Raw genomic sequence first — 70,558 nt, forward strand, 5'->3', positions numbered from 1 at the left:
ATAAAAATAAAAAAATAAAGCTTATCTATATAATATAAATTTCATCAGAAAGTTTGATTTAATGAACACATCCTTCCACTTAGTACATGTATTTATGCATACAATTCACAAGCAATTTTTACTCAAAATGGAAAACTTTAATGAGCTATATTTGATCTTATATTGGAAAATTTACAATTATGGAGGATATAAAATGAATGATTCAATATTTTCAAATCCAAATCAAATTCTAAAAATGAAGAATTTTTTAATATAGAATATTTTACTTTTTGATGATAATTTATTCACCATAAATTTAAATTAATCCATCAAATGTGGAATGCCTAAAAATATTGAGGATACTATGCAATAAAAAGACGAAATAGCTACAGAATCCAATTTTATTGTCCTATATATGCCGACCTTTCCGACAATATAATATGTACCAATATTTTTCATCTCTTCCAAAAAGATAAGGGTGCAGAGACAAATTAAATGGAGGTATAATTTTATTTTTTAATTAAAATTTTATATTAAATAAATATTATATTCGATCATGACTTCGTTTCGGATCATTTTCGACACATTATATTGATCTCATCCGATAATCTTTCCCTCCCCCAATTCATGCCACACACATTAAGTTGATCTTAAAATCCTGATTTAATATCACTTGTCGAAGATATTTTATACTTCAAAAATTATAATTAATAATAAAAATATGATTCTATTTTATAATTAAATTCATCAAGCAAACATTATATTCAATCAAACAGAAGTAAAAAATAATTCAAATGCATTAAGTTTTTACACGATGAAGTGTCCTTCCTTATTAACAGTACTATTTTTTGTCCTTTTACCTTTTTCTGCCATGTGAATCCAACAAAAAATTTCTTCCCTTGGATTTCTACAAAAGTTGTCTTCTTCCCTACCACCGACACTTGCTATTTATAATTATTTTTTTTATAAGAATATAAAATGATAAAGTTTCTATTTACATCTAAATCTTTCATATATTATAGTATTTTTTTTTCCCTACAAAAGATATATTTTATATTAATGTGTATTTCTGGTCGTTTGAACGTCAAAGTACGTGCTTTTGCAAATACCAAACACAACCCTTCACCTATTTTTAATATTTTTTTCTCCACAAATTTTATCTCCCGACGCCCACGCACTAAGATCATCTTTTCTTTAAAAAAATACAATATTTCATTTTCCATTATATTTGTTTTTAATTGTCAATAATGGGAGTATTTTATATCCGACGTCCATGTCTCAAAATTTCTTTATTTTCCCTTCTTATTTGTGTATAAAAAAAAATATATCTTTTTATTACACTAAGACATTTCTGTAATATCGCTATTTGTTTGATATTCTTTTTGTTAAATATTATTATTACGGTGAAAAATCGGTTTAAAAAAAAAATTGACCGTTATAGTGAAATATTTTAATAGACATGATTGATCATAGAAACGTCTCTCTCTCTATATATATGGAGTATTTTATATCCGACGCCCATATTTGAAAATTTCTTTATTTTCCCTTCTTATTTATGTAAAAGAAAAAAGTATATCTTTTTATTACACTAAGATATTTATGAAATATCGCTATTTGTTTGATATTCTTTTTGTTAAATATTATAGTTACGATGAAAAATATGTTTAAAAAAGAATTTGACCGTTATAGTGAAATGTTTTAATAGACATTATTGGTCATAGAAACGTCTATTGTATTCTTTTATATATATATATATATATATAAAGGCTCCTCAGTTCTCTTCCAAATTGAGAAAGCAATACTGGGACAAGATACATCACTTTTTTTGCGAGTCTCATACTTAAACTATCACCAACTATTTAATAAAAATACCTATAGTATCTACTGATTCTATCTTTGTATTTTGTACTGTTGTTTGGTTATGCTTAGAGTAAATGTGAATGTACCTAGGAATGTTTTACTGTATGATCTGGAGTTTGGATAAAGTTGAAATGTCTAGATATGTGCCGTAAACATCTGTTCGTATAGTATGCCAATGATACATGTACCAATAATGTCCCACGTACGAAAAATATGGATTGCTATATCATATTTACAAAGGGATGGGGGCAAAAAAAAATTAATAAATCAATTGAATCGAGAGTAGGGAACACAAAACACTAGTACAAAACAAAACTAATATAGCAGAAAAATGTTTTAAAAACAAAAAGAACATGTCATCTCTAGGAATATTTACTTTAACACACCTTGGTATCGGAGTTCGGAGGCCAAGCTAGAGGGGCACAAGGGGCTCATCTGAATATAATTTTCGAAATTTGTATGATGATGACCCTCTTAGTGAAAAATCCTATCTCCACCGCTGCTGGAAAGTTATCCGGCCCACTAACCAGCTTCCTATACATTCTGCACAACAAAACAGGTGTTAAAAAGGTCATTTAAAACAAATAAAAAGGAGCATCACCAGAACTAGATATGAAGTTTGAAAGCTTACCTGTAAGAGAACTGTACACTCTGCATTGCCAACTTTTCCACACAAAACAATGTCCACTTTCCCATATCAACATTTAGATCTGCCTTCACTCTCAAGATCAAAAGGGAAGCCATGCAACGTGTAATATTTGGAGAATTTCCAATACTTCACTGAAATTGTTAAGAAAATGAATCTCGGGCCTAGCTCAACCTCAAAAAGTTAGCTGATGAAGTGAGCATAGACAGACAACGGTTCACTCCCTCAACCAATGCCGGAAAATCTAACAGAGAAGTACATCATCGCCTGTTCACCATCAAGAACTGATTTCTCACTCCCCAAATCTTCAATCTTGGGAAGCTTTGCTACGATATACAACAACTTCCAATATAGTTCTGGAACTAGTGAAAAAGCTCAGAGAGCTTGCTTCAGTCTATTGAAAGCTTTGTCACGTCTGCAGACATGTCAGTGATGTTGTTCTGACGGAGCACATGCTGATTGATATATGACTACATTTGTTCTTTCTAATAATGAAAATCCACTTTCTTCAGCTCCGGGAGACTTGGTGGATTACTGTCCCGCCCATCTATCCTTCTCAACTCAAATTCTAGACTTTGGCTCCCCAGCAAGACTCAAACTCGCGATGTACATACGCCTGCCCCACATCTCGCGTTGTACTACCTTTACTTTTGAACCAAAGCCCTATATGACTACATTTTTTCTTTCAGAAATCTGCTGTCTCCAGCTCCGAAACTTGGTGGAGTACTGGCCCGCCCTTCTATCCTTCTCAACTTTAATACTAGATTTGGCTTCCCAAAATGTCTCGAACACGTGATGTATGCCTACCACACATCTAGTTGTACTACCATTACGCTTGAACCAAAGCCCGGGGCTGAATATATATGACTACATTATTTCACACTACACTAAATGCTCAAAGTTTCAAGTCTTCTTATGATCTGAAGCACTTGTCCTCTGCTTCTCCTTAGCTTCCTTCTCTGCTTTCTTTCTCTCAAACTCCAGCTGCTTGCGATTTTCCTCTAAAGCTTGATTGAACAGTCTTTGGAAGCTCATTAGCGTCGAGACAACTAAGGGAAAAAGTACATTTGACGTAAGAAGATCATCTTATTCGAAAGAAGAATTGTTTTAATAATTACAACTTAGAGTATATTACTATATTAGTATGAATCAAGATATAGCCATATGAAATTCCTAACAGCTTTTGTACTGACACGACTGAAAAATCGCAGGAATTGTAAATATTGATATCAACAATAAAAAAAAACTCTGGAAAGGCATCAGATAGACGTATTAATGTTGTTAAACATCTGAAGTGAGTGCACAGAACAAAAAGTATCAAGGAAGAAGAGGAAAATGACCTTTTGAGTGAAATAGCAAAGATAAGTCAATTTTCAATACAAAAGAAAGAAAAGTGACTTCATCACCTATTTTCAATTGTTCAGTGACTGTTTTAGTAGTAAACTCTTGGTTGCCTTGATTAAATATTACCTTGTTCAAATGGACAACGAGCAGGGTCTTCTCCAAAATAAATAATCAACGAATCCACATTTTTTCCCTGTCACATGCGGCAGAAAAGGCACCAGACAAGGAATATGTCAATATCGTCTAAGCACTATAAGGCCAAAAATACTTGTGTCATAAAAGGACAGACATACCACACCAGAAAAAAGTTGAGCCAAGGAACTGACTTCACCTTCAGCACAGCTAAGAAACTCCTTTAGAGCCTGGCAAGTAGAAGATACAAAAATTAATGAGAACACCGGTGTTATCCAATTATTCTTTGTTAGTTATCCCGACAAAATATGTGTAGCTAATAAGGAGAACTTTTCAATTGCTATTGTACAATGCTGAACCGAACACCACGGTTATAAAAAGAATGTTATAGTACAATCTTAAATACTGGTCTCCTCTCAGTGGTAGGGTTCCAAGAAGAAAATACTAGAGTTTGTCAGCGTGTTGGAACAAGCAAGTGATTAGATAACTAAGACGATCATAAATGGCCTGAAATGTAACAGAATCAGTATGTTTGTGGATTAATTAAGCAGATAGATTACCTTACAGAAATTCTCAGACATAACTCCATCATTTTCTGACATGGACAGCTCGTGTACAACTTTCTCCATTCCTTTGCTAATAGCTTGCATTTCCTCTGCCAAATATTTCAGTTGTATCTGAACAAAATTGGTATTAACTCAGTATTTCCATCCATGTCTCTAATGATTAACAACGCCATCAGACGGTTTAAGTAAAGATACCTTCAATGCGGGTTCCAAGCTGGAAAGATCTTTAGAAAAATCAAGTAGTTCAGGCAATTTGTCCGCAAGTATCTGGCGGGAAAAAAATAATCATAAACCATTCTGTAAGATTGTCATTTGCACAAGGAAAAGTTACTTCACATGCATTTGCCAAGATAAAACCTTTAGTGTTTTCCTCTTCTTTTTTTCTTCCTATGATAGGTAGATAAGACGTTAAATTATCATGCTGAATGCTACCTTAAAGAAACCTTAATTGTTAAATAGAATTGTGCTTGCTAAGATCAAGTGGAAAAAGAAAAATCAACATGAAAAATCTGGCATTGAACATCGCATCCACACACTACAGAAAACATGGAAAAAAATTTGTAACCCCGTTATTCTGATCTCGTCAAGCTATTTTCCGAGTGAAGATCCTTACCTTGCAAAGATAATGCATGAGAGTCATCTTATTGCTCCATGAACGTGTGTCCGTTAGTTTAAGGAGGCTATCCAACTTGAAGCCAGCAGCAGACCCTATACCAGTAGCATCAAGACAACAATAACTGTTCAAAGATAACACCAAATGGATAAAAATAGCATTCCATGAATCAAAACAGAAAGGGTGAATGCTTAATCTAACAAGGACCAAAACAGTACTCCATCACCAAAACAGTACTCCCTCCGTTCACTTTTACTTGTCCACAATGTACTTTGCACACCTCTTAAAAAATAATAAATGAAGTGCATCCTTTACCATGATACCCATATTAATTGATATATAGTCTTCACGGACTTGAGCAATGATTTGGCATGAGTAGTTATTGTTAAGGGTAAAACATGATTTTTTTTTATCTTTCTCTTGATATGCTAAAGTGGACAAGTAAAAGTGAATAGAAGGAGTACAATTTTATCAATTCTACTGCCCCTCTGTTTCCCATCCTTCGTCACTTATAAATCAATCAGAAGAAGAGGGCAATAAGATCTAAGGAAAATATGGTGAGCAAAATATGCCTCTAAGAAACAAATATTAACCCACCTCTTGCAGTTCCCTGGTTGAGAGCATTTCCCAAATACAGGATTGTCTGCAGAATTCCTTTCAATTTCGATGAACCTCTGATCTGCTTAGGACATTGAAATGACACGGGATAGACAGGAATGTTAAGAAAACATTTGAGTGTGATAAAAGATTAATCAGTAAGGAAGACAACGAAACAGAAGTAAAATATTTGCCTGATCAGTTGCTGAATTCACTATATTCAGATTATTCCTTAGCTCAGAAATCTGAAAATGTTGAAAAGAAAAAACACCTTCAGCAAGACGAAACCCCACACTTATAAAAGCAGGCAGCAGATGCACTGTCCTCTCACCTGGGATTGAAACTGAATCGTAAATGAGAAAACCCATAGCTTGGACTCTATTCGTGGGACTTGCATCAGTTCTAACATAAACTGTTAGAGAGAATAACCATAGAAAATTTTATTTGAAGTATACAAGAAAGTCCCCGGAAGAGAAAACTGATACCAAGATAAGGTTATTCAGAATGGCATCGACAAACCTGTTCACATCTACCCAACTTCTCTTTTTCTCCTTTATAACCCTGCAACAGAAGCATTGGATAAAAAAGTTCGCCGACAACATTCCGATATGCTTGTGGAATCATTTCTTACCTTGAGCACTTCAATTTCCTCTTTTGTTGGGCAAAACTTAATCAGGTTCTCCACCTGATCAATATCTAATGCTGAATCTTCCAAAGCAAGCACTGAAGTCTATCGGAAATATCAAAGTGGAATAAGCCAACAGAGCCATCATTCAATTTTCAACAGGTTACATATTGAAGGTTAGTTCGACATATTGAAGGATTAAACAGAAATCAATGAGAAGCTGCATAGGTTAATAAACTAGGAACAATGATGAAAAGAAGACTATCATCACTAAGCCGGAGCATCAAAAGTGAAAATAAATTAAAGAGTTAATGGTCAAAAACACACCTGAAGTATCACATTTTTGCGAATTTCCTACCTATATTATTAGGTGTTCACTCTTTCTACTTGAACTATCACCAACTATTTATCAAAACACACCTGAACCATCAGTTGTTCTCTTTTCCTACCTGAACTATCACCATTGTTTAGGTAGGAAAAGGGAACAACTGATAGTTCAGATGTTGTGATAAATAGTTGTTGATAGTTCAAGACTTCAGGTAGAAAAAGTGAACACCTGATAGTTCAGGTAAGAAACTAGCAAATACGTGATACTTCAGGTGTGTTTTTGACCATTTTCTCTAAATTAAATGCATTCAACTATAAAACAATACAGAAGCAGACTCCAAGTTGCTTGAGACCTTAAAATGGTAAAAGAATTATTGGACAAACATCACCAACCTTATTGAATCCATGGAGAAGGAAAAATTATTCATTCAAATATGCACAGATAATACGAACATATGGTTCATGAAGCTTTACTCAGACAAATTTTTCTACACCAATCAAGTTATGCCAAAAATATATCCAATATATGCAGATGAATTTTGCTTACCAGCATGTCGTGTAGCGGTATCTTCACCTTCGAAAGCATAATTTCACAATTATAAGCTCGTCTATGATCAACCTACAGAAAAGTACAAAAGGATTAAGGTAAATTATCTTCTTACAATGTTGTGTTAGAGATAGTATCACAGTTCGTCTTCTCTTTCCAGCTATTCTCAGGAGAGAACTCCACTAGCTTCCGACAATATCATACAAGTATCAGGTAAGAGGGATTTATGCAATGTTAAAAATTGTTTAACAAGATTGCATTTAGATCAGTTGTTTCAAAACATTAGGAAGCAAAATTCTGAAATATAATTTATCTAACCAGCGACATGTCATTAAAAGAAAACATCTAACCCCAAAAACCAAGAAATTAAATTTATCGGTCCAGCTTAGTAATTTAGAGGATCAATAAACTGTTGGTCAGAATAAGAGGGATATCCTGCATTAACTTTTGTGAATGAGAATGTGCTTATCTACTAACATAAGAGGGATATATATCAACTAGAGATAAAATCAGCGATTAGATACTAGCATGCAACACAGAAAACATTACCATATACTAATAATCAGGGTACCTCTATACAAATATGATAAGTCAGTCCGTTCCTTTTCTCAAGAAACTGATTATGTTTACTGTCTAAGTGCCTTAAAAAATTGGTATCCTATAAAATGAAACTGCATTTATTGATATGCTTAGTATTTTGTTATATTCAGTAAATTTAAGAATGGTTTAAGTAAACAACAGCACAATCATCACAGAAACCATCATGTGAATGCAAGAACTTGCCATCCTTGAAAATCCTACCAGGATTTACTGTGGCTTTTAATACTTGTGCTTGGCATGGAGCATGGGAAAGGTTTCAAGTTAATACAATAACTGTAACTGGTAAAAAATTAATCTTTCAAGGTGCTGGCTCAATAGAAAGATATGGCACTGCAACCATGACATTGTACAGTATTGCTCAGAAAGTGCATAATTAGATTAGTTAAGAGGCGGGATGGACGCACGAGATGCATTAGGAAGATAATCAAGTATAAGAGCTTAAGTGATTTTGTTCAGAAAGTGCATAATTAGATTAGTTAAGAACTTCAAGCTTTTAGCTTAGAAAAAAATTAAGCTTTTAATGTTTATGTCAAACAATGGAATGGTGCAAAGGGACTTGTAATAAATTTCAGGAAAACATTGAGTGAATATAAATAACAAATTCAGATAGAAGAGTCACCAGCTGCACTTTCTGAAGCTTCTGTCCAAATTTGGTCCTTGAATTCCCGTTCCTTCCTGAACCGACTTGGTCTAAATTTTGAACAGAGAAGAAATATACAAGTTCTGGCATATCAACCACGGATGACCTATAAAACAGAAACACACAGAAGTAAATCAGACATTGTACTCTGGAAAAAGGAGTTGACCACATGGCTGCATTAACAATATGTCCAAAACCTACTTGGAGGCATAGCTACATTTTTCAATTTCAGCCCAAAAACTTCCATGGACTGCTCTACTTATCTTTAACCAATGCAATGGCTTCAGCTTCTTTGTTGAATTGCTTCTTGAATTCATAGTGCTAGACAACAGTTGTCGGTTATTTTTGCTGGGTGGGGGAGCAATAGGAGGGGTTGGAGATGGAGAAGCAGGCAGATTATTCATCTTTGGAAAAAGAACCGGAGGAGGAGGAATACTCTTTGGGAGATTGTTATTATCCTTGAGAGATGAAACCAAGGAAGGAGGAGGTGGTGCTAGTGGTATTGCATGTAAATCTGTAGGGTTAGAAGCCTGTGAAGAAGGCAAAGGAGGCAGTGGAGGTGGACAGGGTGCTCCGGTTAAAGAAGAATTCTCCTTCATAAGCTGCTCAGGAAGAGGTGGAGGTGGAGGCGGTAGCAATCCACCTTTGGAAACTAGTCTTTCCTTCAAAGGTGGGGTAGGTGGAGGTGGAGGTGGTAGTATTCCACCTTTGGAAACTAGTCTTTCCTTCAAAGGCGGAAGAGGTGGAGATGGAGGTGGAGGCGGTAGCATTCCACCTTTGGAAACTAGTCTTTCCTTCAAAGGCGGGGTAGGTGGAGGTGGAGGTTGAGGTGGTCCACTTATTGAGGAACAAATCTTGTTCATCCTAGGGGTTGTAAGTAACAGGCATGGGGAAGAAGTAGGTGCTGGCGGAGGAAGTGGTGGTGGCAGTGATGGTGATGATGGCGACATCCCACTCTTACTAACGAACTTTTCTTCTAAATGTGTGATATTGGATGTGGGGTCTAATGGAGAAGAAATTCCAGAAGGGGAAGTAGGCAGATCCGGTTCCTTTTTGGCAATTATTTCATTCTCACGTGGACTTGAAGGCATCTCAAAAGGAAGCAGAGATGTGTCAGGTTGAGATACTGTAGTTGTATCATCTTTCAAATATATAGTATTAGAACTTTGGTCTCTGGGCGGAGTAGGCTGCGGTGGAGAAGGTACATCCAATTTATCCTTGAGTGGAGTGAGTAGTGCTAGTGTCACTGGAGCAGGAGATAGAGGATTTCCAGTGGCAATACCTTGATCCTTTGTCAGTAAAGGTGGAGGAGACGGCGACGTGAGAACATTTGTCATGAGTGGTCGGTCCTTGATTTCAGGTAGAGAAGAAACTTCTTTGAGCTGACCACATTCTTGTCCATGAAGTGAAGGATGTTCCACTGTTTTGTGTTCATGAGTTGACACTGGCGATGATGTAACAGAAGCACTAGATTCTACACTAAAACCAGTAGAAGTAAGCATTGAAAAAGAGATTGATGGCTGCAACTTTGATATTTTCATCTCGTTTTTTTGACATAATACATAAACATACACTCAAACTTGGCCTCAATTGGCAAGTTAACACTAAAACTTTGAGTATGCACATCTAGACACCTCAACTCATCCCCACTATGTCAATTAAACACTCCATCTAACAAGACACCTCCAAAATTTATGTTTCACGTTAACATTGGATGTCCACAAGACACAATGAGGATGAGTTGGAGTGTTTAGTTGTCAATTGAGGCCAAGTTGAGGTGTCTAGATGTGCACTCTCAAAGTTGCAGTGCTTACTTGACAGCTGAGGCCAAGTTTGAGTGTGTTTATGTATTATGCCTTTTCTTTTCAACAATCTGAAATTAAGCAGTAGATTTTACACTAGAGCCAATAGGGGAAGCTTTTGAAAGAGCGATTAATAGTTGCAAGTCTGACATTTTCATCTCACCTTTGGTTTCAACAAGCTGAAACACAGCTTCTTGTTTGTTGCTATGGTATGCTTTGGAGGATGACCCAACCTGCTGCTCCAAAGTAGGCTGTGTCAAGCCCTTAGCATTATTTTCTAATGCTGCAGGTTCCTGCCTCTCTTGAGGCTTCTCCAAAGAAGCTTGATCAATGATCTTGCTAGTGGTTATTTTCTCGGGCGGAGATTCCAACTTTTCCAGGATTAAATTTGATCCAGTTATTTGTTGGAGTATACTGCTAGCAGCATCATCCTTTTGATTTAGCCAATCGGCACTGTTAATGATTTCCCAAACCTTAGCAAATGCCTCCACTGGAAGGCCATCCTTCTTAAAACAAGACGATTCAACAGGGACTACAGCAGCAGCAGCATCCATCTCTGAAAAAAGAACCTTCGTCCCATGCATAATCATAAACTGTTACACTTCTTGATTGAGAGAAAACAATGATAACAGAAAAGTGCATCTAAGGAGGATAATAATACCTCTGCTCTGAAGTCTTTTGGAAATTGATCCTTAGCATTCCACAATGTATCAATTTCATCACGGCTAAGCATCAGAATGTTTGACTTAATGAAAGACGTGTTAAACATGGTTCGAAACATTATTTCTTCCCGGTCATCATTCAAGCTAATACATTCCAAGACAACATCACCTTGTATATGACAATTGATATCAATCTTGACCAATTCACATTCTGCCTGCAAGAACATGATAAATGCCTTGTCAATAGTTAGTGGGACTCCAAATTAGAGGTCATACACCATAAAAGAAGGAAAAGAGTAGGAACTGAAGTCCATATGGATTCTGTAATATGCATGCTCAAGCATGTCGCATATAACAGGACCAAATAAAACCAATTTTCACTCAAACCCCGATAGAAGGAATTGTCTGGAAAACTAAGATGTCAGATCAGCCAATTAGATACTGAAATGATCCAATTAACTCTAAATCAAACATTTTTGTTACATTAAATGAACACTCTCGACATATTGCCATGATAAGCTACAGCCACACATCGCTCAAGGCAAAACATGTAATCAATTACTAGTCAAAGGAAGATGTCAGAAACTTCAGTAAATCAAATTGTCAGATAGTCGATCATCGATCCACTTCAAATCTTATGTAATACCCCTCGTCATCCTACCAAGGATAACACATTCTACATGCTCACTTTATATGCATTTTATCTAAAGAGTTTGACAAGTCCATCAAGCATGATTTTTCAAAGTGAAGTTTGAGGTAAATAAAACTAGTCTTTTGGTTAGTCTGAAGTGTTTGGATAATTTGATCCGTTTATGTGTCAATTCTGGACAAAGCATGTCTCGTCCAGAGAACTTAAAAAGATTCCCTTCTTTCTCAAGGATAGCAGCATTCCTGAAATTGCAAAGATTAATTGTGTTTCTGAAGGAAAAAAAATATCTAACCTGCTTGTAGTAACGGACAACATTACTTTTCGTTGGTGTTGAGAACAATTTCTTCGGAGACGGATCAGAAACTATCAATGGATCCTGTCCATAAATACGAAATATGGGCCGACAACCACCCTCACCATCGAAGTTAGGTATCATCCTAATAATAATGCAATCTAGAGTGAGGGCTCTATCCAAGGGAGGCCCTTGTGTGTTCAAATTCCTTCTTGCTACATACTGTAAATATCTTAGCTGAGAAGGAATCGAATTCAGAGGTAGCATTAAGTGCAAAAGCTCGCGAGGAGCCTGCTTATAAATCATGTCTAAGGTCTTCTGTTCCCCGGTGAAATGCTGGCTATTTATCAATAATGCAGCCAACATAAATGCCAAAACTGGCCAACCACCCCATTCACAGTGCATTAGGAGCACATTTTGCTGTCCGAGGGAGAGCCAACTTTCACTGGATCTAAGAAAATGGTTTATCATCTCCATAGAGAGCAAAGGGCATCCTTCATAGTGTTGAGGGTAATCCATTATGGTCACATCATGCTCAGACAGATCATTTGCAATCAGGCTTTGTGACTCACCCTCTCTAAAATTGAAAGCCAAAATTGACACGTCAGGGTGATGATCCCGAAGCTGGCTAATTACGCCTGCTACATAGCCTTTATAATTTTTCTCTTCCCAAACATCAGTAGTCAAACACCTATCAAATACTGCAAATAAGAAGAGATGCGATTATTAGCTAAACTACTATGCATCAGGCAAATATTTTATAATTATCTACTTCATTTCATATCCGAATGAGTTCCCTCATATCCTACCATTTGAGCGCACAAAAAAAGGACCTAACAGATGATCACTTTTACAGTTTCCGCGTTTCCACCCAGTGAATTAGACATTCAAGTTAAAATATGAGCTAATACAGCAACTTATAGCTAGTATGTTTTCTAATCAAGGTAAAAGGTCAATTATTTGAAATCTGGAGCTTTCGACAACTCCCCAATTTTCTTTCATACACTGCAAGTTCTTCCATTCACAACTTTATAACAGGAAAAAAAAAGTGAACATGATGAGAATGAGTTCCTCATATCCCACCATTCGAGCGCAACAAAAAAAAGGACCTAACAGACAATCAAGTTCCGTTTCCACAGTAGAATTAGACATTCAAGTTAAAATATGAACAAATAAAGCAAAATTAGCAATTATTTGTCTCCACACAATAAATCAAAAAACGAACAAATAAATCAAATTCACCGATCGGAGTAGTATCCACCCAGTTCGATCTCAACATTCAACAAGCAAAACAGTTAATAGAGTTTTCTACAGAGTTCATTGATCAATAAGTCAACTTAGAGAGAAAGAAAAGTACCTAACAGATAATCTCACTTCTACAGTTCCCATTTTCCACAATAAAATTAGACATTCAACTTAAAATCCAAACAAATAAAGCAAAATTTATCGCCACACAACAAATCGAAATACGAAGAAATAAATCAAACTTAGGAATCGGAGAAGTACGCATCCAGTTCAATGATCACGTTTACAGTTTCCATTTAATTTAGACATTCAAGTTAAAATCCAAACAAATTAAGCAAAATTAACAACTTATATCTCCAAATTAATCAAATTTATCCATCGTAGTAGTAATTATCCAGTTCGATCGCAACAAACAAACAGCAAAATAGGGGGAAAGCGGACCGTAAACTCTGTCGCCGCCGATCTCAATCAGTCCGTCCGGCGGTTTCCGATAGAACAATTTCCGAAACAACGCCATTGTTAATGGTTACTTAAGAAAACAGAGCTTCGTTACTCCTTTTTGATTAACACAACTTTATGCTTTATCCCATCAATTTATTCAAGTTTCTCTGTGGATGTGAAGAGGAAATTTGGTTCCTATTTATTGATTTTTTTAGTATATATTAGTTTCTTCCTACACAAGAAAAGGAGAAGCTGAAAGATCATCTACTTGTTAACAACTTTTACCGGGAAAATGGTCAAAAGAATTTTCCTTTTTGTTTGACAAATTAACAATAAATAATAACCGACAATATCTTTAGAGGTCTTGGCCTATTTAAGTTCAATATCTACAAGAATTTAAAGGATACTTGGTTGATAATTTAGAAATACATATAACTAATACATGTATAAATTATGAGAAAATCTATATGTTATTTTATATAGGATACATGCATAATTTATAACGTGAGATTTATATAATCTCAAAAAAAAATAAGTTACCTGCAATAATATGTAAAAATAACTTCATAATGTAAAAAATACTTAAAATTGCCGATGTAAATAACTTAAACTCGTCGATAAAAGGCTAAAGAAGACCCTATTATAATGGGAAGGGAAAGAAAAGAGGATATGCCCCCATATATGTTTCATAGTTAAAAAACTTAAATACAATGAAGTACTTGTTATTATGAAAAATTATACCAGAATATTACTTCACTTTGATCACTCTATTATGATATTAAGGCAAATATTATTTATGTGGCGAACGGTCATGTTTCACAATTACAAAAATCGTTATTCGAAAACATAGAACATGATGTTTGCAACTTAGTACTGTCCTGAAATCATCAGCTATAGAGTTCTTGATTAACCAATTCTAACAATCTAGATTCATATAATTGGTGGACGAGGGGTCTCCCATAGATGGATAACATTTTCTTCTTTACGGAGAGCAAAAAGACGGTCACCACCAATTGAAAAATCACAAATTGAACCACCATGACTCTGTCGAAACTCTGATGTTACGATCCAATTAGAACCACAATAAACTGAAATTCTATCTTCCATTGATGAAAACAGTTGCCCCTTGTGATATGCCAATTTGGGATAACAAGTTTTTATATTCACACGAAAATGGGAAGGGGCAACACCCTTGGTAGATTTTCTCCAATTTACACTCCGATCAGTACTCCTCAAATCCATGAAACTCAAACACTCATTCCAATCTACTACACAAATCGAACTACTCTCCTCTATCGCGATTGCATCTTCAATATCAGCAAGGTACTGCTTCTTGCGATCCCTATCCAATGTCCAAACCATATTTCTTTGTCTAATGTCAAACAAGCAGATATCATTCTTTGGATGGGAATAAACAGCCATCACACAGTTGGTATCATGTAACCATTGCAGCCTGGTAGCATTTTTACGCGAGCAATCAGGTGGACAACATAGGAAATCCATCAGCTTACCCGTGACTATATCCCAAACGCCAATTCTATGGCCATAACTAGTAGTGCTTTCCCAACTCGAGAACAGCTTGTAATCCGAGCTAAAATCTATTGCACTATTTATGTAATTACTTGGACCTAAACCTTTCATATAATCAGTAACCTGAAATTTGTACTTCAATTCCCCATTGGATGCACTGAATAACCCCATGCCTCCATTAGCTAGATCTTCATCAAAGCTAACAACAATACTTTCGGAGTTAACCCAACAAACATCGTTCACCTTATGGTAATCAAGACTGATTGTAGGGTGTTCTTCAAGCATCCAGTCATACACATGAACCATACTACCCTGAGCCACACAGCACCAGCCATCCAGACTGGCCCGAATGGCTGGTGTGACCTTACCACCCCCTGATGGAAAGACCGTTATGGACTTTACCAGCCGGAGTCTATTTCCATCAAATGTATCACACTCAGCTGACCTAACGTTATCCAAAATGCCATAATACGCGGCCTCTCTGTATAGGATCTTCTTATCGATATTTTGAGGAATATAAAGCTCCCCTGTTCTGAGTAAGTCCAAAAGGACACCAAAATAATCAGGATTTCTATCGATGAAGTGTTCAGTGATCGGCCCATCGGAATGCAGGTTCCAATTCTCATCAAACATGGCTCCAAAGAATGAATTCCTTCCAGCACCCAATAAGGTTGTGGCCGTAGTTTCAAACTTTTTTCCACCAACATTGAGTTTAACTCTGTTTTTGTGGCTTTCCATTCTTCAAAATCTCTTTGTACCCTGAAATTCAAAACCAGTACCCATGTAAGAGATAAAAAAAGGGCAGTCCGATGCACAAAGCATCCTGCTTAATGTAGACAACCTAACTTAATGCAAGCATTAGTTGCTGCTTATACTAAGATAAGGGATCCGCTTAGAAAAAAAATTCCGACAACAACATACCTAGTATAATTTCACAAGTGAGGTCTGAGAAAGGTAAAATGTATGCAAAATGTATCCATACCTTGTAAAGATAGGGAGGTTGTTTCCGATTGAATCCTCGGCTCAAGTAAAACATCTCAAAGCAGTTTGAAAAAGAGAATATAGAAATGAAAGCAGTAACAATAGACGAAATATAGCGCTATGGAAAGCAGTACATAGCATACAAAAATGAACAACAACAACAACGAACTAGTGTGATAACCGAAAACACAGATGATAACAACAATCGACAAACAAGAAACTACAAGAATAGTGCTAATACTACTGTTAAGAGAGTAGGTATCGATACCGCCACCTATCCTACCCCGCAGGAAAGCGAGAGAACGTTCAACTACTAAATAACATTCTACTCTAATCCGCAACCTCAAAACTCTTCTATCTAAGGTCATGTACTCGTAAGCTCAAGATGAACCATGTCTTGTCTAACCATGTCCCTCAGTATTAGAAAAAAAAATTCTAGCTCAACAATAAACGGGAGAGTTACACATTTGGTTGCTTGTCCAAAAATATATAATCCCTAGCAAATAATCATATGTTATACATCTCCTGTTCTTTTGGACGGGCAGCTATTAAAGTTAGTTTTCCTAGTTTTCGAATGCTGGAACATTTATAAACTTGAAAACTTAACAAAAATAAGAGAGTTTAGGCATATACAAAATCAGAAAAATAACAACATATTACAATGGATATCTAGATTCATAAGCACAACTTTTTTATAAAAATAAATAAAAAATAATAATAAAAATCATTTGAAGAAAAAAGTTCAAGAAATATTTTTTTTACCGGGCTTCGAAAAAATCAAACAACGAGTAGCAATCTTGAGAGGAATTCACTTGTGATTTTTATATACACAGACCTTGTACTTACCTTTGTAGGTACATAGGTTGTTTCTGAGAGACCCCTTTCAAAGAAGAATAACCAAAGAAGGATAGACAAGAAAATAATGGCAGTAGAATAGCAAGATAAGCAAAGTAAATGAAGTAACAGATAGTAGTAAAATTGAAGTGTAGGATACTATGTGAAAACTAGGTAAGTCTACTAAATAAGGAGAAGAGGAGACCAACTCATTGCCGCTTTCTCATAAAATACTCCAACATCAGGCTACCTATTGCGCTTCTCCCCTAATTCTTACTCTTTCTCGTAGAAGTACTCCAACGCTAGACTACCTATTGTCCTTCTACCATAATCCTTGACTCTATTTCGTAAAAGTATTCCAATACCACTCTAGCTACTTTCCTTCTATCCTAATCCTTGACTCTTTCTCATAAAAGTACTCCAACAACATGCGACCTACTACCCTTCTACCTTAATCCTTGACTCTTTCTTGTAAAAGTACTCCAACAACAGGCGACCTACTACCCTTGTACCTTAATCATCGACTCTTTCTTGTAAAAGTACTCCAACACCAGACTACCTACTGCCTTCTACTCTAACCTTTGACTTTTTTGTAAAAGTACTCCAACACTAGACTACCTACTGCCCTTATCCCATAATTATTGACTCTTTCTTATAAAACTACTCCAACACAATGCTATATACTACTACCATTTTACCCTAATCCTCGACCTCCAAATTTTCCTATTGTATATATTTAGTTCCTAATATATAGATATTTAGTTTCCTTAATTATAACTTAATTATACTCTCCACAGTCGAAGCAGGAGGTCGCCGAATGCTAAGACTATCCCTGAAATTCCTCAACTAACACTAATAGAAGGCCTTTGGTGAAGATTTATGCAATCTGATAACGAGAGGGGACATGTAACACTCAAACTTGACCACGAGCCACCTTTTCCCATACAAAATGTATATCCATCTCAATGTGCTTAGTGCGTTGACGCTGAATAGGATTATCAGCCAGATATATGGCACTAACACTATCACAGTAAACCAAAGTAGCCCGTGGAATAGGAAAATAGAGTTCCAAAAGCAAGTTTCGCAACCAACATGACTCAGAAACCACATTGGCAACCCTTCGGTATTCTGCCTCTGCACTTGAACGGGACAAAGTAGCTTGACTTTTGGTGGACCATAAGATCAAGTTATCACCCATAAAGACATAATAACCCGACGTCGAATGTCATGTATCAGGGCACCACCCTAATCAACATCAGTATACGAGACAAGAGTGGTTTCGGAAGAGGGATAAAGGTGAAGACCATAATCCAAAGTACCTTGTAGGTAGCGCACGGTGTGCTTAAGAGCGTGTTGTGCTCATCTCATGGGTCATGCATGAATAAGCATACCTGTTGCACAGCATAAGTAATATTCGGTCTTGTGAACGTGAGGTATTGCAGTGCCCCTGCAAGACTCCATTAAAGAGATGGGTCCTCAAACGGTATGCTCTTAGTATCCTTGAGCTTCGGTTTTGGAGCAGCCAGAGTAGGAGATGGCTTATACGATGACATGCCAGCTTGATCAATGATCTCGGCCGCATACTTTTTTTGAGATAAAAATAAACTGCCTATATGACCAGTGACATCAATGCCCAAGAAATAGCTCAACTAGTCCAAATCCTTCATAGCAAATTTGGAGCTAAGAAGCGATATGATAGACGGGTGGAGTGCAACAGATGAAGAAGTTAAAATAATATCGTTGACATATAATAAAAGATAAGCCATAGAAATACCTTGATGATAAAAAAACAAGGAATGATCAGTCTTATTGTGAGAAAACCTAAGGGTATGGAAATAATCAGCAAATTGCTTATACCAAGCCCGCGGAGCTTGTTTCAGCCCATAAAGAGATTTCTTCAGCAAACATATATGATTGGATCTATCAGGATCCTGATAGCCCAAAAGTTGATACATGTAAACAGTCTCCTTGAGTTCGCCATGTAAGAAAGCATTTTTGATGTCAAGTTCATGAATCAGCCACGCCTTGGAGAGAGCTAAACTAAGAACCGTACGAATAGTCGCTGGTTTGAAAACTGGACTAAATGTCTCACCACAATCCATGCCAACCTGTTGGGTTTAACCATTACCTATAAGACAAGTTTTATGTCGCTTAAACGAACCATCAGATTTTCTTTATGAGAAAAAATCCACATATACCGAATAACATTAACATTTGGAGGACATGGCACCAACTCCCACATCTTATTTTGAATAAGAGCATTATATTCATCATCCATAGCCATTTTCTAATTCGGGTCATGAAGAGCAGACATAGGGTTACGGGGTAGAGGGGACTTCAAGACGGATGTAAGAAGGTTGAAGGACTTCTTAGGCTTATAGATCCCATGCTGACTTCTAGTAACAGGATTGGTGGATAGACTGGAGGGAGAGACGGGAGTGGGTGGAAAAGGAGAGCTAAGTGGGAGAGCGGAAGAAGATGTTGGGGTCGGTCCAGCAGGCAACAAATGAGTGATCTACCCAGGTGAGGGGGCAAATCCATTGGTTGGACACGGTGGGATGGGTAGTGGTGTGGGAGGAATGTGGCGATCCAGTGGGTTTGTGGAGATAGTGAGATGAAGAACCACATAAGGAGAGGGTCTATCGTCAAAAAATTGGTATGTGTGATTTTGTAATTTGGCAAAAGGAAATTGCATCTCACCAAATATTATATGACGGCTAATGATGATTTTTTGAGATGACAAATTAAAGCATTTATACCCACGATGATGTGACGGATATCTCAAAAAAATACACGGGGTTGATCAGGGTTGAAGTTTGTTTATGAGTGTGAAGAGAATGAGAGGATAACTAAATACCCAAATACACGAAAATAGGAATAAGAGGGATCCTTCTGATAAAGAATGCGAAGAGGGGATTGATAATTTACCAGTTTATGCGGAAGGATGTTGAGAAGGTAAGTTGTCATTTGCAAAGCATGATGCCAAAAGTAAGGAGGAAGGGAAGCATGGGCCAATAAGGTACAAACAATGTTATTAATTGTACGGATTTGTCTTTTGGCTTTTCCATTTTGAGGAGATGTGTGAGGACGTGACAATCGAAATGACAGACCATTGGCTTTACAGAAGTCCCAAAAGGGGCCATTATAAAATTTTGTGTCATTACCACATTGAATATTCTTGATGTCCAGCTCAAAGTGAGTTCGAATAAATGTCTTGAAAGTTTAAAATGTGGAAAATGTTTGTGATTTTTGCGATAAAGGAAACGTACACAAGAATTTAGAATAATCATCCATAAACAAGACATAATATTGGTGACCTGAGGAACTCAAAATAGGTGATGTCCAAAGATCACTATGTATAATATCAAATGGCATAAGAGTGTTAGAATCCGAAGCATAAAATGGAAACTTAACATGTTTTCCAAGAGGAAAAGAATGACAAATACGAACATCTCTACTTTGATTACAATCAATCAATTTATTCTTCCTAAGGAAATTCAACACAGGTGCTCCCGGGTGACCCAAACGAACATGCCAAAGAGATGGTGCCAAAGAAGCAAAAGTAGATGATGAAGTTACTGGATTGGTGATTAGATAAAACTCTCCCTGACTGTTACACCTCATTACCAGCCTTCCCGTCTGAAAATCCTTCACAGAAAATCCACAGGGATCAAAATTAACAGAGACAGAGTTATTAGTGGTAAATTTACTGACGGACACCAAATTTTTAACTAGGTGAAGGGCATGAAGAACATTGTTTAAGTGCAAGGGAGGGCACGGGGAAGACAAATTTGTGTGACCACAACCATGAATTGGAATTGATTGACCATTACAATAATTATACCACGTTTATTTCTCTTATTAAAATAAGATGTGAGGTTACCTTGTGTGGATGTCATATGAGAAGTGGCACCGGTGTCCATGTACCAATTTGCATTCAAAGGAGTGATCCCAAGAGTATGCATGGCGGCTTCAATATCCGTAGGAGTAGGGGCTACCGTGCAGGCCTGCTGAGGTCGGGGGCCAAGAACACCCGCTCGTGATGGCTACTACTGTCCATAATTGGGTCGGGACCAAGAAGTTGAAAGATATGGACACGGTGGTATAGCCCAAGGACTCCATGATGCCATCCACGGCCACTGTTGCCCGCCAACCTATGGAGAATAGGGTAGAGGGTTCTGCCCCGCTGACTGCTACCCAGTGCCGCGGCTGTTGCCACCTCTCAGCTGACCACCATGGCCTGCATTATCGCCGATGCTGGCAGCTCCTTTACCGCCTCCACGACCACTATTATTGCCACGATACTTTCCACCATTATTGCTCTGGTTGTGGTTCCTCTTCCCACCATTAGTATTGCGGTTGGAAGAGGAATTATCAAGAGGACCCTCGGACCAGCGAGCAATTAAGGCAGCGGAGGAGCTTTGGGCCGCTTTCTTAGCATGACCAACCTCCTTAAGAGTGAGCATCGAATGGACTTGATAAAATTGAGGCAAAGGGTCACGTTGGCGAATAAGAGTGGCCACACCTTGGTAGGTCTCGGTAAGGCAAGACACCAGTTGAAGAACTAGTCGATCGTTAGCGACCGGAGAGCTGACATTCTTGAGTTGATCCGCCAGAGATTTAAAATATTGACAATAGGCAGATACATTCGAAAAATCTACCATATCTACGTGAGTGAAGTCGTACTCAAGGGTAATAACACGAGAGTGTTTGTTATCCTGGAATATGTCACGCAAGCGATTCCAAGCCTCCATCGTCGTGGTGTCGGGTTCAAGAATTGTATGCAAAAGATCATGAGAGATAGTAGCGTAGAGACATTTGAGAACGGTGTGTCAAGGGTGGACCACAACTCTTTGTCCTCCTCTTGTTGAGGCCGTTTCTCCGTGCTCGCTGCCGGAGGAATAATATGATCAATTACCCGATGGGATCTTGCATGAATCTTAAAGAGTTCCACCCATGTGAAATATTATACGTTCTCCATCTCAAGAGTGATGGGAACATGGTTCTTGATGTTGGATACAACAAGAGCAGGATGAAAGGAAGATTTGGAGTTAGACATGGTGATTGAGAAGAGAGGAAGAGGGAGAAGAGAGGGGCAGCGGCAGCGGGAATCCGAAAAGAATGAAGAAGGTCTGATCGTGCCCTAGATAGCTGATACCATGAAAGAGATTAATCCCTTGATTTATTTCATTAACCTCATCAGTTTATATACACAAAATACAAGAGTATAATTAGGCTATAATTAAGGAAACTAAATATTTATATATTAGGAACTAAATATATACAATCTGTTACAATCTGTCAGAATATATTTTTATATATTCTAACACTACCTCTCCTAAAAACTGCTAAATATATACATTCCCTATATACACAATCCCTAGCCAATATACATATATTATGCATCTCCATTTTTTTGAATGGGTGGTTATTTAAGTTAACTTTCCTCGTTTTCGGATGTTGGAAAGATTCATAACCTTGGAAATTTAACAAAAATGAGAGTTTAGGCATATACAAAATCAGAAAAAGAAAAACATATTTAAATGGATATATAGATTCATATGCACAACTTTAAAAAAAAAATCATTCAAAGAAAAAGTTTAAGATTCAAACAAGGAGTAGCAATCTGGTTATGAATTCAATTGTGATTATTGAAAAAATTGGTCCATGAGGTGCTTTATCAGTGTTTTTAAAAACAATTTATTAACTATTTCAATTAGGGTTCATAAAAAAGAAAAATAATTTAGGAAATAATTTATTTTAACTATTCCAATGAAGATTCGTAATAAGAAAAAATAATTGGGAGAGAATTTATTTTATCTCTTCCAAGTAAGATAGGATTCTTCATTCTGTCGTACCTATTTCTTGCTTCTTCGTTCTTCGGTATGTTGCTCCGCCAGTGACTGAATTATCATAGAATAATATCGTGACTATATAGACCTAAGTTTAAAAAATATTGATATCATTTATGTAATATTCCTAGTTGGTTTATAAGTATTGGAGCTACTATTAATTGTTTATTGTTTATAAGGTAATTATAATTTCTAGAATTTCTATGATGAATATTACTATTAACTTGTTTTTGAGCACGTGTAGTACACGCATATCACATATAATTTCTTAAAGATTCGTTAGAATGATTAAAATTCTATAAAAACATGTGTATAATGAGTAATAAAATCCAATAATTATAAAGAAATCTTTAAAAGTGTGACAAGAAACACCCAAGGACGTATTTTAATGTTTAAAGTAATTCATTTTAAGCAAGAAAATGTGAACTTTGATCAATAGTAGCAAACTCCCAATGAACATCATTCACCTTATCGTAATCAAGATTGATTGCAGGATAGGATTCCAATTAAGATTCGTAACAAGAAAAAATAATTGGAAAATAATTTATTTTAACTCTTCCAAGTAGGATAGGATTCTTCATTCCGTCGTACCTATTTCTTGCTTCTTTCTTCTTCGATATGTTGCTTCGCCAGTGATTGAATTTTCATAGAATAATATTGTGACAACATAGACCAAAGTTTGATATTCCTAGTTTGTTTATAAATATTGGAGCTAATAATAATTGTTTATTGTTTATAAGGTAATTATAATTTCTAGAATTTGTAAGATGAATATTACTATGAACTAGTTTTGGGAACGGGTGTTACACACGTATCCCATATAATTTTTTAAGATTTATTACAACGATTAAAATTCTATAAAAACATATGTGTAATGAATAATAAAATACAACAATTATAAATAAATCTTTAAAAATGTGTCGAGAAACACCCAAAGGCGTACTTTAATGTTTAAAAGTAATTCATTTTAAGCAACCAAATGCAAGTTTGAACTTTGGTCAATAGTAGCAAACTCCCAATGAACCCAACGAACATTGTTCACCTTATGGTAATCAAGATTGATTGTAGGATAGGATTCCAATTAAGATTGGTAACAAAAAAAAATAGTTGGGAGAGAATTTATTTCAACTCTTCCAAGTAGGATAGGATTCTTCATTCCTTCGTACCTATTTCTTGCTTCTTCTTTCTTCGGTATGTTGCTCTGTCTGTGACTGAATTTTCATAGAATAATATCGTGACAACATAGACCTAAGTTTTAAAAAATTGTGATGTCATTTATGTGATATTCCTAGTTGGTTTATAAGTATTGGAGCTAATAATTTATAAGGTAATTATAATTTCTAGAATTTGTATGATGAATATTACTATTAACTATTTTTGGGACATGTGTGTTACACGCGTATCCCATGTTATTTTTTAAGATTTGTTAGAATGACTAAAATTCTATAAAAACATGGATGTAATGAGTTATAAAATACAATAATTATAAATAAATCTTTAAAAGTCTGACGAGAAACACCCAAGGGTGTCTTTTAATATTTAAAAGTAATTCATTTTAAGCAACCAACTGTAAATTTGAACTTTGGTCACTAGTAGCAAACTCCCAATGAACCCAACCAACATTGTTCACCTTATGGTAATCAAGATTGATTGTAGGATAGGATTCCAATTAAGATTGGTAACAAAAAAAAATAGTTGGGAGAGAATTTATTTTAACTCTTCCAAGTAGGATAGGATTCTTCATTCCTTCGTACCTATTTCTTGCTTCTTCTTTCTTCGGTATGTTGCTCCGCCTGTGACTGAATTTTCATAGAATAATATCATGACAACATAGACCTAAGTTTTAAAAAAATTATGATGTCATTTCTGTGATATTCGTAGTTGGTTTATAAGTATTGGAGCTGATAATAATTGTTTATTGTTTATAAGGTAATTATAATTTCTAGAATTTTTAGGATGAATATTACTATTAACTATTTTTGGGACATGTGTGTTACATGCGTATCCTATGTTATTTTTTAAGATTTGTTAGAATGACTAAAATTCTATAAAAACATGTGTGTAATGAGTAATAAAATGCAATAATTATAAATAAATCTTTAAAAGTGTGATGAGAAACACCCAAGGGTGTATTTTAATATTTAAAAGTAATTCATTTTAAGCAACCAACTGTAAATTTGAACTTTGGTCAATAGTAGCAAACTCCCACGAACCCAACAAACATCGTTTACCTTATGGTAATTAAGATTGATTGTAAGATAGTATTCCAATTAAGATTGCTAATAATAAAAAATAATTGGGAGAGAATTTATCTTAACTCTTCCGTAGGATAGGATTCTTCATTCCGTCATACCTATGTCTTGCTTCTTCTTTCTTCGGCATGTTGCTCCGCCAGTGACTGAATTGTCATAGAATAATATTGTGACAACATAGACCTAAGTTTAAAAAAATTGTGATATCATTTTTGTGATATTCCTAGTTGGTTTATAAGTATTGGAGCTACTAATTAATAATTGTTTATTGTTTATAAGGTAGTTATAATTTCTAGATTTTCTATGATGAATATTACTATTAACTAGTTTTTGGACACGTGTGTTACATGCGTATCCCATGTAATTTTTTAAGTTCTGTTAGAATAATTAAAATTCTATAAAAATATGTGTGTAATGAGTAATAAAATACAATAATTATAAATAAATCTTTAAAAGTGTGATGAGAAACACCCAAGGGCGTAGTTTAATGTTTAAAAGTAATTCATTTTAAGCAACCAACTGTAAATTTGAACTTTCGTCAGTAATAGCAAACTCCCAATGAACCAAACGAACATCGTTCACCTTAGGTAATCAAGATTGATTGTAGGATAGGATTCCAATTAAGATTCGTAATAAGAAAAAGTAATTGGGAGAGAATTTATTTTAACTCTTTCAAGTAGGATTGGATTCTTCATTCTGTCGTATCTATTTCGTGCTTCTTCTTTCTTCGGTATGTTGCTCCGCCAGTGACCGAACAACATAGACCTAAGTTTAAAAAATTGTGATGTCATTTATGTGATATTCCTAGTTGGTTTATAAGTATTGGAGCTACTAATAATTGTTTATTAATGTTTATAAGATAAATATAATTTCTAGATTTTCTATGATGAATATTATTATTAACTAGCTTTTGGGCACGTGTGTTACAAGCGTATCCCATATAGTTTTTAAAGATTTGCTAGAATGATTAATATTATATAAAAACATGTGTAATGAGTAATAAAATGCAACAATTATACATAACCATGGCTGAATGGTTAAAGCGCCCAACTCATAATTGGCGAATTCGTAGGTTCAATTCCTACTGGAATATTTTAAAGTGAGACGATAAACACCCAAGGGCGTATTTTAATGTTTAAAAGTAATTCATTTTAAGCAACTAACTGTAAATTTGAACTTTGGTCAATAGTAGTAAACTCCCAAAATAATGAAAAAATAGTGCGAATAAGAATAGACCTAATAACCAAAATAATGAAAAAATAGTAACGAACAGTTATGTCTATTATAGTGTCTTTCTAATGAATGTCAAAAAGCGCAATCAACATTTCTAAATATTTTCATGTTTTTAATTGAGTATAGATAGATAGCTAGAGATTTGTGTGATGAACTAAACACTATTTTCTTACTGCTAAACACCTACAGGGTAGCTTGTAAGAGTTTAAGTTATAAGCACCTTCGCTGTAAGAAAAAAATTTACACTATGAGGTCACTCAAATGATATCTACATACAAACATGCTTAATCTCGAAAATAAGACAGATTATCTTCTTAATCAATTTATATGCACCATTCAAGAACATAGTACATGATGTTTTCTACTTAGTTCTATCGTCAAATCATCAGCCACAGTTATTGATCCAACCAATTAACTCTTACGACCTATTGAAAATATCGATATAAAGATGAATTCGTGTTGTACCTCTTAGTTTCTTTCCATTCTACACTTGCATCAATTGTACTATATGTTGACACCCAATTTTAACTCTCTATGCTCAAAATTAACATCTTCAGATTTCTTGATCGATAAAGAATACAAATATAATTTTTTACATATTTTTTTCCAGTTTTTTTAAAAAAAATATTAATAATTATCCTTATTTTAGGATTTTCATGAATTTATTCTCGTCTTTTCCCTTTTAATAATTTATGGATAAACACTTGCGGTTTCGTAACTAATAAGATTCTTATCCATTTATTGTCATTGTAAAATTTTAATAGTCACACTATTTTTACAGTCAACAACAAACGTACATAATATAATTTATTCATTACTATTGACACCCAATTTTGAACTGATTTTTTTTGTAAATTAATAATTTTAAGTCTTTTATTTTTTAAATAGTTTTAAAATACATTTTCTTCAATTTAAGGATAATTTATCCATTATTATTCTTAGTTTTAAAAATATTAAGATTTTTAATTAATTTATTTTTTGAATTTTAGTTAATTTTAATTTTTAATATTTTTATCGCAGTGTGTTGAATTGTTTTTGATATCGTCTTATTTTGTTAAATTATTATTTTTCATTAAATTGTATTTTTTATATGTGTCATTGATTACATTTGTTTTATATTTATTTTAGTATTTTATCTCAATTTAAAAATATGTTGAAACATAGATAAATATTAAATTACTCAGATATTTAATTAGTTCATAATTTTGGACCCATGATTTTGAGTCCATAGTTTTGTCTTTTTTTTTATAAGAGGGGGTGGTGGAATAATTTTGAGGAGGGTGGTGAAAAAAATCCCTTAGCTAAAACCTTTAAAAAATGTCCTCCAACAAAACAGCCACCACCAACCATCACCATTACAACAACTCCCTCTCTCTCATTGTTACCACCTCACACCAAAGAAACCAAACGACCCTTCTCCTCTCTTCCTTACTTTCATTTTTGCAACAGCTAGCACATCACCAGAAACAACCATACCAGACTCACACAAAGTAGCAGAACACAACAACCAAAACAACCTCCAAAGCTCCACCTGCGAGCAACCACCATTTTCAACCTTAAAAGGTCTGCAAACTAGAGCCATTTTCTGCGAACCAGCAGCTCCATTCCGTAGTGATGTTCTTGATTGGAGTCAATTTTCAATCAATGTTCCAATTGAGAATATTCCAGAATTGAAGACAATTTTGAAAGGGATTTCTTGGAGTAAGTACTTGAAATTGCAAAAAAATGTGAAGAAATTACAAAGGCATTTTAAAGTAAATAGGCCTTCTAAGCCATTTGATGTAATTTACAATGTGCTTCATTCAGTGTGGCTAAGGAGACTCAATTTTAGACTTGCTAATTGATCATTGTATCCATCTTTGTTGCTTGAACTTCTCAAAAATATGATCAGATCATTCAAAACTTGTGCATTTTTAGGGAGATTCGGTACGACAGCGACAATATTTTTAAAAGGCCCAGACAACATATTGGTGTTCACTAGTCTTTACACATGCACTTCAATATTTTAATGTAGTTTGAATAACAAAATTTATTACTACAAAAAAATGGATTTTCGTTCGAGAATGATATCTTATTGAAACTGTCAATATTTGGTGTTGTATATTGTGGTTGCTTTGGTGCTTATGTTAGCCTTGCAGCTCTATATGTTGAGTAATACATGCGTCGTGACATCAAGGTCTGAACCAAATTGAGTAAAGGTTGCTGCCACTTGCGATATTGTGCCATGTTTTCAACTAAGCCGCAAACCTTGATTCATCCTTCAGAACCACATCACATCTCAAAATTCCATTATTACCATATTGTTTATTTAATCAATCTAATTTGAACCAACAATATATTTTTTTTTTTATAAATTCCTATTAGTGTTGCACTTTTTTATATTGCATATTTTTATATGTACTCTTATTAGTAAATCATAATTAATTAATTTTTATTTTTATTTCAACTATGACTTAACCATGAAATTAGTATACTATATCTATTTATTAATTATACAACATTTGTTTTGTCCAACTTTAGCATAAATATTACAACTTTGGCATCAGTAACTACACAACTTGTGTTCCATGGATGAGTACTAGTCACTTGTAACAACTTGTTACTCCTATTTTGTAGTGTTCCACGAGACTTTTTAGAGGACGGAGTAGACTTAACAAAATATATCATACTCCCTATGTCCTAATTTTCTCTAGATTGTTGTTGTTCATTTCAATGTCATGGACGATGTGAAATGGTGTGTTACATAACACATACTGTAGAGAAATTTTTCTGCAGAACTTGTAACAAATTTCCAATGACAGAAACTATTGCTTTACTAAGTCAAGTGAGAAATTTTATGAGAAATTTCTGATTAGTTGTTTCTTTTGCGGTTTTCAAACTTGTTAGGTATATTCTATAGTAATTTTCCACAAAGACTTTTCACATTAAGTTGATGAGGGGAACTCCATCAGTATTCCAGCTAAGAATTACAATCCCCATTCCACCTAAAATTCTTGGAATTCGTTGATAATTAGAATAAATTCGTAGACCAGGTCGACTGATTCGTTTTAAATTTAAAATATTTCTATAGGGTCTTTTCCTATTCCTTCTATGTTGCAGGGTTAAAGTCTTTAAGCCAATTTCCACAAAGACAAGGGTGGAACGACTGGTTTGCGCCTTATTCTTTAGGTTTAATTTGTCACTGAACGATGCGATGTCTTTAGGCATTCAATATACATCTTAACAAAAGTGTTTTGCAAGTGATTCATAGTATTAACAACAACAACATACCCAGTGTAATTCCACAAATGAAATCTGTACCTTGAGAAGGTAGAGAGGCGTTTCCATAGCGACTTGACTCAAGATAAAGGTGTAGTGATCAAACTTCGTGGGCGCTATTTAGGAAGTTAACGATTAAGTCTCCATATTTGCTTCTAAATATTTTAGAATCGCCTCCATATATCTAAGTCACAACGAATGGCTCATTCTGCTAAAATAACACATAACTTGCTGTCGAAACATATACAAACAACAAACAGAAAATTAAAAAGAGAAAAACACAAACAGAAACAGAAAAGTCCAGTTAGACAACAAATGTGTTGAATTGTGGACTGTGAGAAATTGGTTCGACGAGATGATTTTGAGAGAGGTTTAAAACGGCAAAAAGTTCATTCTTGTCAATTCCTGTGGAATCTTTTTTCCAATGAGCCGATTCCAGGAGAGATCTAAAGCTTCAAGCGCATTCAATTGCCCTAATTCCATTGTTATGGGATAAATTGAGTAGCCAAAGTGAGCTGAGATTCTTTACTGTTTTCGGAATGTCACCTGCAAACTATGATATTCTTTTTGAGTTTAAGTTATATATAATCTATATCTATCTATCTATATCTTTATTAGGACTAAGTTTATTGTAACTTGCAAGATACATATTATCTTATTAATACTAGGAGTTTAACAGTAATGAAGTAAACTATGAGTAGGGAATTTCTGCACGTTTATAATATTGGTGGACCAAATAACTTTTATATCCTTAATGAGTAAATATTTAATAGTTATAACTTTAATTAATTTTAAAGTCCTACATATTTGTATAATAATTAAATATCAATTATTTAAAGAAAATAGTAAATTACAATTTTGTCTATTGTAGAAAAATAGTCAATGATAATTTTATCTATTATAGAGTCTTTCAATAAAGGGCAAAATGTTTAATCAACAATTCAATTAGATACAACCTCTCGTCATTAACCTTTTTCTTAAATTCAAGATGATTCGAGACCCAACTCTTAGATCCCAGATTGCATTGGGGTCTGTTCTCAATTTGAGTGTTGAATCCTGAATCAAAAATCAAGGTAAGATTCCAAGTGGGTTGTCAAGTTGGATCCTGAGTTAGGTGTCAGAGTAGAGTTTCATTTCGGGTTGGCGTCGAGTTTCAGATTGAGATTCGAGGACGGAGTGGGTTCTTAATCGATCATCAGGGTCGAGTTTCGGGATCGGATCCCGATTTGAAAGTTGGATCTCGTGGTCGACTCATGATTCGAAAGTCGGGTCCTGAATCAAGAGTTGAAGTTGGGTCCTAGGTTAGAAGTCGGGAATGGATCCTAGGTGGGGAGTTGGGATCAAGTGTCGGGGTCAGATATCGATTTGCAAGTCAAGTCCAAAGTTTGATGTTGGGGTCAGGTCTCGGGCGGATCAGGTGTTGGAACTCGGGGTCGGGTCTCGTGTAGGATGTCAGAGTCGGGTGGGGTCAGATCTCGATCGAAAGTCAAGTGCAGGGTCGAATCATTAATCAGAAGTAGGGTCCCGATCCAGGATTCGAGTCGGGTCATAGGTCTGGAGTTTCTGTCGGATGTCGGGTCCGAAATCAGTATCGAGTCTTAAGTTTCAAGATCGGATGTCGAGGTCGAATTTCGAGTCGGGTCCAGAATCGAATGTAGGTTCGGATCTCAGGTCAAAAGTCAGGTCTTGGGTCGAGTCCTGGGATGAGTGTTGTATCGGATCCCGGTTTGGGTCCAGGATTGGGAGTTGGGATCGAGTCTTAGTTCGGAAGTTGAGTCCCGATTCAGGTGTTGGATGTCGGGGTCGAATTTCGAGTCGGATGTCGGGATTGAACTTTGGATTAGTCATCGGGGTTCTTTTTTGTATGATAATTAATAGGGAGTAACGTGCAAAGCACATTCATAGACACTAGTTATATTAAAAGCACGATGACCCTTATTGAACTTTTTACCCTTCATTAAAATACACCGTTTTAGACAAAATCATCTTTTCACTATTTTTCTTCAATTATTATATCATTATTTTAATGATATTAATTATTTAATAGAGAAGGTTTTGTAATTATGTTCAAATTCCTACAAAGAATCTTTTTCGTACTAAAATAGACTTAATAAAAAAATTATCAAAAAAATTTCAAAATAGACTCTGTCGAAGCTCTGATGTTTTAGCAAAACGACTCACCACCAATTGCAAAATCTCTAATTGAACCACCATGACTCTGTCGAAGCTCTGATGTTTTGAGTTTCTCTCGATTTCACTTGGTAAAATGGAACTGCTACATAAAGAATTAACTTTTGATGCACCAGGGATCTAAAACAGCTAATCTATCTGTTTAAGAGAAACTTACAATTTACTTTATTTGAAGGATCCTGAGAAGATTAACGATAAAAACTTACCCATACACGGTGTTTACGACAAGCTTTACCAAGATTAACAAATATGAAAATATGTGGTTTAGGATGTTTATACTTATCTGGAACAGGTTGATTTTTAGACTAATGAATGTACTAAATTGCAAGTGTTTGTTACTCAAATCAATTTATATAGAACTTCACTTTGGCAACTCTATGATATTCACCATTCAAGGACATAGTACTTTCTTTGATCCACCAACGTATTGAAAATAGGGATAAAAGAACAAAACCAAAACCAAACTAGGATATAGATTCATATAATTGGTAAACGAGGGGTATCCCATACATCAAGAACATCTTCGTTTCTATGAAGAGCAAAAAGGTGATCACCACCAATTGAAAAATCCCAAATTGGACCACCATGACTCTGTTGAAACTGTGATGTTGGAACCCAATTAGAACCAGAATAAACCGAAATGGTATCGTTCAATGATGAGAACAATTGTCCCTCGTGAAATGCCAGCTTGGGATAACAATATTCCCGGCTATTTATAGCTTCCTCACAGGAAAACAAAGGCTTAATACCCTTTATGGACTTTCTCCAATTTACACTTGCATTAGTACTCCTGAAATCCATGAAACCGAGACATTGGTTCCAATCTACTGCACAAATTGAACTACTCTCCTCTATCGCTATCACATCTCTAAAAATTTTCTCACCAGCAATGTCATAACCGTGGCTCGTGTAGACACCATCCCAAGACCAAACCACCTCGCCATTCCTAACATCATACAAGCTGATATCATTCCTTGGATGGAAACTAGCAATCATCAAACATTTGGTACCATGTAACCATTGCAGCCTGCTAGCATTTTGTTGATACTCGTATGGTGCCCAATTGAGGAAATCTATCTGCTTACCTGTGACTTGGTCCCAAATACCGATCCCATGCTTATTGCTGGTGCTATTGCTGGTGCTCTTACTACAACTGGAGAACAACTTTTCATCTGAGCTAACACCGAGTGCACCTGCTGTGTAACCTTTTAATACATCTGTAACTTGAAATTTATACCTCAATTCCCCTGTGGAAGCATTGAATAACTTCATGCCTCCACTATCTAGCTTCTCATCAGAGCTAACCACAATATTGTCATAATCAATCCAACAAAGATTGTTTACCTTATGGTAATCAAGATTGATTGTAGGACATTCATCTAGCATCCAGTCGTACACATGCACCATACTACCATGAGCCACGCAACACCAGCCACTCGGGCTAGCTTGGATGGCCCGAGAGATCCGACCATCCCTTACTGACCAGCCTGTTATGGACCGTTCCAACCAAAGCCTATTTCCATCAAATGTATCGCACTCAGCTGACCTGACATGATCCAAATTCCATAATATTCAGCCTCTTTGTATAGGAGCTTTTTATCTATCTTCGGATGAATATAAAGCTCTCCTGTTCTGATCAGGTTAAGAAGGATGGCAAAATAATCAGGATCTCTATCGATGAACTATTCAGTGATTGGTGAATCAGAATGTAGGTTCCAATTCTAATCAGACATGGCTCGAAACAGTGAATTTTGGCCAGCAATTGCTAAGGTTGTAGCCGCAGTTTCGAAGATTCTGCAACCAACATTGAGTTTCACCTTAGCTTTTGGAGTTCCCATTTTCAATATAAATGCAATACTAAAATGAACTTGAAATTGTGCTGAAAATGTATGGTATATAAAGGCCTGCAAAATGGCCAGTCTTACCAATTCCCAAAGAGAGCATAAAAAGAGTTTTTATGGTAGCTGTTTAGTTTCTCCATGGTTTATTTTTCCCATGTTTCAAATGTAAGGAATGTAAAAGGTTGTTGTTGATTGAGACTCTTAAATTTTTTTCTCCAAGTCTTGGAGGCTGTTCAAATCATGTGTATCAAAATAAGGGCTAAAGGCTACACATTTATGTGTATCATGTGTGCTGCTTTTATTAACACAAATATTATTTATGGAGTGGGCGTATTGCTAACACTCTCATGTTTCACAATTACAAAAATTGAGATAACCTAGTAATTAGGAAAAATATAGCCAAAATGTGCTGATCATCTTAGTTGTTTATAGAAGAATTTACCTTTGACACATCATGCATCTAAAGAAACATAGCTGATTGAGTATTTAATTTAAACAGAACTTCCAATTCACTTTATTTGAAGAGTGCTGAGAAGATTAACATATATTATATGTTGCTCAGACTCTGCAAAAGTTCCAATGCGGATCCTTCCAAAATAGTGCATTTTTGGAGGATCCGACATGGGTGCACCTGCATTTTAAGAGAGTCCGACCAACATGAATGAAATATGCAGTTTGATTGATGAAAACAATTGCCCCTCGTGAAATGCCAGTTTGGGTTAACACGGATCAGAAGAAAAACCGTTTGTATATCTCCAATTTGCACTCGCATCAGAACTCAAATTCATGAAACCTAAACGGTCATACCAATCTACTACACAAATTGAACTACTCTCCTCTATCGCTATTGCATCTCTAATAGTACTAGAGTAATGTTTGTTCTGACTCTTCAATCAATAACTGAACCATAGCGTTTTCTCTAAAGTCAAACAAGACGATATCAACCTTTGGATACAAATAAAGGGCCACCAAACAGTTGGTACCAGGTAACCATTGCAGCCTGGTAGCCTTTCTAAATGAGGGATGAGGTGGAATACATTGGAAATCTATCAGCTGACCTGTGACTAGATCCCAACTACCAATCCCATGGCATCATCAGCGTTTTTACAACTCGAGAACAACTTGTAATCTGAGCCGAACTCTAGTGTACTTGCTGTTGCAAATTGATAGAAACCGCTCAATTTATCTGTAACTTGAAATTTATACCTCATGCCTCCACTAGCTAGCTTTTCATCAGAACTAACCACAATATTTTTAAAATCAATCCAACAAACATCATTCACCTTATTGTTCTTAATATGTATTATAGGATGTTCTTCAAGCATCCAGTCTTACACCCGAACAACCCTGCCCTGAGCCACACAGCACCATCCACTCGGGCTAGCTCGAATAGTCTCTGCAACCTCTCCATCTCTTGCTGAACAGCCCGTTATGGACTGTGCCAACCGGGGCCCTATGTCCATCAAACGGACCCCATTTAGCTGACCTGACATGATCTAGAATGCCATAATAATCGGCCTCTTTGTATAGGAGCTTTTTATCTATCTTCGGAGGAATATAAAGCTCTCCTGTTCTAAGTAAGTCCAAAAGGACACCAAAATAATCAGGATTTCTATGGATGAAATGCTCAGTGATCACCCCATCGGAATGCAGGTTCCAATTCTTATCAAACACGGCTCCAAAGAAATAATTCCTTCCAGCACCCGCTAAGGTTGTGGCCGTAGTTTCAAACTTTTTTCCATCAACATTGAGTTTCACTCTTGTCTTTCTGGCTTTCCATTCTTCAAAAATGTCGTAGTACTCTGAAATTCAAAACCAGTTCTAATGTAAGAGATAAAAAAGGACAGGCCGATGCACAAAGCATCCCTCTTTAGCCTGTCGCACCCCAAGAGATGTAATGTAGACAGTCTAACCTAAATGCAAGCATTAGTGGCTGCCTCTACTAATTTAAGAAATCCGCTTAGAAAAAGATTTCTACAACAACTTATCCAATGTATTCTCACAAGTGAGGTCTGGAGATAGTTGAGTGTACGCAGACCTTACCCCTACCTCATAAAGATAGGGAGGTTATTTCCGATAGACCCTAGGTTCAAGTAAAGCATCTCAAAGTTGTTTGAAAAAGAGAATACAGAAATGGAAGTAGTAACAACAATGAATTATAGCACTATGGAAAACAGTACATAGCATACATAGAAAGAACAATAGCAACAAGCCAACAACGAACTAGTGAGATAACCCGAACACAGGAAACACAATGACAACAACACTCGATGAACAAGAACTACGAGAATAGTGCTAATGCTACTCATAAGAGATTAGGTATCGATACCGCCACCTATCCTACCCCGCAGGAAAGTGAAAGAACGTTTAACTACCAAATAACCTTCTACTCTAATCTACGACCTCCAAACCTTCTTATCTAAGGTCATGTCCCCAATAAGCTCAAGATGCACCATATCTTGTCTAATCACCTCCCTCTGTATTAGAAAAAAATTCTACCACAACAACAAAAGGGAGATTTACACATTTGGTTGCTCGTTCAAATATATATATATATATATATATATATATATTATACATCTCCGGATTGTTCTTTTGGATGGGTGGCTATTAAAGTTAATTTTCCTAGTTTTCGAATGTTGGAACATTCATAAGCTTGAAAACTTAACAAAAAATAAGATTGCAAGCTTCAAATGCACAACTTTCTTTATTAAAAAAATAAAAAAATATTCAAAAAAAAAAAGTTCATGAAAAATTATTTTTTACCAAACTTAGAAGAAATCAAACAACGAGTAGCATTCTGGAGACGAATTCACTTGTGATTATTGAATATATTAGTCCATGAGGTGTTTTTATATTTGTGATTTTCTACGTATTTAAAAATAATTAATTTTGACTATTCCTATTATGATCCGTAAAAAAAGAGAAATAGTTTAGCATAGTAGGATTCTTCTGCGGGAATATATATATATATATATATATATATATATATATATATATATATATATATATATATATATATATATATTATAAAGCTAAAAACTACAAATTATTTGATCAAGCTTTTAAAATTTACTTATTTTGAAAAATGTTTTTATTAAGAGTGTTTTTCAAAGCCAAAAAGCAACAATTGTAAACTAATTACAATTAGACTATAAGTTTGGTTGATATGAACACAAAATAGAAATCTAATTATAGATTTGGACTATAGGATTCACGTTGTTTACATTCTCTCCTACTTAAATACTTGTTTATCAGGCATGAAAAAAGATGGATTCTAGTTGTAATATATCTAATGAAACCGCCGCTGGAATTGAGATCGACTCTTTCTGATAAAATTGTACTCTTCTTGTGCAATATTTGATAGTAGTAACTTTGTTAAGATACGTCACTTAGGCCTAACTCAATCCTAAAAGCTAGCTCATAGGGAAGGATTGCCCAAGTCCATATAAGTAGACCATACCCGATCAATGTGGGACTTTTATCCACTCTAACAGACTTTAAACTACGAAATTAGTCATAGGACAATAAAGGGGGGGGGAGGGGGGGAAGCTCCATCATCCATAAGTAATACAAGTTTTGAATAATTCACAATCAGTCAAAGTTTGTTGCATAATCAAATCAAGTTACATAGAAAATCAAAGTACTAATGAAAAAGAAATAACTAAAATAATTGTTCACCCAATTGCATAACCTATGGACGAGGAGTCTCCCATACATCAAAAATATCTTTGCTCACATGAAGAGCAAAAAGAAGATCGCCACCCATTGAAAAATCCTTAAGCGGACCACCATGACTCTGTTGAAGCTGTGATGTTGGAACCCAATTAGGACCACGATAAACTGAAATGGTATCGTAAAATGAAGAGAACAATTGTCCTTGGTGAAATGCCAGTTTCGGATAACAAAACCCATTCCCCACCCAATTACACGAATTATCCGTGTAGTGCCTCGTAGGACATCTCCATTTTACACTACTTCTAGTACTCCTCAAATCCATGAAACCCAATCGCTCGATTGCATCTACTACACAAATGGAATTACTCTCCTCTATTTGCCACCGCTGACGTGACCATCTCCAAAAGATATGCCTCAATCTGTGCTATCACGTCTCTATATATCTTTTGATCCCTAGCATCAGACCACGACAAAACCACCGTGTTTTCCCTAAAATCAAATAAGTTGATGGGACACTTTCTAGATCGTGAATGACAACTAGCAACCATCAAACAATTGGTACCATGTAACCATTGAAACTTGCTAGCCTTACCAGAAGGCCAGCACTGCAAGAAATCTGTCTTCTTACCAGTGTCCCAAACACCGATCCCGTTCTTTTTGTTAGTCTTCTCAGTACAATAGGAGAACAACTTGTAATCCGAGCTAACACCGAGTACACCTGCTGTGTAATCCTTCAATTGATCATCATCATTAACTTGAAAATTATATTTCAATTCCCCTGTGGATGCACAGAACAACCCAATGCCTCCACTAGCTAGGTACTTGTAAGAACTACTGACCACAATGGTATCTGAATCAACCCAACAAACATGGTTGACCGTACGATAATCACGATTGGTTATCGCAGATTGCTCTTCTAGCATCCAATTGTACATTTTAACCATATTACCACGCACGACACAGCACCAGCTATTCGGGCTAGCCCGAATAATAGCAGCCTCCCCTGTTGTTAGGCCCGTTATAGACTCGGCCAACCGGAGCCTATTGCCATCAAAAGGGCCCCATTTAGCTGACCTGACATGATCTTCAATGCCGTAATACAAAGCCTCTCTGTATAGGTGCTTTTTATCAATCTTGGGAGGAATATAAAGCTCCCCTGTTCTGAGTAAGTCCAAAAGGACACCAAAATAATCAGGATTTCTATCGATGAAATGTTTAGTGATCGCCCCATCAGAATGCAGGTTCCAATTCTCTTCAAACATGGCTCCAAAGAATGAATTCCTTCCAGCACTCGTTAAGGTTGTGGCCGAAGTATGGATGGACGGCTATTTAAGTTAATTTTTCTAGTTCTCGGAAGTTGGAACATTCATAAGGTTGAAAATGTAACAAAAATAAGAGAGTTTAGGTATTTACAAAATCAGAAAAAGTAAGACATATTATAATGGATATATAGGTTCATATGCACAACTTTTATTAAAAAGGAAAAAATCATTCAAATCAACAAGTTGAAGAAATATTTTTTTTTCCGAACTAAGAAGAAATCAAACAAGAAGTAGCAATCTGGAGACCATGAGGTGTTTTTATATTTGTGATTTTCTGTGTTTTTAAAAATGATTTATTTTAACTATTTCAATTAGGGTTCGTAAAAAAGAGAAATAATTTAGGAAATAATTTAGTTTAACTATTCCAATTAAGATTCGTGAAAAAGAAAAATAATTGAGAGAGAATTTCTTTTAACTCTTCCAAGTAAGATAGGATTCTTCAGTCCGTCGTACCTATTTCTTGCTTCTTCTTTCTTCTGTATGTTGCTCCGCCATGACTGAATTTTCATAGAATAATATCACGACAACGTAGACCTAGGTTTAAAAAAGAAATGGGGATGTCATTTCTGTAATTTAAGGCTTTTAGGTCCAATACTACTCCTAGTTGGCTTAAAAGTATGGGAGCTACTAATAATTGTTTATTGTTTATAAGGTAACTATACTTAAATTTCTATTGATAAGTATTATTATTAATAACCCGATAAAATGATAATTAATTTACTATCACATGTTAAACTACATTAATACTATAAAGAATATTTTAACCACAAATGTATTCTACATTGAAAGTTTGGGAGAGGGTAGTGGAGATAAGGGTGAGGAAGGAGGTGTCCATTTTCGAAAATTAGTTTGGATTCATGCCAGGGCGTTCAACTACTACAGTCATTCATCTTGTGAGGAGATTGATGGAGATATATCAGAAGAGGATAAGAGATTTGCATATGGTGTTCATTGACCTTAAAAAGGCCTACGACAAAGTCTCGGGAGAAGTCCGTTGGTGATGTTTGGAGTCTAAAGGTGTACCGATGGCTTATATTAGGGAGATAAAGGATATGTATGATGGAGCCAAGACTTGAGTTAATACAATGGGAGGAAACTCGGAGTACTTTCCAGTTGAGATGGGGTTGCACCAGGGATTTGTGTTGAGCCCGTTTGTATTTTCAGTAATGGATAAATTGACATGTCATATTCAGGGCGAGGTGCCTTGGTGTTTGTTAATCGCAAATGACTTTGCTTTGATTGAGGAGTCTCGCGGTAGAGTTAACGGTAGATTGGAGGTGTGGAGGTAAAATCTTGAGTCCAAAAGTGAGTAGGACCAAGATAGAGTATTTGAAGTGTAAATTTAGTGATGTGACGTATGAGGCAAGTGTAGAAGTGAGACTTGATACTTAAGTTATCCCAAGAGAGACAGATTTAAGTATTTGGGGTCTCTGATCTAAGAAAGTAGGAGAATCTATGATGATTTCACTCATCACATTTGTGAGGCATGGATGAAGTAAAGGCTTGCATTCGGCGTCTTGTCGTACCACCAAAACTTAAAGGTAATTTTATAGAGTGGTGGTTAGATCGACTTTGTTGTATCGGGCGGAGTGTTGGCCAGTCAAGAACTCCAGGTTCAGAAGATACAAGAGGCAGAAAAGAAAATATTGAGATGGATGTGCAGATATACTAGGAGTGATAGGAATTTAAAATGCGGATATCCGGAACAAAGTGGGAGTGATATATGTGGTGGACGAGATGAGGAAGAGAGATTGATATGGTTTGGACAGGAGAAGAAAAAAGGTGTGAATGCCTCGGTAAGGAGGTGTGAGAGTTTGGATATAAAGAGGTTGAGGAAAGCCAAAGGTTGGCCAAAGAAGTATTAGGGAGATCTGATTAGGCAGGATATTGTTCATCTTTAGCTTATCGAGGATATAACCTTAAATAAGAGGGTATCGAGGTAGAAGGTTAATAGGTAGTTGAGAGTTGTCTTATTACTAGTCTATTTGTGTCTTTGGCTGGGTGGGAGTATAGAGCTCCATATCTGGTCGTAGTATTAGTGTACTTATGTAGTCGTCGGCTTTTGGTATCTGATTTTATTTGTGGTTTACTGTGTTTAGGTGATCATAACTTCTTATTGTTGTTACAGTTTACTATTATCTGCTCAGCACTGCTTTGATATTAATTGTCATGTTTTCCCTTTGATTATAGCTTTGATTTTCTTTAGCCGATGTTCTTTCGGAAACTGTCTCTCTACCTTGGAGAGGTAGTGGTAAGACCTACGTTCACTCTATCCTCCTCAGACCCCACTTTGTAAGATTTTATTGAGTATGTTGTTGTTGATGTCGTATATTCTAGTATAAATATCCCTACTAGGTCTCCTCCTTATCCTTACAAACGCCAAGATAACCCTCGAAATTGAATATTATCTCAGCTCAAAAGTTATTTACTCAAATATTTCTTATCAAAGTGAGGGATTCGTTTCAAGAGAAATCAAATCAGAAGCTATTTTCGCTCTATTATTAATCATTGCTATTTCCACACCCCTATCCCGTGGTTTGAGAAAGACTCTACTGATTGGTAGCACGACATATGGAGTCTGATAGTTGTCCAGTGTTGGAATGTCGGACTCAAAAGAAGAAGTGTTATAAGCTTTAAATGGAAGCCCAAGTAAATTAAAGGGCGAGAGCAACTCTAACTGTCCTTTTTATTTAATATTACATTATCATTCCATCTTATGTCCCACTATTTTTCTTAAGTATGTTGCAAAAAATAAGTCACTTTTCAAACAATTTAAATTTAAATTAAATTTCTTTCTTTATCCTTAGTGACATACTTTTATAACTACGGATTTCTCGGGGCATGTTTAAACTACTAGTCCCAAAGTCCTTATTTTTTCTTTTTTTAGACACCTTATTATCTAGTCGAACTATTCCACGTAAGTTAAAAAAATTTATGGAGTCCTTATTTAATTTGTCAAGTATAAAAAGGACAATTTGATTAACTAAACTCTTGCTATGCATAAAGTTCGAAGAAGGGCAAATCACAAGAATCTATTATATGCAGTCTTATAATGAATTATGCAAGAGGATGTTTCCACGCGGGTTTATAATTTGTGAAGTATATCATATCTTTTAAGTCAAGAATAAATCACATGAGTAACGCCCTATAGTTAAAGAGTTTTAGTCAATAACTATCAAATATCACACATAAAAATTCAAAGGATTAATTCTACTCAATCGTGAAAGTCATGGATACACATGTATCTTCCCCAGACTCTGCGCATAGCGGGAGCTTTAGTCATTAGGCTGCCCTTTTTTCAAAAAAAAAACCTCACTAAACAATTACTCTTATATCATCAACAAAAAGAAAACAACTTAAGGGATGAGTTGTTAAACTAATACAAGTTTTCAGTAATTCGCAATCAGTCATAGTTTGTAGCATAATCAACGGGGGCGGCTCAACACAAGTAGAGGCCTAAAGCGAAATTTCAATTAGAACCCTAAAATTTAAACAAACTTTATATGTATTTATTAAAAAAATATTTTCTTGCACTCTTTAGATGCAAATTATTACTTAATAATTTTATAAATGATTTCTTTGAATTTATTTTATTTTTCAAATTATTAATTTTAGGTAGATTTTATCTATTCAACGTTGAAAAACAACATTTCACTAAGACAATCATTGTATGAATTGTTAACATAATTCTATAAGTAATAAGTTGATAAATTATAAATAAAGATAAGAGTTAGAACCATAGAATCCGATTCAAGAAGTTGATAACTTGGTCTCCACTATATTCAACAATTTTCGATTATTGATTCATATTATTGATAGAATAATATTCTAACTTATCAAAATAGTGAAGAGGGAGAGTACCAAAGCAGTTAAAAAAGAATAAAATAATGTGAATGTTTGCGGAAAGAAGGTAAGAAGACAAAATCATATTTTCTTGATTCCTTTTATTTGAACTGAGCTAAAGATAAAATAATATAATTTTTTTAAAGAATATATTTTTTATCATAAATAATTATTTTTTCTATAAAAAATTGACATATAATGTATTCTCGGTAAAACTTTGAAGCCCCCAATATTATTTACAAAATAGAGCCGGCCCTGATAATCAAAACAAATTAAAGAGAAAATCGGAGTACTAATGAAGAAAAGATAACTTAAATAGTCGTTCACCCAATTGCCTAAACTATGGACGAGGGGTCTCCCATACATCAAAAATATCTCTGTCAGTATGAAGAGCAAAAAGACGATCACCACCAATTGAAAAATCTCAAATCGGACCACCATGAATCTGTTGAAGCTGTGATGTTGGAACCCAATGAGAACCACAATACACTGAAATGGTGTCTCCATATGATGAGAACAATTTTCCCTCGTGAAATGCCAGTTTCGGATAACAACACTTATTATAGATTGCTCTTCTAGCATTCAATTGTACACTTTAACCATATTACCATGTACAACACAGCACCAGCTATTCGGGATAGCCCGAATAACAGCAGCCTCCCCTGTTGTTGTGCCCGTTAGGGATTCAGCCAACCGGAGCCTATTGCCATCAAACGTGCCCCATTTAGCTTACCTGACATGATCTTGAATGCCATAATACAGAGCATCTTTGTATAGCATCTTTTTATCGATCTTCGGAGTAATATAAAGCTCTCTTGTTCTAAGTAAGTCCAAAAGGACACTGAAATAATCAGGGTCTCTATTAATGAAGTGTTCGGTAATTTTCTGATTGGAATGCAAGTTCCAATTCTCATCAAATGTGCTTCCGAAGAATGAATTCCTGCCAGCACCTGTTTCAAACTTTTTTCCACCAACATTGAGTTTCACTCTGTCTTTCTGGCTTTCCATTCTTCAAAAATGTCGTTGAACCTTGAAATTCAAAACCAGTACTAATGTAAGAGATACAACAAGAAGAATATATACAGTCTAATCACACAAGTTGATTTGAAAAGAGTAAGATATACACAGACCTTACACTTACCTTTGTGAAGCAAAGCGGTTATTTCGATTGAGCCCAACTCAAAGAAGACCAACCAATGTGGGATAGACAAGAAAATAATGGCAACAGAATAGAAAGATAAGCAACACAGACGAAGTAACATGTAGTAGTAAAATTGAAGGCTAGGATACTATGTGAAAACTAGGTAAGTCTACGCCTAAATAATGGGAAGAGGAGACCATCTCCTTGCCTCTTTCTCGTAAAAGTACCCCAACACCAAGCTACCTACTTTCCTTCTTCCCCAATCCTCAAATCTTTCTCAGAAAAGTACTCCAACACTAAGCTACCTACTTCCCTTCTCCTCTAATCCTTGACTCTTTCTTGTAAAAGTACTCCCAACACCATGCTACCTACTCTCCTTCTAAACTAATCCCTGACTCTTTCTCGTAAAAGCACTCCATCACCAAGCGACCTACTTCCCTTCTCCCCCAATCCTCAACTCTTTCTCATAAAAGTACTCCAACACTAGGCTACCTACTGCCCTTCTCCCCTAATCCTTGACTTTTTCTCGTAAAAGTACTCCAACACCATGCTACCTACTGTCCTTCTCTCATAATCCTTGACTCTTTCTCGTAAAAGTACTCCAACACCAGACCACCCTTTGCACTTCTACTCCTATCCTTGGATATTTCTCGTAAAAGTACTCCAACACCAGGCTACCTACTACTCTTTTCTCCTAATCCTTGACTCCTTCATATTAAAAGTACTCCAACACAAGGCTACCAACTAGCCATCTACCCTAAACCTTGACTCTTTTTCGTAAAAGTACTCCAACACCGGGCTACCTAGTGCCTTTTCCCCCTAATTCTCAAGTCTTTCTTGTAAAAGTACACCAGGCCACATATTGCCCTTTTCCCCTAATCCTTGACTCTTTCTCGTAAAAGTACTCCAACACAATTGGCTACCTTTTATCTTTCTATTCTTATTCTCGACCTCTAAACCTTCATCTCTAGGGTCATGTCCTCTTTAAACTAAAAATGTGTCATGTCCTATCTAACACATCCCCGTTTTTTCAGGTCTACCTCTACCTCTCCTAAAACATGCTAAATATGTACAATCCCTAACCAATATACATATATCATGCATCTCCAATCCCTAACTATTCCTAGTTTTCTGATGTTGGAACATTTATCAGCTTGAAAATTTAACAAAAATAAGAGAGCTTAGGCATATAAAATTACAATGGTTATATAGATTCATATCCAAAACTTTTTTTTTTAAAAAAATCATTCAAAAAGAAAGTTCAAGAATTATTTTTTTACCGGACTTAGAAGAATTCAAACAGGAGTGGCAATGTGGAGACGAGTTAACTTGTGATTATACAAAAAATTGGTCCATGAGGTGTTTTTATATATGTGATTTTCTGTGTTTCTAAAATTAATTTATTTTAGGAGAATTTTCAGATATGACAAACCTTTTAAGCATAATTACTTCATATGAGTGTAGTTTCCCTAATTAATTGGCAAACATAAATTTTGCCATTATACAAATGTTGTAGCGCGTTATACAAAAGTTGTAGCGAATTATACAATCGCTATACCCACAAATTATTTATATACCGAAATATACAAACACTGATATACATATTGTATATCTAGCAAGCGAGATTGAGAGAGAGAGAGAGAGGAGAGAGGCGAGTGATATCGAGAAATGGAGGAGAGAGGCGAGCGAGAGGCGAACTGTATATGTATAGCTGTCGAATTGTATATGTATATTTGTCAAAAAATTATATATATGTAATTGGTATACAAATGTATTTGTATATCTGGCAAGCGAGATTGAGAGAGAGGAGGAGAGAGGCGAGCGAGATCGAGAGAGGGAGGAGAGAGGCGAGCGAGATCGAGAAAGGGAGGAGAGAGGTGAATTGTATATGTATATCTATCGAATTGTATATGTATTTGTCAGAAAAATTATATAATGGTAACTTATATACATATATATTGTATATCTGGCAGCGAGATTTGCCATACCGAGTATATATGTTTAATGCGAGCTGTAATTATTTTAAAATATACTCATATCTCGTAATATAGTAGAAAGATTTGCCACACAACATAATTTTCCCTTTATTTTAACTATTTCAATTAGGGTTCCTTAAAATGGAGAAATAATTTATTTTAACTATTCCAATTAAAATTCGTAAAAAGAATAATAATTGGGAGATAATTTCTTTTAATTCTTTCAAGTAGATTATGATTCTTCATTCCGTCGTACTTATTTCTTGCTTCTAACTTTGTCAGTATGTTGCTCCGTCAATGGCTGAATTTTCATACAATACTATCATGATAATGTAGACCTAAGTTAAAAAGAATTTTGAACGATCAAACAATTTTTAAATCCTAGCTCCAATACTATTCCGAGTTGGTTTATAAGTATTGGAGCTACTAATAATTGTCTGTTGTTTATAAGTAAATTAATGATACTTAGATTTCTATGATGAATATTACTATTAATAACCGAATAAAATGATAACTAATATACTATCACACGTATATTCTAGTAAAAAATTGCTAGTAGTTCTCCTCCTTATCATGAAAAACACAAAGATAATCCGCTAAATTAAATATTATATCAGCTCAAAAGTTAGTTACTCATATATTTCTTATCAAAGCGAGGGATCCATTTCAAGCGAAATCAAATCAGAAACTATTTTTGCATCCCTATCTGGCGTGTTTGAGAAAGACTCTGCTAAGTGATAACATGACGCATAGAGTCTTGACACTTGTCGGTGTTGGAAGGTCGGAAGTAGAAAAGTTAATAAGTTTTGAATGAAAACCCTAAAATCGATGGAAGTAACTTTATTTGTCCTTTTTATTTAGTATTTTATTATCATTTCATCTTATGTCACACTATTTTCTTGATTGTATTGCAAAAATAGCATCACTTTTTCAGACAATTCAACTTTAAGTTAAATTTTATTTTATTTTATCCTTAGTGACATACTTTTATAACTACGGCCTATATCTCGGGGCAAGTTTAAACTACTAGTCCTAAAGTCCTTAATTATTTAATTTTTAAGCATCCTATTGTCTAGTCAAACAATGCCACACAAATTTTAAAAAATCTAATAGTTCTTATTTAATTTGTGAAGTATATAAAGGACAGCCAGATGCACTAAACTTTTGCTATATATGTATATGCACAGAATTCGTGAAAAACTCAGACTATAAAAATCTATTGTACGCAGTCTCACTCTGCATTTGTGTTCCACAAGGGTCTATAATTTGTGAAGTATATCATATCTTAAGTCAAAGAACAAATCACATGAGTAAAACTCTAGTTAAAGAGTTTTAGTCAATAACTATCAAATATCACACACCAAAATTCAAAGAATTAATTCTACTCAATCTTCAAATCTTGAAAAACTTGGATATACGTATCTATAACCTTGAAAAAAAATTATCACTATACCAAACTTAGTCAACTAATTAAATACTATAAAAACCTCACTAAACAATCACTCTTATATTCCCCCCCCCCCCCCCAAAAAAAAAAAAAAAGACAATAGGAAGTGTTCAAGTTTCATTTAAATTATAGCCATGGCCAAAAAAAACTCATTATACTTTCTTATTTTCTTTCTCATCATTGCTTTAAACTTCATTAATACCTTAGCCACTTATCATAATTCTGATGATAATAATGCTGCAAAATGGTTACATATTTGGCCATTTGTTCCACAAGCACCACCACCAACTTCATCAACTGGTCATTTTCCTAAATTTCCATTCACAAGATCAATATTTCCATGGCCGCGGTTTTTGCCACCTTATTCCCCAAGTATTGAAAAAAGTTCTGATGACATAAGTCAGAATGTGTTGAAAAAGAAATCGTCTGCCTCAATCGTTGAAAAATGTATAATTTGTGTTCGTCGTAGATGTTTTTTCTCCTATGATTGTTGTGAGGTTGTTGCTGAATTTGGTCATGAGGAATGCAACAAGTTTTATGAATATGCCATGATTAAAAATCAATGTGCAATTAGCCCATTAGCTGCTCCTCCTCCTTCAGCTTAAGAAAACTTTGTGAAATTATATTAAGTTATTAAGTGTGTGTATTTATGTGAGAATAAATTAACAAAGTGGTGGACTAGTGGTAATTATCAAATTATAGACTAATGTACTATGTTTCATGCCTACATGATATATAAGCAATAAAGTGTTCTTGTTTAATACTAGAACATATATGCTACTTCCTAGTTTCATTCATGAAAAATATATTTTAGGATCAAATTTAAGAGACGAAAACCGTTGTTTTTTCTCAAGAAATATCATGTCAAATCATCAAGAAAGTAATGGTAGAGCCTAGAAGCATAAGCTTATCTGAATCCATGAGTCATGAGTATCGTAGTTATTTTCATCTTGCAATTATAGGTCTTTCAAATCAAGATGTAAGCGGCTCTAAATTTTTCTAACGATGAAATATCATAAAAGAAACTTTATCGTCTGGTCTTGGGACATAACCTTGAATTTTTAATGACACAAGTTTAGTATTTCTAGTTTAACCCATCATTAAACTAGAAATACAAACGGTTATCTACACATAAGAAATAATTAGTTGTGGAGTTTGTTATAAATAATTAGCAAATCAATATACTGTCATTTCAGAAAATCTTGATAAACTTATTTAGTACTATATTAGTTTTGCATCTTTACTCTGACTCATTGAATATGGAGAGAGATTAACGTGGTGAAGAGAGTAGTATTAAATTCAAATCTAGAATAGATAACGATAATTTGGTCAATTTAGCCTTTCAGTTAATACTATTTTTCTTAAGAAAATCGCAATAAAAAAATATGACAAATAAAATAAATCAAAGCGAGTAATAATCAAGTTCTCCAATCTCAAATTTAAATCACAACGTTTTACATTCCTTACATTGAGCTTGAAGAACACCCTATAATACAATATTGACCACAATAAGGTGAACGATGTTTGTTGGATTGATTAATAACATTTTCAATTTGGCTAATCCATGCTAAATAACTTGTAGCTAATATAATTATTTGATGATCAGTCGCTAAATAGGATAATCAACAAATTCAGTTGTTTAGTTACAAAATTTATAGTAAATAGCACTGATTTTAATTTAAACGTATAGTAAAATATCGAACAAATTAAAAGGATTGCTTATATATTTATCTTTTTTTGTTACTCAACAATTAATTTTCATATTATGAATCATGTTCATTACTTCATTTACACCCCCAACCCAATAATGACAGTCAACTATAAACATGAAAATGAAGTTTCAATACTGTGAACTAATTATTGATTTATTGTGGAAGCAATTGGTGGAAATATGAGGAAGGATAATAATCATTATGTTCTAGGAATATTGTAAACCTCTAAATCTTTAATCATTTCACATTATCTAAAAAAAGTAAGAACTTTTAATTTATTGAACTCTCCAAATATAGTAAATTTGGAAAATCAGAAACTTTGAAATTTTGGTTAATATTAATTATAATATTAAGTGTTTCATCTAGAATGGATCATATAAAGAGCCCAAGGTGTGGTCAATGACGAATTTAGTGACGACTGGTTTACAGAAATTTAGTATCTATTTTATATAATTTGATGTTCACGTAAAAACTCATAAATTTCAAATTTTAGATATGCTTTTAATTATGGCCTAATGATCAATAAAATATATTGAGAAACATGAAACTTCAAGAAAAATTATTAAGTGATTTTTTCTCATCTGTCCAAGCCTTGATGAATAGAAACGTTTGATATCTATAATGATACAAAAAAAAATAACAAATATCCCGTAAAAACTAATTAATATATATATAAACTGATAATTTTTAAAAGATATATGATTCAAATAATGAAACATATAACTATTGAAATTCATTTTATCTAATTGTTAAATTTTGCCATATTTGAGGATAGGATATAACTCATTAACTAAAAATGGACCATAGAATAATAGAGAATAGCCAAAGTCAATGTGACATTATCCATATATGATATACTAACAAAGATAGCGATGGGATGGTGCGGACTTCTTTTAAACTTTTTTTTTTATTTGTTATTTGATACTCTAATTCTTGATTAAATCAAATTTACATCTTATAATCCCATTTAAAAATTATTTTTTAAAAAAACTTTTATTCATAGAATTTAAATTTAAAAATTTTGATCGAAAATATTGAAATTTTATCCATTCCACTGTCTGAAAGTTGATAGAAATAGTATAGAGAAGAGAGGGTAGATATCTATCAACAAGGATATGGAACAAGAATTAGGAATTATTCCTTGAATTAGCATCATTATGTGGATTATTTATGTCCCTTCTTCTTGGGAATCTCATTCCTTCTCCAATAGTTTTAAAATGTAAAAATATTTTAATTAGTCAAGATTCTTGTTTAAAAAATAAAAAAGATGGTTCTTTTTTTGAGAATCGTAAAATTAATCGAGATGCATATGAATTTATTTAAACATCAAAAAAGAGTTAATTTTATTTTTAGATTTCTAATATATTTATTCTTATTCTTCATTATATATCTCCGATAACATACTCTTACTACTTAAATCAATTATATGGTTCGAGATAAAATATCTATCTATCTATCTATATATATATAAAAGATAGATAATGCCCAAATATTAATATAAAATTCATATCATTTTTAGTTACTTACTAACTAATACAAGATAAATTTAATTTCAAAATTTATATCAAAATTAGTATCTTAATCTCAATAACCAAATAATATGGAGTCATTTGGTTAGTGAACAAGTTACATCAATATTATAATAACATGTTTATAATATGAAATTAAATATTAACATAATTATTTATTCAATAAATTTGTATTGATAGATATGTAGTTTATTGGACATCACTTCCATTCGGGTACATCTCTTCTCCAAATTCTGCTAACCCAAAATACTTCATACATCGAGCTGCTCTTTTTTTTTCAAATAGATATTTCGTCAAATTAATTATTCAAAGCGCATAAGATGACTTAGATATTAGTATAATTATAAAAAAAATTATTAATTTTTAGGATCAAATGAGTCCTTAAAACACTATATTTAGAGTTTTGTTTAAATTAGAAAAGAAAAATACAATTATTTTTTTCCTATTAGGTGTGAAATTTGTTGGCCCAATCATCAACAAACGTGTGGATATATTTTTCTATAATTCCCCTTTCCCTATCCACCATTATTATTTTGGTATTTATATATTATATATACTCCCTTTTATTTTTCTTCCTCTTTGCCTATCCCCCCCTTTGTTCTCCACAGCAAAGAAGAAGAAGAAGAAGAAGAAGAGAGATTTAGCCATAACTCATAAGCTATGTCTGATGAAGAACACCATTTTGAGTCCAAAGCTGATGCTGGTGCCTCAAAAACTTACCCTCAACAAGCTGGTACTATTCGCAAGAATGGTTACATAGTTATCAAAGGAAGACCTTGCAAGGTTTTTTTTTAATACCCTTTTGTTTTTTTCAATTAAATCTGCTTTGGGAAGTTTAGATTTTGTATTTAATCCATGTTTTGTTTCATGGGGTTTTGCTATTTTTGCTTTATTTGAATGAATCTTGTATAAAAATCAGATCTTGATGGATTCTTACCCTTAAATGCCTTTTTTGCTTTGTAAATCCTTGTTGTTGGTTGAGTTTGTTTCCTTGTGCTGTTTGTTTTCGTGGATCTTTTAAGTGTTATGTAGTTGTGGTTGGAGAGATAAAGGTGTGGTTTGGCTGTCAATGAAGTAGGTTGAGAATCATGATGTCTTAGGTTTCAATACGAGCGGATGTAAAAGTATGGTTAATGAAGTGGGTTGAGAATCATAAAAGCATAGGCAAGAATATGGTCAAATGAACTAGGTTGAGAATCATGAGGTTTTATGTTCAAATAGCGGCAGTCTGCTGAGGTAAAAATATTAGTGATTTCTTGCCTTAGTGGCCCCAGTCATGTGGGATTATACTGGGTCTGTTGTTGAGTCAAATAAATTTCGTTCATATCACACCAAGTTGGTAAAAGAAATAAAAAAGAACCTAATGTGTAGTTAGCTTAACGACATTCAACTACCAAACTACCTGAATGATTGTCTTTACATCAAAAGAAGGAAAGGGTGTGTTTGAGCTGTGACTTTTAACCCCTGATTTGTTTGTATGTAGACATATGTAGCTTAGAGAGTAAGCTTCTACTACGGGATTTAATTTGTTTACTATTTTTTTTTTGATGACCTCTACACCAAATAATAAAATTTTGAATATTACTGTTCTTGTATTTTTCTTGTATTTTTCTTGTGGGATTTCACTGGATATGTTGTTGTTGTTGTAGTACTGTTTTTGTATTTTTCTCGCATTAGCTATAGCTGATACTAGTGAAAAGGTTGAACCTTTTTGAAGTCTTTTTGAGGAAACAGGGTACTTACATTATCCCAATAGCTTTATAGGATGTCTTGACAAAATTTTAGTGAATAGGATCAGTTTGGTGATTAAATGCTTAGCTCAACTCAGTGTTTTCCCTATTCTGAGCCCTGAAGTGTTCTTTGTTTGATTTGATTTCAACCTCTATGAACTCCTTTAGTTGGTAGCTTCTCCCTTCATCCAACTCGTGGTCTTGTTTTCTTTGGTATTGAAGTGGTTTTATAACCTTCTATTATCCATTCTGCCTTTTGGGTATCATTGTTGTTTGCACTCTGACAATTGTTGGTTGTGTATGGCTGTATGCACATACTGCTTTTAGTTTATAAATATTCATGATAAATATGCCCTAAGATTCTCTTGATAAACTTGATGTTAGATAGAGAAATAAGAAAGAGGGGTTAAATCAACTAATGGAAACTTTTCTCAATCAATGACTTTTGATGCATAGACGCCATTGATTGTCGAGTAAATCACTTTGTACTCTTTAATCTGATGAAATGAAAGGAAACAGATGATTCTTCTTGTTGAAGGGTTTTTGTTAAGAAAACAGTCTCTTGATTCAATAGAATTATTGTATCAGCTCAAAATATTGAGTCACTATATAGTCTTCTACCTTCTCATTGCAAATAGGTATATCCAATATTTTTGGTTTACTGTCTTCCCTTCTGGCTCTTTAAAGAGGTTTTTTTTTAAAACTTTTGTCCATGTATGCAATTGTTCTTTATACGATGGTAATCTTGAACAGGTTGTTGAGGTCTCCACTTCCAAAACTGGCAAGCACGGACATGCAAAATGTCACTTTGTGGCAATCGACATTTTCAATGGGAAGAAGCTTGAAGATATTGTTCCTTCATCCCACAATTGTGATGTAATGCAGTGTTTCTTCCGTTTTTTTAATTTCTACTGGTGTATGTTTAGTTTCTCAACCACCGAAGTTTGATTTTGTCCGACTTTTAAATGTTTTCTGCAGGTGCCGCATGTCAACCGTACAGACTATCAGCTGATTGACATAGCTGAAGATGGTTTTGTAAGTTTTCTATTACCTACTGTATGAAGAGTATCAGTCATACTTTTATTGGGGCAAAAACTTGAAGAAGATAATGCTACATAGTTTTGATTGATGACTTTTTTGCATCATGTGTGATATCTGTGGTAGTTTCTAAATGAAGTTGAGATGTGATTATTGATGAAAGTTGTGTTTTACCCTTCTTTTATGAGAAAATTCCTATAGAGATTCTTGCCTCTATCTTAACTCCTAAGGTGCCCTTGACGATCAATTCCCTCTGACATATTCCTTGATGTTTTATGACACAACCGAGCATACAACTTTAAACTAGAAAATTACGTTCGCTTTGCTTTTTCTCTTTCTTTTCCCCTTACAGGAAGATGAGTGGCCCAGTGGTTTCACAGGCATTGATATGTAGAGCTTGAAATCTCTCATTTTTAAGTATGAGGTTCAGTTTTGAGAGAGACTATACTTAAAATGGTGCAACTATGAGGACTGTTTTTAAATTTCCACCTAAGGGGTGAAACAATCTTCTTATGTTCAACATTTATTAAAAACCAAAGACTTGGAAGTTGATAATTGTTCATCCCAAGTATTGTCTTGAAACTGGAGTTCCTTTTGCTAATTCTTGTGTTATACCTGTTTTGAGTGTTATAATTTGTTCATTCTTTTGGCCAGGTGTCTCTTCTTACTGAAAATGGAAACACCAAAGATGACCTCAGGCTTCCCACCGATGACACCCTGCTGAACCAGGTATACTTTTTGATCAAAATAAACGCTAAGAACCTTATTTTCCAGTTTTTTGTGTATCTGAGCAAACTCTCGACTTTTTGTAGGTTAAAGGTGGATTTGAGGAAGGAAAGGATCTCGTGCTGTCCGTGATGTCTGCAATGGGTGAAGAACAGATTTGTGCTGTGAAGGACATTGGTGGTAACAAGAACTAGTTGCGAGCATTCTGCAGCATAAATAATTGCTTTTAGCCAGAGTCATTTTATATCTTATTGTGGTACTTTGAAATCTGTTTTATCGTGAACTCACCTTATTTCTATTGGCATGGCTTGAATAGTTGACTCTATAGTTTTGTCTGGTAAGGCAATGAACTGAGATTTGATAGCAGAAGTAATCTACATGAGTGTCACTTTTTTTTTTACTTGTTTCATTCATTATTGGCCTATATTGTGCTTAATGGTGTATTCACATAATGGAATATCATTATGAAAGATGCTAAACAGCACCAGAAAACAAATACTGTTTGAAAGAAATCCAGATGTGGTGATTCAATAAAGTAAGGTAAAATGGTCAAGTTTGCCTCTGTACTATGTTTTGAGATAGAGCAATTTTGTCAGCTGTTATACTTTTTTGAGTTGAGGATCTATCGAAAATAGTCTCTATACCCTCATAAGGTAGGATTAAGGTTGTTGTGTATACACCATCCTCTCCTGACCCTATTATGAGATTTCATTGGGTATATTGTTGTTACCAACTGTTATACTGTGGATGAACCTTTGCTATTAGAAAAAAATCCTGTTTTTTGCCCTTGACCCTCAATGGCGCTCCAATGAAAAGGTAATTTTAAATTATAGTCAAAAGTAGAAACGAGATGATTTGCTAACAAGGATATGAATGAATGTGTTAAGTATAATGAAGGATAAAATTGATCCGAGCTAAGTTGGACCATATTCTTATAAGAGCATAGCACTTCTATTATCAACTTAAAAACATGTTAGCTCTGTACCAGCTTTTAAACAACTACAACTATACTTTACTCTTGAAATAAGAAACTATAAAATTCATTGTTCAACTCATCTTATATTAGTACAATACAATCGTATAGTAACTTACAGGCATCACAATGGTAAAAATTTATCTGTATCGAATGTTTGCATTAGATTAATAAATACCAAAGGTATGCACAAGTATTTACCGCAACCAACTTGTTTATTCGATACCCAAAATTGAATGACAGGAAATATTACCTTGACTGTAGTTACTACCTCCAAAATGTGTTGTGTGATGAATGAGATTTTCTAAATCTTGAGTGTAAGCTATGAAATAAAAAAACTCTTAATACTTAATAGGGAGGGCTTGCTTTCCCTTTTCAGACCCTACTTGATGTGGATTTGTATAGTCGGACCATTGAATTCCAAAACAAATCTATAGTATTCGATAATTTTGGCTGCAATCAATCAGCAGCATCCGTTGTAGTCTAGTTGGTTAGGATACTCGGCTCTCACCCGAGAGACCCGGGTTCAAGTCCCGGCAACGGAATTTTTATTTTTATTGGATTTTAGATTCTTCTTGTTTTTTTCTATAATAAGATATAAGTGATACGTTTTTCAAAATGTCCAAGTCACAATTCTCTATTTTGTGTAAGTCGAGGTTGAACAAATTATGATTACTAATTTATTGTAGCGTATTTTATCGAAATAGGTTTTAAAATATTGAATTAATTGATATAATAATAATATAGTATTTTTAAAAATTGATAACTTAATTTACTGTATTAAATTTTTCAATACCGTACCATGAGTCAGAGCGCCGTAAGATTTCTCAAAATTATGAACATATATTGCTAACTAAAAACTCTTAAATTAGGCATATTTTATATTACATGATTTATGATTAGGTAGATAATAGTCCTAGATAAAGAATATTCAATTTCATTAAGTAGATAAGACAGTTGAATTAATAACCACTTGAACAAAACTGGACAAATATTAGGTACTGGTTTATGTTTGTTCTTTTATTACAATAGATGGCCTTGACAATAAATGCTTAAAATATTAGGTGCATTGGGACTTGCAGAAAAAAGCCACTATTTAATCTAATGGCAAGGCCCCTCTTTCGATCATGCCTATCCCTCTCATCCTGAGGTGAGGGTGGGATGCCTATCGAAATTAGGATTTCGGTAAAGTAAAAAGCGTCTTTATCTTTAGTAGGGCTGTTCAGGTCAAATCGATAAATCGTACCAAACCGACAAACCGAATCAAATCGGAAAAAAAATCCGACTAGTGGTTTGATTTGACTTGGTTTGGTGTTTGGAAAAAAAACCCGACCATTATAGGATTGGTTTGGTTTTAACTAAAAAAAGTCAAACCGAATCCAAACCGACCCGATTATAGATATACTACTTTTAAATTATGTTATACATAAAAATATTTATTAAAATGTAATTTATAAATATGTTTTTAAAATTTTTCATAATTTTTGTTTTCCTTCTTACATTTAGATTTGGACTTGAGAAGCTCATCTAAATAATATACAAAAAAGCCCCATCTTATAAAGTTATATTATAAAGTTAAAACTTCAAACAGTGTTCTGCTTCTATCTTATATGTTGATATTTTGTACTAGAACTCTTTTTAAGAAGCACTGCTCTGTGCTTTTTATTAGATACTATAAAAAAACTCGAGAAACTCGAAAAAACCCGAAAAAATTCGAAAAACCCGACTTTATTGGTTTGGTTTGGTTTATAGATTTAATAACCCGACACAAATGGTTTGGTTTGGTTTGTAAAAAATCTGAACCAATCCGATCCATGTACACCCCTAACCTTTAGTTGGAAATAAAGATTGGTCACTGCTCTCTCTTTCACTCGAAATAAGAGTTCTGTGCCAAGCGCCCCGGTCCCTCCATTGACTCACTGGCTTAGAGGGAAAATAGGATTCAGATTTCTGAACGGGAAAGCCTGCGGTTTCAGACAAATATATAGTATTTAATCTAATGGTAAAAATGCAAAGCATGATGTGTATGTCACACATGTCATCGATTCAAAGTCCTTAGTAGACAAAACCATTGCATTTACCCTATTGGTAAGAGCATAATGCATGATGTGTGAGTTAGACGTACGTCACTGGTTCGAAATCTCCCCTAGACAGCCCGTTATTTAATCCAGTGGTAAGAGTGCAACACATGATGTATGTGTCAAGCGCACATCACTGATTCGAAGGTGAGATTACTCTACCACTCTATTCTATAAATGGAGGCTCGATAAGTGCATGGATTGACTCCCATGGACAAAAGCCTAATACTTAATCTAGTGGCAACAACACAACACATGATATATAAATTAGACACATGTCCCCAATTTGAAGTCCACCACAAACAATAGCCTAGTAGTTGATCTAATGGTAAGAGCACAACACATGATGTGTGGGTTAGGCGCACATCACCGGTTTGAAGTGCTCCATAGACGAAAGCCTAGTATTATTTAATCTAGTGGTAAGAGCTCAATGCATGATATGTGGGTTAGATGTACGTCACAATTCAAGTTCCTTATATACACAATCTGATATTTAAGTGAAAAAAAATAGAGCAATAGACATATTATCCACCAAGTTTAGGACGGTGCACCACTTAAGTATAGAAGAATGGAAGGACAGATTTATTGTCCATCAAATTTTGAACCGTGCACCATTGGCCCCAAAATTTCTCAGCTGTCAAAAAGAATGAAAAAAAACATAGCATAAAATAAATGCTTAAAATTTCTAGGTGCAGGAACTTGCAAATATTCGCTAAGAGACAAAGTAACTCATTTGCTGGTAAAGGAAGCAAATTATATTGGTGATAACATAAAAGAAAACTGTGAAACCATTTCTTAGAATCATTTGTTCCCCATCTACCATTTCAAGAATTGAGGACCTACAAACAGTTGGTGAAGAAGAACTGTTAATGATTTTTTTCCCGACAGCCGTGGTGTTCAGATCAGTTTACACACATCTAGACTAATTCCACGAATACCTTCTACCTCTCACTAGTCCAAATTTCAGTTAACTCTATTCAGTCTTGCTGAATAGATAAGGAGAAAAATGATTATAATAAGAAATATCAATGAGATTCAAAAAAACTCTGAGACAAAGTTGGACAATATTTAAAAATAGGGCCCTTAGCAGTAGGTAAACTTGCCTTGAAAATTGGAAACATATTTCACAATCCATCCCCATTTGTTATTAAAGATAGTTCTCAGTTGTCAATCTATTTTTGAGCTGTCCAGCACAGTTTTTGAGACATTAACAGATAACATAAGGACCCTACATGTAGATGTATGACCTAATTCCAGGTACAATAACTAATAGATTATGTCGTTCGGACTTTCTAAAAATGTTGAACATAGCTAATAGATGTCTGTTAGCTGCTTTACTGAACAGGTTATGCTGGTTGCTTGTTTAACTTCCTCTTTGATAACCGAGAAATCCTAGAGGGTCAGTTGGCACATGGTGCACAAGCTGATGGACAATGAGTCCGCCCCTCCACACTCCTCCACTAAATACTAGTCTTTCGTATGCAGTAGGGCTCAAGCTCGGGCTCTTCAAAAATGCTGTTGTACATATGTTGGATCCTCCAAAAATGCACTATTTTTGAAATATCCAACACAAACCTGTCGATATTTTTGAAGAGTCTCAGCAACATAGTGCTTAACCACACGTCATACACTTCGCTCTTACCACTAGCTTGGGAGAGGGTAGCTGCTATTTAACAACATGCATAACTTTTGACTAGCAAAAAACGTCATTCATTTATAGACATGAACAGAAGTTACCCCTAGTTAATCTTGATCGACTCATTTCTCTGTACACAACCAGTTTTGCAGCTAAACTATGTGAATTTAACCAGTTGTTACAAGTCTTTATATCACCTGAATAAGACAAAGATGAAAATCACTTCTCCTTAATAAGACAGATGAAAATCACTCCGAGGAGAAACTCAAGTCATCAATCGATCTACATATCTCCGTTTCATTTGCTTTGTTGGCTTGTGTTGCTTCAATTTCATCGTTGTTCGAATCCTTCTCTTTACCTTCAGCAGATTCAACACAGTCATGAAATCTAAAGCAACTAATAAGATGGTCATTTGTAATACCAGCAACCTGCATGAAAGAGTACACCACAGTAGGTCCAACGCCCCGAAAACCTCTCCTGATTAGGTCTTTGCTAATCAGATCCGCTTTTGCTGTCTTCACTGGAACTTGACGAGGATATCGAAATCCGCTTACTATAGGCTTGTGGTTCACAAAACTCCAGATATACTTGTCAAATGATCCAAATTCATCTATAACCTGACATTAAGCAACAACAACATGAAATTCAATTTAATTGCTATTTAAGCTTGTGTTCACAAACCTTGTCACTAAGCTACACACTGGCTATGTTACTCAGACCCTCCAAAAATGTTGTCGAGGCCGTGTCTGATCCTTCAACAATGAATAGCTTTTGGAAGATCTGACACACACACGGTGCTATTTTTGAAGAGTCCAAGCAAAATAGCACATTGGCATTAAGAAGAGGAACTACTCCCTCCGTTTCAATTTGTTTGTCTTACTTTCCTTTTTAGTCCGTTTCAAATAGAATGCATCTTTCCATTTTTGGGTACTCTTTAATTTAAACTTTTCACATGGCATGTTTAAGAGCACAATATTAAAGGATATTTTGGCACATTCAATATATCTTTAGTTTAAGACCCCATGATTCAAAAGTCTTCTTCACTTTCTTAAACCATGACAAGTCAAACTAGACAAACAAATTGAAACAGAGTGAGTACTAGGTATCACCAGCTGCATTACTTTCTAGTTTGAAATATTAAGGTAAGACTGCCTCAAGTGAACTTGCCAGATGTCGGTACAGATTGAAACAGACTTATCACCAGGACCGCCATTAACTTACTTCTCTACCTAATCCAACAATTCAATAAATGATTGAGTATCCCTACTTTTAACAGAAGTAAAAAGAATAGAGAGTGGTCCACGGAAGTAAGAGACTCTCGATAAAATCATAATTATAAATGATTTTGTATGTGTGTTTATCCTAAATAGTTGATGTTAGTCATAAGGCCACCCTATACAAATTAGTAAATGCAAACAAAGTTAACCATAGGACCACCCTATACAAATTAGTAAATGCAAACAAATTAAATCGAGTTGGAGGTGTCCACTATTTCTAGCTGGATAAAAGAGTAAGTATACCTTCAACATTTGACGAGCATTTTCAATGATGCCTCGTAGTTTAAGTTCTGATAATAGTGAGCATGCTGTACTTCCAGGAGCCAAAGTCTTCTTTTCATTCAACTTGGCCACTACTATGGGATCAAAATCCGTGAATACTTCTCTGCATCGCGAATTTTTTTATTAGATAAAGTTATGGTAGAGAGATAGCAAGGCAATGCAAAAAAGAACCCAGAAGACAAAATATAGCAGACCATCTAGCCCAGAACAGAGGAGAACTTTAATGTGTTAAAGCCCTTTTCCAGACGATTAACATGAATAATTGAAAGCAAATCTTTAAGGAAAAATTTAGGGATAGTTACATGAACAAACACTCAAACTTGGCCTCAGTTGACAAGTAAACACTTTGAGCATGCACATCTAGACACCTCAACTCGTCTCCACATGTTAGTCGAACACTCCACCTTACGAAATGATCATCTAGATACCTCCAAATGTTATGTGTCACGTCTGCATCAGGTGTCCACGAGACACAATGAGGATGAGTTGGAGTGTTTAGTTGTCAGTTGAGACCAAGTTGAGGTGTCTCAATGTCCACTCTCAAAGTTTGAGTGCTTACTTGCTGGTTGGGGCCAAGTTTGAATGTTTATGTATTATGCCAAAAATTTTAACTGCTTCCCAGTGAAGAAATAACACTTTCCTCTATCACCTCAAAAAACTGATCCCAAAGAGTACCTGAATATGTGCCTCTTGCAGAGAATGGAAGGCCATGTGAGTTCAGCCAATGCTCCGCAAAGGACAAGGAGCTCAAATAGCTTCCTGCAAGATTCAATAAGAATTAGAATCTATATTTTGTGTAAGAATTCTCTGGACAAGAATCTGGCAACTTACTTGTCATCATGGACTGGAACTCCCCATTCTTCATCATGGAAATTAGCATAAGATGGATCTGGTTAAAAGGAGAGACAATATAAGAAACTACAAGCTCAAAGTCGTATAGGTCATACTATATATATATATATATAGCTTAACATGGGTTTTAATCCTCAATTATATGCTCCCAAAGATATTTAAAGTTTTTCTGCAGCTTTTCAAATTCAATCCGACATGTCGTATAGCCAACATTACTGGAAGTAGAAGATAATAAGGTGTTCTATAGCAAGAACACACCTGTATTAGGTGTCACCCAGGCACATCTTTTCTTGGATTGCGAACCGTCAATTGAAGAGTTTGATATATCATCTGAAACTATCCTTTTGGACTTCGACGCCAACTGCTTCCTTCTACTTGAGGTACTATTCATTCTATATATCCTACCAGTTGAAGCACTACTGTGAAATGAATCCGTCGAGGCATCAGAAGAACAGGAAGCACTAAGTGAAAAGTTGGAATACAATGACTCCTGTCGCCTAAGTATTGAAGGAACATCAAAAGAAAGCAATGAAGGGGATGGTTGGTGACCATTTTTATCTTCCATCTCAACCTCCTCTTTTGACTTCACTATCTTTCTCGTAGGTTTTGAAACTGATTTTCTTGAACCAGGTGATCTTTGTGCCTTATTCCCAGAGAGTCCAAGAACTGGCCTTGCTTCTGAATCAGCTACATTCATTGACCTTACCCTTGAAGCTCCTGACATTGAACGAAAACTCCCCTCTGCTTCTGTCACCTAATTCAACTTTAGGCCTAAAATTCCTCAAAATTCCATACGTATACTGCCTCCTGCAGCGACCCAAATTTCAAAATTACAAATCTGAAGAGCATCTCAAGATCTTACAAAACCACACATTGCTAGAACCCTGCAAAAACTCAACAAGTCATACCTAACAGTGCTTATGAATCCTATCTAAAACTAAAACTACGGATCTTAGTAGCTCAGTTGGTTAGCTTGGCTACCTGAATTTCCACCTTGTTAGCGAGAGTCCGACTCCCCACCTTGTAATCCCCACCCCCATTTCCCCATTTTGGAACAAATAAACTATCTAAACCTCAATATCACTCTGTATAGTGTATAACCTTTCAACCCCAGAAGCACAAAACTTGCATTAGATAATCATCCTTCACAAATCCAAGAAAAAACAACAAACCCTTTAACTTAGATACTATGACATGACATGTATTCATTCAATCTTGACTCTCAAATTGCAAAAATCTCAATAAAGATTCAACCTTTTCATACAAACACTCAAAACCCACAATTTATTTCCCCTCAAAATTCAATCTTTAAGACAAATTTAAGTTAAAGCTCTCAAAAACATCCTCATACTTGAAATGAAATGCAAATCTCAGCATAAAGATTCAACCTTTTCAATGAACCACTCAAAACCCAATTTCCCCTAAAAAATCTTCCAACACCCCATCAAAGTTAAATCTCTCAAAAAAAAAAAACATCAACACATCTAGGAACTGCAAAATGCATTAAAAATTCTTATCTGTCTTTGACTAAACATAAGCTTCCAAGACACACATTTTCAATAAATAAAAAATTTACTTTACTACTTGCAAATATAAAAAAATGTAGAGACAGCTGTAAGTATTATTGAAATTAAGAATGAACCTTGAAAGATACAGATTCCATTGAGCATTTTTCTATCTTTTAGAAAGGATGAAACTGAGACTTTGTCTTTTCAGAGCTTCATTATTCTGTGAAGGAAACAAAAGCTGTTTCTCAGTGATACTAATGATGCTTTTTTCTTTCTTTTTTCCCCCTCTCTCTCCTTTTCTTGATTTTTTTTTAAAAAAAGATTATATTTTTGAGGGAATTTAGAGAGAGAAAAGTAAATGTAGGAAATGTGAAGGGGTTCTTGATCTGGAAACAAAAAGAGTTTTTTTTCTTTTTCCCTGTGAGGTTTGGAGAGAGAGAGAGAGAGAGTGAATTACAGTGAGTGAGAGAGAAAAAAAATGATTTTGGAGAAGAATTGATGAAGGTCTGAGAACCGGTAGCTTGGGCCGGTTGAGGTTTTTTTTTCTCACTACATTGGAGTGTCGGGCGCAAAGCGATAGCTAGATATCCTTCAAATTTTTGAAAAGATTAAGAATTGCTTTAAAATGGAAACGAAAAGTTGAATTGATGATCAATTTAGATTGATTTTTTTTTCGTACGTAGGATTATAGAAATGTTGGACACTAGGTGAAAGATTAAAAATTGATTTGAAACAAGAAGTTGAGTTGGTGATCAGTTTAGACTAGTTATTTTTTTTCTCTTTTTTTTTTCATACAAAGGAGATAAAAATGTCGGACGCTAGGTGAAAGATCGATATTCTTTAAAATTATGAAAAGATCAAGAATCGCTTTGAAACAAAAAGTTAAGTTGGCGATCAGTTCAAATTTATTGTTATTTTTTTCGTATAAAAGACTTTAGGAGTGTCAGACACAAGATGAAAGAGCGATATACTTCGAAATTCTGAAAAGATCAAGAATTACTTTGAAACGGAAATAGATGGTTGAGTTGGTGAGCAACTTAAATTGATTGTTACTTTTTTTCTTTTTTCACACAGAGAAATATAGAAGTGTAGAATAAAAGGTGAAAGATTAAAGTAAAAGGTGCTTTGAAATTAATTTATATATCTACAATAATATGAAGCATAATAATGCAAGGAGAGTTAAATGCCTAAACCATATTGGTGCATTGACCATATTGTCATAACACAACCAATAATATTGCTTCTTTTTTTTTTTTAATCAATTTCATTAAATTCTGTCATTTTGAACAAGAGAGAAGAAACCAACTTGGGCAATATAATAATGTCCTTTTTCTCACTTGATGTATATTTGCTTGAATTTCTCATTGAAAAATCTTCTACTAGAAAGTAATACACTCTCCAATAAAAATGATTCTCTTCTCCAAACTCGAATCCAAAGTTTTCATTAATCAACTCGATTAATATATAATCTTATTATTTGAATTTTTTTTTAATCGTCTGATAAATACAATTTACTAATTAATCAATTCAGATTCACCAAATAAGTCGCTCAACTCCTCAATTTCTATGATTCGAACTTGAAATTCTTAATTTAAATACTTCATTAAAATTACCCTATTTGCACAATACAACTTTCATTCTGCCATTAAAAGATTCTTTTTTTTTTGGTTATTCTTTTTTGAAAGACATTTTCTACTATATATAGCAAAGCTAAACTATGGCATATATATATTTTATTGTACTTTTTAATGAAATATAGTAACTTTTTTTAAAAAAATATTTTTATTTTTATGTGTAGCATTAGGGTTATCCATGTACATAGGAATCAAGATTAGGGGCGAGTTAGAAGGTTACATATGAATTCAGTCAAATTTAGTAAATTTGTCCTAAATATTGTATTTATGTCATGAGATTTACTAGAAATTTAGAATCTCTTATTAGCACTAATCAAGTGTAAACTTCAAAACTCATGAAATTTAAATATTCAATCTGTCTTTATGACATATAGAACTATATTCTTAGCCTTTGTTAAGACACAAATTAATGAGGAGAGAAAGCAACAAATAATAGAGTTTAAGTTATATATATCGTTAATGAAAATAATATTTTATATCATCATGTCACTTTTATTTGTTATAATTAAATAATTTTATCTTATTTAATTTTCAATGTTACAAATCTCATATTTAAAAGGTCCGACTTACTTATAGATATCCTCATTTTCATTGTAAATCCTATATTTAAAGAGGGCTTATCTATAAATAACTTTTTAACGTAGAAATTTCTTACACCAACCATATATTAAATAACTTAAACTCAAAATATAATATACCTACTCAACACTAGCTATAAATTGAATGTAAATGTTTAGTCCATGATATATGTACATATAGACAAGTGCCACTGCTAGCTAGGTACAAGAAAATACCTAACATTTTTTTTTAAGAAGTAATCCAAATAATAGCCGGCCATTTAATCGCTTAATTTTAAATTTTGTGAATATATAATATATGTATAATTTATATTATAGTCAATGTATAATAATATATAATCAGCATATACTGACAATAATGAAATCAATGTAATTCACAAGTGATGACTGAAAAGAATGGTGTGTACGCAAATTTTAGCCTTATCTTATAAAGGTAAAGAGACTATTTTCAAAAAAATCGATTTAAACAATCAATAAATACCAACTAAACTAAAAACAACAACCCAGTAGAATCCCACAACGTGGGGTCTGAGAGGATAAATTGTACGCAGACCTTACTCCTACTAAACTAAATAAGTTATAAATCTGATCAGCCATTTGTGCAAAGATGACATATTTTTGGAGTTATTCAACCCTTACTATATATCCTAGTACATGATATTATTAGAGCTTTTATGCTCTATATAAGAAGGGAAAATTTGATAGATGCCAAATCTTTTAAGCATAATTACTTCATATGAGTATAGTTTTTCTAATTACTTATAATGACAAATATAAATTTGTAATTGTACAAACGCTATAGCGAATTATACAAAAACTGTAGTGAATTATACAAACGCTATATCCTGAATTATTTGTATACCAAAATATACAAACACCGCGAATTATATAGCGAATTATACAAACGTTGTACACAAATTGTATAGTGAAATATATAAATGCTATACAAAAATTGTGAATTGTATAGCGAATTATACAAACGCTATACAAAAACTGCGAATTATACAAACGCAGATTATAGCATATCTCAACAAAAATATACCCGCAAATAGTAATAAAATAAAACTATACACATATAAAGTAATAAACTAGTAATGTTTGTCATCTCCGATAATTTTTCCCTATCAAGGATGTGCATGGTCCCGAGGCCCTAAATTACTTGACAAGCTTCCCTTTTTTCACTTTTTAGTATGGAGTATTTTTAAGATATAATAATCTTAAGTAAGTTGGATCGATTATATACATTGTATGATATATTTTATAAATCTTCACTGATCATATTATTTTTTTAAGTTTATCTTGAACTGATAGCATATAAAAACTATATAAAACTAAAAGTTTTTTATAGGTATCTAATTTTTTAGCGGAACTAAAATTAAATGTACCAAATTTGAAATGACTAGACGGAGAATTTTTAAAGAAAAAGTTAAAAGGGAAAAGAAGGAAGAATAAACATCATGATATTGTATATAATTATACTTATTATGTTCATAATCTTTTTTATTTAACCATCCTGTATTTAAAGTATTGATTCTATATTATGATCTCATATGTCTTAACCTATCTTGTAAAATATATTATATAACTCAACAAACATTTTATCTTGTTTAATAATGATCATTAATTAGATTAATCCAGAGTGGTTCTTCAATAATCCACATCGGCACACAATAATTCAAAACGTATAGTTATATTTTTCTCCATTACAGAGTAAACGAATTATTATTATTCAAACATTTCGAGTTTCCTCAAAAAAAAAAAAAAATCCCACCTTGATATTTATAATAAAAATTTGATTAATTTAAATTTATGCCGCATAAGACTCATTAGAAAATTTAAGAAGAAAACTCTCTTATTTTGGAGGTTATAGAGTAAGGCATAAATCAGATCAATTGCATAATTATATTAAAATAAAATAAAATGAACCCAATAACATAATTATAGTAACAATTATAAATAAATTACAAATCATTAGTGACTCACAACTAGCACTAACACAAGAAATGCATAATTATAATAGTCCAAATTTATGACAAATATTTATTTTTTAAGCTATTTTATAATTGAGTTAAAGTAAAAAATTTACAAAATTTATTAGACCAACGCTAATAATATGTGCTATGAGCTTAGACTATAATAAATATGATATTAGTATCTGACAAATCCTTAGTATAATAAGGGGACAAATCTCAGCAGAGACATTGAATTTTTAAACTACAGAAACAAAAGATATGAAGTTGCGGAGAATATAAATTAGAATAGAAAATTATAGAAAATAATATTTTGTTTCGATATTTATTTATATTAGTAGTCATAATATTTCTCTTTTAGCTTCTTATTCTTTAATTTTTATTACTATAGGTTGTTTTTTATACTTAGATTAACATATTATTTACTGTTCAAAATGCCAAATGCTTTGTTATATTTTCGTTTCCTTTATTTATTTTTGAGTAGAAGTTAAAAAAAATACGCTCAAAGCATTTTAATTTTTTGAATTTCTTATATGAACTATCAAATGTGTGAGTTTCTATATAAATTATCATCAAATATTTATCGAAATACTTCATAATTATTAATTGTTCACTTTATCCACCTGAACAATGATAATGGTATTTTAAGTAGAAAAAGAGAATAACTATAGTTAAAATGTATTTTAATAAATATTTTAATTTACGTGATACCTTTGGAATTTCGAGTCCAATTGCGAAAACCCAAAAGACACGTCAATGCATACATCATTATCTTCTCAATTTCTCGCTCAACAAGAAGTCACTGACCCTTTAGGTATCTCTCTCTATATAAATACACACAAAATTCCTTAAACAATGGCCGCACTGAGAGTTTCTTCAGCATTGGCCTGTTCATCTTCTTCTTCTTTTCATTCTTACCATTCAGTCTTTACTAAATTTCAATCTAGTCCCATCTGGTCTTTTTCAATTTCAGTCACACCCTTGTGTTCAAGAAGAGCTAAAAGAATGGCTCATTCTATTGCTCGTGATACTCTTGGTCTTACTCAGCCTAATGAAAGTGATGTCCCTAAGGTGATCCTTGTTTTATTTTTGCAAAAAGATTTGATTTTTATTGGATTTTTGTTCTTTTGTATTGAATTGATTTATATTTTTTTGTGTGGGGTTTCAATTCTTGATCTGTGATATTGTATGATTTCATCTTTATCTTTTTGGATTCAGTGCAAAGAATGGATTTTTTTTTGTTTATTTGGTAAATTCAGTGCTTAGAACTGATTTTTCTTGCTTTTTTTCTCCTGTTGTTGTGGTTTGGATTCTGATTTGTGATACTGTATATTTTCATGTTTGTGATTCAGTGCAAAGAATGATTTTTTATTGAGTGAGGGGTCGAAAACACACCTAAAGTATGATGGATTTTTTTGGTTTTCCTATCTGAACTATGACCTAGTTTGGCAAAACACACCTCAAACTATCAGTGGAAAAGGAACTGATAGTTGAGGATTTAGGTTAGGAAACTCCCACACCTGAACTTAAACCAAAAAAACCAGGATACTTTGGGTGTGTTTTTGACCCTTCACTCTTTTTTATGTTATTTTTCTCTTGTTTTTGTGGGTTTGGATTCTGATTTGTGATACGGTATACTTTCATCTCTGTCTTTGATAATTCAGTGCAAAGAATGAATTTTTTTGTTGTTGTCAATTCAGTGCATAGAATTGATTTTTCTTGTTCTATTTCTCTTGTTTTTTGTGGGTTTGGATTCTGATCTGTGATATTGTATACTTTCATCTTTATGTTTACGAATCCAGTGCAAAGAAAGGATATATCTTATTATTACTCTCTTGTTTTTGAGAATTCTTGTGTCTGATTGGTAATACCATTAACTCTGCAATTCATTTTTGTGAATTAAGAACTGATCTTATTATTTATCCTTTATTGTGAATTAGCAACTGATATGTGAAACCCTTTACTGTCATGGTTATCGTTGAAAATTCAGTGCATAAAAGAACTGACTTTTGATTCTTGATTCTCTTTTTGTTGGGATTTTTCATGAGTGTGATACCCTTTACCGGTTATTAAGAACACATAAAAACACTCAATCTTTGTATCAACTGGCAAGTAAGCACTCCAATTTTGAAAGTGCATATCTAGACACCTCAACTCATCTCCACTATGTTAGTTGAATACTCCAACTTAGGAAATGATTATCTAGACACCTCTAAAATTTATGTGTCACGTTAGCGTCATGTGTCCATGAGACAGTGGGGACATGTTGGAATGTTTAGTTGTCAAGACCAAGTTGAGGTGTCTAGGATATGTACTCTCAAAGTTGGAGTGCTTATTATCAATTGTATATGCCTATAAAAAATGAGTGTGATACCCTTTGCTCTCATGTTTATCTTTGTGAGCTTAACGTTTTGAAACAGTGATCTTTGTTATTCTTTCTTCCCTTGTTTTTGGTGAGTCCGTATTCTGACTTCTGAGTGTGATACCCTATACACTCAGGTTTATCTTTGTAATGCTGTTCGATATTAGAGTAGCTAATGATTGTTTTATGCGAAATTTGGTGTAAATTCTTCATCTCATGAATAAAAAAAGAACTTCTGATCTCCCAATTGTGTTATAAATATGCCATTATGTTATATTTGAATTAACCTTTTGGAGTAGAACGTGCTTTTGTAGAAAGGAATGGATATAAAGGTTCAGATTGCTTTCAAGTGACAACTAGTTTGGGATTGAGTAGTAATGCTATGATTGGGACTCTTTTTTGGGTTGCGACTATAGTCCTAACATATCCAATCTCTTAGAGTCTATGTAGTTTTCAATGCTCCATCCTTAGCATGCAGCCAATCGTTGATTCCTGTGATTCTTCTGTTTAAACGTATGGAAGTTCAATAATTTCCGGACTAAATCCTTTTTCTGTCTTTGGAACATGAAAGATTTCATTTGCTGCTAAGGAGATTGATCTGGTGGAATGGAAAGGAGACATACTTGCAGTAGGTGCCACGGAGAAGGACTTGGCTAGAGACGGGAATTCTAAGTTCCAGAATCCACTATTGCAAAAGCTAGATTCCAAATTGAGTGGTTTATTGTCTGAAGCTTCATCCGAGGAGGATTTTAGTGGAAAATCTGGACAATCCACAATTCTCAGGCTTCCTGGTCTTGGTTCGAAGAGGATTGCTCTAGTTGGGCTTGGCTCATCAACATCATCAATTGCTGCTTATCGCAGTTTAGGGGAGGCTGCTGCTGCAGCTGCCAAGTCTGTTCAGGCTAGTAATATTGCTATTGCACTTGCTTCTACTGATGGGCTCTCTGCAGAATCGAAGCTTAGCTCTGCCTCTGCCATAGCAACTGGTATCCATTTTCATGATCTTCGCTTAATTTGTTGAACCATATTGAGAAACTAATCTTGGTTGATTTTCTTGAATGTTATAGGAGCTGTGCTGGGGATATTTGAAGATAATAGATTCAAGTCTGAGTCAAAGAAGCCAATGTTGAAATCTTTGGATATTCTTGGACTGGGAGCTGGACCTGAAATAGAGAAGAAAATCAAGTATGCAGCAGATGTCTGTGCAGGTGTTATACTCGGCAGAGAGCTCGTCAATGCACCGGCCAATGTACTTACGCCTGGTTAGTGGTCTTTCCCTTGTTGTCCCTTTCAATAGCATGACTATCACCAGCTATTAACATGCCCACTTTTCGCTGCAGCGGTACTTGCTGAAGAGGCCAAAAAGATTGCGTCCACTTATAGCGATGTCTTTTCTGCAAACATCTTGGATGTTGAGCAGTGCAAAGAATTGAAAATGGGATCCTATTTAGCTGTTGCTGCAGCTTCTGCAAATCCTGCTCATTTCATCCATTTGTCTTATAAGCCTAGTAGTGGAGAAATCAAAAAGAAGATAGCCTTGGTTGGAAAGGGATTAACTTTTGACAGGTAATTCTATCTTCTATAAGTTGGAAAAATAGAAAATCGATTTCTGACCTTGCTGCAGTGATATTGTTTCTTTTATTATTGCTACTTTTTTTTATTCTTGTGGTATGATTTCTTAAACAATTCTTTTTGTGTTACCAGTGGTGGCTACAACATCAAGACTGG

General features: G+C 34.3%; 9 protein-coding genes, 1 non-coding gene and 2 pseudogenes across 13 annotated transcripts in view; 4 read left to right on the forward strand and 8 right to left on the reverse strand.

Moving 5' to 3' along the window:
- Positions 1-2,083: 2,083 nt before the first annotated feature.
- LOC129871684 (formin-like protein 18) lies at positions 2,084-13,843 on the reverse strand. Of its 2 annotated transcripts, XM_055946642.1 has the most exons (19): positions 13,568-13,841; positions 11,882-12,582; positions 10,940-11,155; positions 10,442-10,847; positions 8,678-9,950; positions 8,456-8,582; positions 7,237-7,308; positions 6,369-6,467; positions 6,257-6,298; positions 6,069-6,149; positions 5,932-5,982; positions 5,738-5,819; positions 5,141-5,235; positions 4,723-4,794; positions 4,522-4,638; positions 4,123-4,191; positions 3,956-4,022; positions 2,471-3,534; positions 2,084-2,382 (listed from the first exon to the last, which is right to left on the reverse strand). In XM_055946642.1, exons 1-18 carry the CDS (start codon positions 13,641-13,643, stop codon positions 3,389-3,391), a joined length of 3,792 nt encoding a protein of 1,263 aa, XP_055802617.1. In that variant the 5' UTR covers positions 13,644-13,841; the 3' UTR covers positions 2,084-2,382; positions 2,471-3,388. The 2 variants fall into 2 exon arrangements, with proteins under 2 accessions (XP_055802617.1, XP_055802618.1); XM_055946643.1 differs by lacking the exons at positions 2,084-2,382; positions 2,471-3,534; positions 3,956-4,022; ... (1 more) ...; positions 4,522-4,638; positions 4,723-4,794 and having other exon boundaries at positions 5,160-5,264; positions 13,568-13,843.
- Positions 13,844-14,497: 654 nt separating this feature from the next.
- LOC129904957 (BTB/POZ domain-containing protein At4g30940-like) lies at positions 14,498-15,835 on the reverse strand. Its single transcript, XM_055980364.1, has one exon. The coding sequence runs from the start codon at positions 15,833-15,835 to the stop codon at positions 14,498-14,500; it is 1,338 nt and encodes a 445-aa protein (XP_055836339.1).
- Positions 15,836-21,105: 5,270 nt separating this feature from the next.
- LOC129870920 (uncharacterized) lies at positions 21,106-21,666 on the reverse strand. The gene has a single exon (XM_055945796.1). The coding sequence runs from the start codon at positions 21,664-21,666 to the stop codon at positions 21,106-21,108; it is 561 nt and encodes a 186-aa protein (XP_055801771.1).
- Positions 21,667-32,174: 10,508 nt separating this feature from the next.
- LOC129870288 (BTB/POZ domain-containing protein At4g30940-like) lies at positions 32,175-33,535 on the reverse strand (annotated as a pseudogene).
- Positions 33,536-34,176: 641 nt separating this feature from the next.
- On the reverse strand, positions 34,177-37,538 carry LOC129870923 (BTB/POZ domain-containing protein At4g30940-like; annotated as a pseudogene).
- Positions 37,539-37,578: 40 nt separating this feature from the next.
- Positions 37,579-38,478, reverse strand: LOC129870924 (BTB/POZ domain-containing protein At4g30940-like). The gene has a single exon (XM_055945799.1). The coding sequence runs from the start codon at positions 38,476-38,478 to the stop codon at positions 37,579-37,581; it is 900 nt and encodes a 299-aa protein (XP_055801774.1).
- A 1,145-nt stretch (positions 38,479-39,623) lies between these two features.
- Positions 39,624-40,403, forward strand: LOC129870925 (uncharacterized). The gene is made up of 2 exons (XM_055945800.1): positions 39,624-39,823; positions 40,202-40,403. Exons 1-2 carry the CDS (start codon positions 39,624-39,626, stop codon positions 40,401-40,403), a joined length of 402 nt encoding a protein of 133 aa, XP_055801775.1.
- A 2,402-nt stretch (positions 40,404-42,805) lies between these two features.
- LOC129870926 (BTB/POZ domain-containing protein At4g30940-like) lies at positions 42,806-43,389 on the reverse strand. Its single transcript, XM_055945801.1, has 2 exons — positions 43,115-43,389; positions 42,806-42,974 (listed from the first exon to the last, which is right to left on the reverse strand). Exons 1-2 carry the CDS (start codon positions 43,387-43,389, stop codon positions 42,806-42,808), a joined length of 444 nt encoding a protein of 147 aa, XP_055801776.1.
- A 7,326-nt stretch (positions 43,390-50,715) lies between these two features.
- LOC129870390 (eukaryotic translation initiation factor 5A-4) lies at positions 50,716-54,246 on the forward strand. The gene is made up of 5 exons (XM_055945162.1): positions 50,716-50,969; positions 52,670-52,792; positions 52,895-52,951; positions 53,609-53,683; positions 53,767-54,246. The coding sequence occupies exons 1-5, from the start codon at positions 50,847-50,849 to the stop codon at positions 53,872-53,874; spliced, it is 486 nt and encodes a 161-aa protein (XP_055801137.1). The 5' UTR covers positions 50,716-50,846; the 3' UTR covers positions 53,875-54,246.
- Positions 54,247-55,125: 879 nt separating this feature from the next.
- On the forward strand, positions 55,126-55,198 carry TRNAE-CUC (transfer RNA glutamic acid (anticodon CUC)). Its single transcript has one exon. It is a non-coding gene; the product is annotated as a tRNA-Glu (tRNA).
- A 3,229-nt stretch (positions 55,199-58,427) lies between these two features.
- On the reverse strand, positions 58,428-62,883 carry LOC129871557 (uncharacterized). Of its 3 annotated transcripts, none has more exons than XM_055946499.1 (6): positions 62,421-62,883; positions 61,037-61,585; positions 60,758-60,815; positions 60,602-60,685; positions 59,888-60,029; positions 58,428-58,984 (listed from the first exon to the last, which is right to left on the reverse strand). In XM_055946499.1, the coding sequence occupies exons 2-6, from the start codon at positions 61,500-61,502 to the stop codon at positions 58,616-58,618; spliced, it is 1,119 nt and encodes a 372-aa protein (XP_055802474.1). In that variant the 5' UTR covers positions 61,503-61,585; positions 62,421-62,883; the 3' UTR covers positions 58,428-58,615. The 3 variants fall into 3 exon arrangements, with proteins under 3 accessions (XP_055802474.1, XP_055802475.1, XP_055802476.1); XM_055946500.1 differs by having other exon boundaries at positions 61,037-61,662; XM_055946501.1 differs by lacking the exon at positions 62,421-62,883 and adding an exon at positions 61,760-62,286 and having other exon boundaries at positions 61,037-61,662.
- Positions 62,884-67,272: 4,389 nt separating this feature from the next.
- The window catches only part of LOC129904996 (leucine aminopeptidase 2, chloroplastic), a 6,446-nt gene continuing 3,160 nt past the window's right edge, over positions 67,273-70,558 (forward strand). The window contains exons 1-5 of the mRNA XM_055980405.1: positions 67,273-67,539; positions 69,402-69,816; positions 69,898-70,092; positions 70,171-70,396; positions 70,535-70,558. The exon at positions 70,535-70,558 is cut by the window's right edge and continues 103 nt beyond it. Of these exons, the coding sequence (XP_055836380.1) occupies positions 67,324-67,539; positions 69,402-69,816; positions 69,898-70,092; positions 70,171-70,396; positions 70,535-70,558 (1,076 nt within the window). The 5' untranslated portion in view covers positions 67,273-67,323. The remainder of the gene's footprint in view (positions 67,540-69,401; positions 69,817-69,897; positions 70,093-70,170; positions 70,397-70,534) is intronic.

This window comes from Solanum dulcamara, chromosome 10, assembly GCF_947179165.1.
Source record: "Solanum dulcamara chromosome 10, daSolDulc1.2, whole genome shotgun sequence".
Taxonomy (NCBI): domain Eukaryota; kingdom Viridiplantae; phylum Streptophyta; class Magnoliopsida; order Solanales; family Solanaceae; genus Solanum; species Solanum dulcamara.

What these genes read in the sequence shown, in the direction of transcription:
- LOC129871684 (XM_055946642.1), bottom strand. Translation starts at nt 13,643, where the DNA reads ATGGCGTTGTTTCGGAAATTGTTCTATCGGAAACCGCCGGACGGACTG. An exon ending in TTGTCCGTTACTACAAGCAG is followed by an intron (nt 11,156 to 11,881) that starts GTTAGATATTTT and finishes ATGTTCTTGCAG; the next exon opens with GCAGAATGTGAATTGGTCAA. An exon ending in TGAATTCAGCAACTGATCAG is followed by an intron (nt 5,820 to 5,931) that starts GCAAATATTTTA and finishes TGTCCTAAGCAG; the next exon opens with ATCAGAGGTTCATCGAAATT.
- LOC129904957 (XM_055980364.1), bottom strand. Translation starts at nt 15,835, where the DNA reads ATGGAAAGCCACAAAAACAGAGTTAAACTCAATGTTGGTGGAAAAAAG.
- LOC129870920 (XM_055945796.1), bottom strand. Translation starts at nt 21,666, where the DNA reads ATGGAGGCTTGGAATCGCTTGCGTGACATATTCCAGGATAACAAACAC.
- LOC129870924 (XM_055945799.1), bottom strand. Translation starts at nt 38,478, where the DNA reads ATGTTTGAAGAGAATTGGAACCTGCATTCTGATGGGGCGATCACTAAA.
- LOC129870925 (XM_055945800.1), top strand. Translation starts at nt 39,624, where the DNA reads ATGGGAGGAAACTCGGAGTACTTTCCAGTTGAGATGGGGTTGCACCAG. An exon ending in GGTAGATTGGAGGTGTGGAG is followed by an intron (nt 39,824 to 40,201) that starts GTAAAATCTTGA and finishes ATGGATGTGCAG; the next exon opens with ATATACTAGGAGTGATAGGA.
- LOC129870926 (XM_055945801.1), bottom strand. Translation starts at nt 43,389, where the DNA reads ATGGAAAGCCAGAAAGACAGAGTGAAACTCAATGTTGGTGGAAAAAAG. An exon ending in GGCATTCAAGATCATGTCAG is followed by an intron (nt 42,975 to 43,114) that starts GTAAGCTAAATG and finishes ATATGGTTAAAG; the next exon opens with TGTACAATTGAATGCTAGAA.
- LOC129870390 (XM_055945162.1), top strand. Translation starts at nt 50,847, where the DNA reads ATGTCTGATGAAGAACACCATTTTGAGTCCAAAGCTGATGCTGGTGCC. An exon ending in TCAAAGGAAGACCTTGCAAG is followed by an intron (nt 50,970 to 52,669) that starts GTTTTTTTTTAA and finishes AATCTTGAACAG; the next exon opens with GTTGTTGAGGTCTCCACTTC. An exon ending in ACATAGCTGAAGATGGTTTT is followed by an intron (nt 52,952 to 53,608) that starts GTAAGTTTTCTA and finishes TCTTTTGGCCAG; the next exon opens with GTGTCTCTTCTTACTGAAAA.
- LOC129871557 (XM_055946499.1), bottom strand. Translation starts at nt 61,502, where the DNA reads ATGTCAGGAGCTTCAAGGGTAAGGTCAATGAATGTAGCTGATTCAGAA. An exon ending in CTGGGTGACACCTAATACAG is followed by an intron (nt 60,816 to 61,036) that starts GTGTGTTCTTGC and finishes CCTTTTAACCAG; the next exon opens with ATCCATCTTATGCTAATTTC. An exon ending in GTTCCAGTCCATGATGACAA is followed by an intron (nt 60,686 to 60,757) that starts GTAAGTTGCCAG and finishes TGAATCTTGCAG; the next exon opens with GAAGCTATTTGAGCTCCTTG.